General features: G+C 40.8%; 1 protein-coding gene and 3 pseudogenes across 1 annotated transcript; 3 read left to right on the forward strand and 1 right to left on the reverse strand.

Annotated features, from left to right (window-relative positions):
• Positions 1-27822: 27822 nt before the first annotated feature.
• On the forward strand, positions 27823-28391 carry LOC147463320 (uncharacterized; annotated as a pseudogene).
• Positions 28392-28719: 328 nt separating this feature from the next.
• LOC147463321 (uncharacterized) lies at positions 28720-29494 on the reverse strand. The gene is made up of 2 exons (XM_086528498.1): positions 29062-29494; positions 28720-28853 (listed from the first exon to the last, which is right to left on the reverse strand). Exons 1-2 carry the CDS (start codon positions 29492-29494, stop codon positions 28822-28824), a joined length of 465 nt encoding a protein of 154 aa, XP_086384624.1. The 3' UTR covers positions 28720-28821.
• Positions 29495-29836: 342 nt separating this feature from the next.
• LOC147463322 (uncharacterized) lies at positions 29837-31758 on the forward strand (annotated as a pseudogene).
• Positions 31759-59873: 28115 nt separating this feature from the next.
• Positions 59874-60753, forward strand: LOC147463323 (uncharacterized; annotated as a pseudogene).
• Positions 60754-72089: the final 11336 nt, after the last annotated feature.

Genomic DNA, 72089 nt, shown 5'->3' on the forward strand with positions numbered 1-72089 from the left:
AAGGATGCTAGGGAGCCAAGTAATGAATGTTACTATGAAATCCTTGATACTGAAGAATACGTAGAACTTATTACAGATGATGAAAAATCAAAAGACCATCAAAGTGATCCTGAAACAAAATTTGAAAAGTTCTTTGATTTTTCAAATCAAAAACCCGGAAGACAACAGCGTTACAAGAACAAGTACACAAAATGGGGAGTAAGAAACAACCTAATGCCATGCATTGATGGGAAACATTCTTACTTAAGATTAGTAGGAGCCCTTGACTGCATAAAAGACAAAATAACTGGAAAACACTCAACATCTTCTCAACCAAATAAATTGAGACAAAAAGAAGCCAAACAATAAAATCTTCCAAGGATGCATCGAAGAAAGTGGAAGCTCCTAGCAAAGCCTAGATGGACAAAGGTTGAGCGAAAAAAGAAATATAATGAATCAGAACAGACACTAAAAGAGGTGTGGACAACAAAAATAGAGAGTGAAAACAAAAACGAGAAAGAGTAAAAAAAGGATGGGATCGGTGTACCATCTCATTACAAAAAGTACACTATTCACGATCGCAAAATCATTTTGAACAAACAATTATGGAGAAGACTTGAGGATGTTAAAAAAATAGATATAGTAGAGCCGAAAGAAGAGCCCAAACCTGCTTATATTGCTAACGATCTATCTCCAAATAAGGAAAATTATTGATTCAGACACTCAAAGAGTATAAGGATGTGGGTTTCTTTTTTGTAAGGAAAATCTTGTGAGGAAAGGTTTAGATCCTTTATATCCCAATCCCACCATAATCTTGATTATTTTTTGAGGAGAGTCCATGTGGCTATGGTTCCTATGATTGGGAATGGCTTCATATCATGACTTTTTATCATATGTGTGGACAATGTAAATTTGCTAAGGAAGATTAACTAAAACCTTGGTTCCAAATATATATATTTGAAGGTTTTGATTTGTGAGTCGTTTAATGTTTAAAGCGTGTTGAGAAGTGCATATCAATAAAAGCCAAACAAATAATTCATATCCAAGTCATAACCAACAAATTACACCATCACAATCCATTGGAACCAACCATCACTACTATAACCCCTTCCATCCATTAGAAGTTCCTCAAACTTATTTCGATACCGTTTGATTATTATATCATCAAAATTGAAGTAGACTTTAGCAATTATAGGATTACTTACGGTCAGACGAGAAAAATGGTCATTATTTTGAATATCTTGACTTTGCTTTCAAATGTGTGTGTGTGTGTGTTTTTGTGTGTGTTTGTGTGTGTGTGTGTGTGTGTGTGTGTGTGTGTGTGTGTGTGTGTGTGTGTGTGTGTGTGTGTGAGAGAGAGAGAGAGAGAGAGAGAGAGAGAGAGAGAGAGAGAGAGAGAGAGAGAGAGAGAGCTTAGTATTATTAGAAACTTGATGGATAACAACGTTGCAACTAATGAAGCCCGTAATCAGCAACATCAAAGTAACGTTGGAATGCAACTAAGAAAGGAGACACCCATTGAAGTAACGCTCAAATGCGGCTACAATGATAAAAGTGCATGCCATGGTTGATCTTTTTTCCCTCGACACACTATGCTCAATATAAGCTTTCATTATATCATAGGTCCTTTGCCACATTTGTAAGTCAAACGAGTTGGAGGAGCCGCCACAATTTGCATTTCCACAACCAGACATATTGTTTGGCTTTTGGACTCTCCACTAAGTTTCTCCATCACATTTGCTAGCTATTGATTCTTTTTTTTTTTGTATATATGACACTGTGTTTTTATTAAAAGCCAAATGAATAATCTATAACTGAGTCATAACGAACATATTACACCATCACAATACACAGGAACCAACATCACTACTATAACTCCTTCCATCCATTAGAAGTTCCTAGAACTTATTCCAATACCGTCCAGTAATTACAACGTTGAAATTGAAGCAGACTTCAACAATTCTAGGATTACGTATGGTTATTAAAAAAATGGTAATTATTTTGAATATTCTGACTTCGCTTGAGAGAGAGAGAGAGAGAGAGAGAGAGAGAGAGAGAGAGAGAGAGAGAGAGAGAGAGAGAGAGAGAGAGAGAGAGAGAGAGAGAGAGAGAGAGAGAGAGAGAGAGAGAGAGAGAGAGAGAGAGAGAGAGAGAGAGGCTTAGAGAGCTTATTATTATTCGAAACTTGATAGTTGACAACCCTGCAGCTAATGAAGCCTGCAATTAGCAACATCAAAGTAGCGCTCAAATGAAGCTAAGAAAAGAGATGTACATTGAAGTAATGCTTGAATGCAGCTAGAGTGATCAAACTGCAGCTAGAGATGTACATTGAAGTAATGCTTGAATGCAGCTAGAGTGATCAAACTGCATGCGATGGTTGATCTTTTTGTCCTCGGCATGCTGCACTCAATAGAAGCTTCCATTATATCACAGGTCCTCTTACCTCATTTGCAATCAAACGAGCAAGAAGAGCCGCCACAGTTTTCATTTTCACAACGAGACATATTGTTTGGCTTTTGGACTCTCCACTAAGTTTCTCCATCACATTTGCTAGCTCTTGATTCTTTTTTTTTTGGTTGTATATAGGACACTTGTTCTAATTAAAATCCAAATGAATAATCTATAACCGAGTCTTAAACAAAAAATTACACCATAAAAATCCATTGGAACCAATCATCGCTACTATAACCCCTTCCATCCAATACTATCCGCTGATAATTACTGCCATGGATGATAATGGTCAACGGTGGCACTCATTCAACATATCAATGTGGGGGCACATGCATGGGACGAGAGCCCAATCACTTTCCTCCACTGCTTCGATGAGGCATGATGACTTGCAAGAAGATGAATGACCTTCACTCTCTTCTATATTCCGCCAGCTATTGATTATTTCTCTCTCTCTCTCTCTCTCTCTCTCTCTCTCTCTCTCTCTCTCTCTCTCTCTCTCTCCCCTCTTTTTTTGTGTGCAAACAAAACAAAAACTTCACTCAAAGTAGTTTCATGCCTTTCGTTATACACAACTAAAACATAACCATACACTCTCCCTCATCCATATTTTGAACTGGATAAAACGGCTCACATGTGAGACATACAACTCCTCAACCAACATGAGGGTTGGGCATCCATCAGGATAACTAGTCTGAGTTCCCCCCCCCCCCCCCTCATGTGCATGTTGTAAGACAGTCAACATATTCCAAATTTTTCAAAGCCCAATATTCAAAGAGAAGTTAGATTTATGGCCTTGACTCATGCAAGTTTGCCTGTAGCGTACCCTCTTTAATTGGAAAATATATAAGTCTAGTGAAGGAATGATTATATTGCAGCCACAACATCTCCTTTATTCTCTCACAACATGCACATTGCTACCTTTTTGTCAATCAAGTTCAATGGTGGCGATCACATCCACATAGGCAACATTTATCTTGGTAGCAGCCAGTTCCTTCTCTCTCAATCATTGTGCATTTCTAACTACCACTGAATCTTCTTTTATTGAGGCCATGGCCTACCACACACAATTGAGTCAAGTCTGATCCTCAGCATGGTTTGTAAGAGAGTCTAAAGCTTTACTCTATTGATGCAAATATTTGGAGTCCAAAGTACGATTTACAGGATCTATAAGTTCATTTTCCATGACCTGCAAAATCCCTTGGGCCCTGAGTCTAGCTCTACATGAAAAACTTTGCCGGAGAGGTCCAGTGTCGAAGCATCTTGTTGTTAGAAGATTCATGTGATGTAACAAGATCCTCTCTCTCTCTCTCTCTCTCTCTCTCTCCAAAAAAAAAAGAGGGGGCGCAGACGATGGGGAGGGCTCTTGGCCCTCCCCTTTTTTTCACAAAAAGAAATTGTATGAGCCCTTGTCATAGTGGGGCGCCCATCCCCTTTCCTTCTTCAGGTGGCTGACATGGCGTTTCCTATCACATTGGTCCTTGAGATAAAGCGCAGCCCCTCACACCCAACTAGTGTCACATAGACAAGTGGTTGCACCTTCGTAAGCTAAGTTTATTGCCTCTAAACACCCCTCAAGGCTCTCGTGCTGCTCAATTGGGGCTGGGGAAACCACAATCACAAATACAACAACAAACCCAAGCCAAACCCAGACAAGATAGGGACACCACCTAGTTATGGTATGCGAACTAGGACGCAAGAGAGATTTTGTCAACCAAGAAGATGTGCTACAAAACACACCCAAGCAACCTCACACCAAGACACACACAAAATGGACCAGAGAGAGCTAACGTAAAGGGAAGAGAGAGAGAGGAATGGAACTTGCGTAATACCTTGTCTGTGACTTGCAAATGAAGATGGTTTGTTATGATGCGATCATAGAGCTTGTAAAAGTTAACTCAATGCTTAGTGAATGCTAAACATTACCAACACACACACACACACACACTGTCTTAGGGTATGGGAGACCTCTCATCACAATACCCTCTACAATGGACACAAAATTGGCAATGAAAACACACTAAAACACTTTCTCAAGCAAGATCAAATGATAGAAACTTAAAATACACAAGTCACCTTGAACTCACCAAACCGTATTGCACAAGTGGAAGGACAGAGATTTGAACGTCGATTCACGTCTTTGATACACCAAGCCTCAATTTATTGATGATGGAGGAACACATACAATAGTGGTTTTGAGATTATGAACTCACGCGCTCTCACTTGTAATGTGTAGCTTGAAAGCTTCTCTCACACCAAAAGTGAAGCTCACAAAGTGGTTGCTACGTCTAAGTCTCTCCTCATGCATAGAGTGTTGGGGTGTTGTGTGAGAAATTGCAGGTTGTTTTACAAGAAGGAGAGGGGTCTATTTATAGGTTGGAGATCCCTCATTAAGATTATTGGAAATCCTAATTTACAAGCTAACATATCAGGATTATAATTTTTTTGAATATCAAAACATTGCGGGCCTTGTTTGTCTGCTTGAGTCATGGATGTGGGCACAAAAAAGAGCATTATCGATGGTAGATAAGGTGAAAGTAAAGTTTTAAGTAAGGAGAAGGAGAGAGAGAGAGAGAGAGAGAGAGAGAGAGAGAGAGAGTTACTATGCACATGTCTTGAGGTGAGGTGTCTTTTATGGTTGGGTCAATGGCTATTTTGTGTTAGGATGTTAGTGGTTAGTGTTAGTAATCACTAGAAGGTTAATGATGTATTTACAATGGGTAGAATAGGGTGGATGGTTGAATGAAGTGAGAAAATCCTTGTGATGGTGAAGCTTGAAGAAGTTTTTGAGTTACTTGTATAGGTTCTCAAAATGACTATCGATCTTCTTCTTCGTCTTCTTTTCTTTACGCCCCCGCCGCCAAGTTTGATTATCGCGATGAAAGTGGCAATTCGGTTGACGAGATCTCTTAATTTGAAGAGGTTAAGCGAGGTTTACATGCTGAATTGTATGTATATAGAGAAGGGGTAAGATGGAATTGTACTTTGGAAGTAATAGAGAGAGGCATAGAGATGGTGTATGTACATGGAGAGCTCATATGAGAGCTATGGAAGTAAGAGGAGAGGTTAATGGTGAAGAAGGTGAGAGAAACCATGAAAGGTGGATGTTTGAGTGAGGGATTGAGAGGAATGAGTGTGTGTGTGTGTGTGTAGAAGTGTGGAAAGAGGTGAGAGAAGACTGTGGGCTACTTGTGAGAAAAATGGGCAGTCTGGGGTCCACTCAAAAAATCTTAGGTCACTGGTGGTTGCTCCAAAAATCACCAAAATGTTTGAGGTGATTATTCAGCTCTTGTTCCACATTTTCTCTTTTGACCACCGCTCCAAATGTGGAGTGGAGATGGGTGCCAAAAATCTCACCAAAAAGCTTGTTTTTTATGCCTGCAAAAGTCTTTTAGTGGCCCTCTCCTTTGTTGAATTTATACAATGCATCTAGAGTGAGCCCCTCCTTTGTCATATCATAATACAAAGAATCCAATTTGCCCTTTACACATGCATGGAGGAGGATATTGGTGAATAAATCAATATATACATGGTGGGACTAGTGTATGGACTATTCATGGATTTTAGCTCAATGAGCACATGGTGTTAGAATAATGAGTAAAAATAATAATAAAAAATATGGAGGAATTATGGATATGGAAAAAGATATTGGAATCATATGATATGGTTGCTCTTTATATTATTTTGGGTGAAAGAGGAAAAGGTATGCAAGTAAATAAAAATAATATAATAAACGTGACTAAGAGAAATCAATTTTTTGTTTTCATAAAGGTGAGGGTGAAAATGTGGGGGTGATTTGTATAAAAGAAAAATATGAGGTTAGAGTATGTACACATTGGCAAAAAATATACTTATGGTGTAAGAGGATGAAAGAAGGCATACACAGGTTTAATAAAACACACACCTAAGTATAAATATTTAAATAAAATACCATAATAATTATAAAAATCTCTATATTTAGGCCATATATACAATGCAATATTTACACACGAATGGGTCATAATATACTTTTATTTTTTTATTTTTTTAATTTTTTTTTGGCTCAACTAGCATAGTGACTAGCTAATTGAGAATGTTTTAAGAAAATATGGAAAAAGTCCCCTAACTCACACACGCCTATGTACAGTGAAGTGGTAGGGATAGCCACAATGTTTGGGTGATTTTGGTAGGGTGAGGTAGCTCACTATGGCAATTTGGATAGCCAAAAAACGGCTATTATTAGTCCTCCCCAAGGATGATGGTATATTCATGTACCATCATAAACAATCTTTTCCAAAGAGAGTGCTGCAGAGTTCTTGACGAGATCTTCATTGTTTGGCCCCTTGGCATTTTGGTTTGAATTACACTCATGCTTCATGGAACAATACTTACATGAGATAGCTGCCCTTGACAGATCTTTGGTAGATCCTTTGGTAGAAGGAAACTCAAATAGGGCTTCAAGCGATACCCGTTTACCTTCCTGGAATGCTCTTTCCCCATTCAAGTCCGTAAGCTGATAGTAACTTGAATTGAAAGCCTTCTTAACTATGTATGGCCCCTGGCATCTAGTTTCAACTTTGGCATCAAAACGATTATCGAGTCGATTGTCATACCTTAGCACAAGCTCGATCTCCTTCATTGATGTCTTTGTCCTTTAGTTTCTTGTCAAGCTTCTCATTCGCCTGTGTAGCTTTCCTCTTGTAGAACTCGTATGCTGCTTCTCTTTTCCACTCAAGCTCAGCTAAGGTAAGTGTACCTAATCAAATTAACTTGGTTGTAAAGAAAACACTATAGAATGATCCAACTATGGTAAATATTGGTATTTTTGGAACCGTAACCAGAGCTTTACTAGGGTTAGAATTTTTCAGAATCGAATTCCGATAAAATTCGAAAAAGTTACGGGCTCTGAAAGGTTACACTATGAATTTTTAATTAGTTAAGTAAAATTGAATGGGTTCAGTAATTATTACTGCTAAAGACTTTTTTCTTAAGGTTCTAGAAATTGCAGATATATCCAAAATTAATCATTAAAAGTCAACAAACTAGCAAAAAATCGATTCTGTGTATCTGGGGGACTGTGTAGGGTAATGATGTAATTTCCCAAACTAGATTTAGCAGCAGGGGGCGTATTTGGAGCTGTAGGGCTGCTTGGGATGCAAGTTATTGCCATTTTCCAGTCTGTGAGTGCCCAGAAACCTATAAATATGACCCTTGCTTCACAATTTCAAACAGACTCGGAGCCTTGGTACATTCTCTCTAATCTAGAGAGACCTCTACGCAGAAATCACTAGAGAGCAAAGCTCTAGTTGGTTAATCAACGGTAATTAGCACTAATTTTTCTTAATTATCAAAGCTAGGTTAATCTATTTATAAATTTCTTAATTAATTGAAGATTAAACCTATGTATACTAAAAAATCATCTCTTAATTCAAAATTCTCTGCTGATTATTGTGATTAAGCTTAGGGATACTAAGAAAATTAATTATTATATCATATTAGGACTAAAATTACTCATTTTAATCATAAATTAATGATAATTATACTAATTAAGTCTAGATTAAGATGAGATAATTGTCAAAGCTATGTTAGACTATCATTATGCTAGGAAAATTATCTTGTAATTTTTTGAGTAATTTTCATAATTAATTAAGCAGAATTACACTGTTTTTAAGAGATAAGAAATTGGGGAAATAATCAAACTAATCCAAAATTATTTGAGATAATTATTAGAGGTAAATCACATCTTAGGGAACTCATGATAATTATTTTAACCCCAGATAATTAGTTTAACTAGTTATCTCAATAGAATTACACTGTTTTTAGGGATAAATAAAAGGAGGAAAATAGCAAACTAAGCCAAAATGGTTTGAGATAATTATCAGAGGTAAATTGTATCTTATGAAACCTGTGGTAAGTATCTTAACCTCAAATAATTAGTTTAACTAATTATCTTAGTAGAGTTATACTATTTTTAGGGATAAATAAACAAGGGAAAATAGCAAACTGATCTAAAATGATTTGAGATAATTATCAGAGATAAATCACATCTTATGGAATCTGTAAAAATTATCTTAACCTCAAATAATTAGTTTAACTAATTATTGTAGCAGAATTACACTGTTTTTAGGTGAAATTAAAAGGGGGAAGATAGCAAATTGATCCAAAATACTTTGAGATAATTATCAAAGGTAAATCACATCTTATGGAACCTATAATAATTATCTTAACCTCAGATAATTAGTTTAATTTATTATCTCAGCATAATTACACTATTTTTAGGGGAAATTAAAAGAGGGAAAATAGAAAATTGATCCAAAATGCTTTGAGATAATTATCAGAGGAAAAATACATCTTAAAAAACTCTTCATAATTATCTTAATGTCAGATAATTAGTTTAACTAATTATCTCAGTAGGAAAACACTGTTTTTAAAAAAAATTAATGAGAGAAAATAGTAAATTAAACTAAAAACCTTTGAGATAATTATCAAAGGTAAATCAAATCTTGAAAAACCCATGATAATTATCTTAACTACAGATAATTAGTTTAGCTAATTATCTTTTTGGAAAAACACTATTTTTGAGGATAAAGTAAAGGAGAAAATTAGTAAATCATGTGATATGATTACATACTATTTATGAGAGTTATACTATATGATAAAAAGGTTGTGATAACTATTTCAAGGTTAGAAACTAAGTTAAGATATTTATCTAAGTCAAATTATACTAATTCTAGCTGAAAACTAAAGAGGGAAATTAGTAAATCCTGCTATATGAGTACATGCTATTTATTAGAGCTAGATTACATGATGAAAAGGCCATGATAATTATGTCAAGGTTAGGAACATAGTATAGATATTTATCTAAGTCAAAATATACTAATTCTGGCTAAAATTTAAAAGGGGAGATTAGTAAATCATGTTATATGATTACATTCTATTTATCAGAGTTATATTACATAGCAAAAAGGTGGTGATAATTATGTCAAGGTTAGAAAAATAGTATGATATTTATTTAAGTCAAATTATACTAACTTTTATTAGTAAGTTTAGAAATTATAATTGATTAAAAGTCCTATTTTGGCCAAATATTAATTATAATAAATAGACTTTGCGATCAAAAGTTTTTAGAAAAATTTTAGTAAGTGTAAACCTGTGATATAAAGTTGAGGAAATGAAATCTTCGAGAGGAAATAAATAGAATAAATATTAAGCTCAAAATAAGCAGATTCCAAGCTTAAGATTCGATGGGGAAATTATAAAAAGATATAGAAAATTATAAGAAAATTAGGATAGCCTAGGAAACCCTTAGGGAAGCCGTGGAAAAAGTTATCATGCCTATTTTAGGCAAATAAGAAATTATTAGGTCAAGAATCTACCAATTAAGACTATAAATTTAACCTAGATTTGGGTAAAATTGGATACAAAGGTTAAGTCTAGCTTTCGGATTATTTACCTAATGATTAGACGTCCTTTTTATAAGGAATAAGAAGTTATGGCACCTAAAAGGACCCGAGCCAATCTTACATCTGATGATGAGGGCATAACTCTAAAAAGAACTAGAGCGTCACACGACGATGAAGCTGGGCCTAGTAGTAGCCTACGGAGGAGAGTCTTCAAGCGCCAGCGCAGCAGCATATGGCCGATCAGTCCCAAGTGGGTTTCCTATTATTCAATTAAGTCTTTAAATAGTTTAAGTTAGCATTGCATACGTAAGGAGTGAGTAAGAATCAGAAAAGGAATAGTTGGTCAAAAACGGAAGGTAACTTCCAAAAAACCAATGTGCATTTGTTTATAAAGTAGGAAAGAATTGTTTGGGTTAAAATTGGTTGAATTAGGAAAGATATGATTGATCATCCTTAGGACAGCTTGTCTCAAGACACCTCTGACTCCTTGGTATAAATTAATGATAATGATGGCTTTCCAGCCACGGATAAGTCAGTTATCCCCATGAATGATGAGTTTCTACTCCGTGTCATGTCTTGATGTTTCTACATAAGTTAGGATACCGTTTTTATCCTAGGGGAGCCACCCGGTTGTATGGGCAACTGGTTTGGTGTATGGGCACCCAGAACCTTGGGTGGGGGTTTATCCACTCCGGATTGTGAATAAGGAATGGGTGCTGTTTTTTTCACCCTTAGGTGGTCTTGAGACTGGTCATGGTTATTATGGAAAATGTTTTGATTGACAGTACGATGTCTGTTTGCAAAAAGAATGTTTTCAATATTGTTTTCAAGGGCTGTTTTAATGAAATCTAGTTATGAAGGATAAAAGAAATCATTATTTTAATTGTGATAAGAACGTGGTAGTAATTAAATAACAACTGAATCATGTGTGAGTGCGGGGTGGTAAGTGGAGATTGACTAAGGTTGTCAATCATGGACGGGTGGACCTGATTAGTCAGGTAACTATCCATCCTTGCGCACTAAAACGTTTAGAAAACTTCTACACTTGGAAGAGGAGTCCAGCGGCTGTGCCCTCACATCTGTTAGGGAGAAAAAGCGTTGGTTGAGGATACCTTAGCCTAATTGTGGCAGTTATAGGGCCGAAATAGTTTTTTGGACTTTTAATACGTTGTCCCGTTTTCGCTGCGAGACAGGACTAGGTCTTCTTCTAAGGCTACAGACCCAAGCCATTGTCAATGGTAAAGGTCTATTCCTCGGATTTTTCTTGTTTAGAGACTCCGGATTTTATCAGACCTAGAGACTTGTCAAGGATCCCATCTCGATCTTGGTATTGGCGGGTTGGGGATCTCACAGTAAGAAGTCGATCCATCCATGCTTCTTGATCATCTTGTGCTGCTTTGCCATGAAGTTGCATTGTTGGAATGTTGAGCTCAAGTGGTTGTAAAGCCTCTTGACCATAGACCAAGTGAAATGGTGTGAACTCTGTGTTTTCCCTTTATGTAGTTCGATACACCCACAAGGCACCATCCAAGAAGTCATCCCACAACTTTGTCTTGTTTTTCACCATCTTTCTAATGATGCCTGCAATGACACCATTAGCTTTTTCTACCAAACCATTTGACTGGGGATAGTAGGGTGTACTGTGATGATGTAGAATATTGTGAAGTTCTTCACGGACTTTTGTGAGCAAGCCCTTTCTAAACCCTGGACCATTATCCAAAACAATCTCCAAAGGTGTGCCAAATCTACAACAAATGTGAGTGTAGACAAATTTGCTCACTGTCCTCTCATTACCTTTGCCACACTTTGTGCTTCCACCCACCTAGTCATATAGTTTACAACCATTAGAATGTAGAGTTTACCATTTTTTGTCCTAGGCAGAGGACCCATAGCATCAATGCTCCACTTTTCAAAGGGTCCATTTGCAAGCACTATTTGCCTCGGTCCATGCACCAATCTTCTATTTCCATTTATCTGACAATTGTGACAGCTTTTACACCAATGTTGGACATCCACAGGCAAGCTTGGCCAAACATACCCCGCAAGCAAAATCTTCTTCACAGTTAATTCTTGGGCAAAATGACCACCACATGCCTCTTCATGCAAACCTTTTAGAATGGCTAGAATTTCCTCAATAGTTGGTACTCTTCTGCACACTTGATCCTTACCTCTTTGATAAAGGGAGCCTTCTAGGAAGAAATAGAAACTTGCCTTCTTCATGAGTCTCCTCTTTTGATCTTTTGTGAAGTCTTGTGGAAACTCGCCCTCCAAAATGTAGCCAATAATGGGAGCCAATGACTCCAATCCCTAGTATCTCGGTTGCTTGACAGCTGCTGCCACCAAGATGACCTGTACTTCTTTCTCAACACATGTAATTGCTTGTTGTGCAAGTAAATCGGCATCTTCATTTTGTTTCCTAGGAATATGATATAGTTGCACTTCTTCAAACTGATTAAACATCCTACGAATGACATGAATTTTTGTCCTTAAGCTTTCATTCTTGCATGCCCAAATGCCTAAAATGTGTTTAACAATGAGAAGTGCATCCCCCTTTACCATGAGACGTTGTATATCTTGGCCAATGCACATCTTCAAACCATGAAGTAGTGTGTTGTATTATGCCTCATTGTTGCTAGTTGAACGTGGTAGATTGACCTTCTCTTTCATGACCACCTCTCCACTTGGGTTGAGCAATACTAGCCCTCCCCCTGCTTTTCCAGTGACTCGTCGAAAAGCTCCATCAAAGAACAAGGTAAAAGCATTAGGAATACTTTTAGGTGGTGGCAATGGTAGGGTCTTTACTTCAGGCACCTTAATTTCCTTCTCATATACCTTATAAGTGAGAATCCCTGCCAATTGTGCACGCACACTATCTTCTACCTTGGAAGAGTATTGAAACTCTTGCAGCTCCATAATCCACTTTGAGATCCTAGTACTAAGATTCATTTGAGATGACACCCAAGGGAACAAATTTTCTGCGCAGTGAGAATTACAAAAGGTTTTGGTAGCAAGTATGATCTAAACTTTCTCATTGCAAACATGAGAGAAAGGATCATGAGTTCTGCCCTCGTGTAGCCTCTCTCTAAAGCATTCATGACCCTGCTAGCAAAGTAGATGGGTCGCATCCTGGTACTGTGGGGATCTTGTTGTAATAAAAGTGCACCAATCGTTTCCTTCCCAACACTAGAGCTAACAAAGAATGTGACAAGGAGGCATAAGTGTTGGTAGCTCTGATAGAATGAGTTTAATATTACAAAAATACTCTTCAAGCTCATCAGACCATGCAAATTCTACTTGTTGTGTCAACTTTTGCAAAGGGTGAAGTAACTTCGAGGCTAAGTGAATGAAGCGTGATATATACTTCACCTTTTGAATGAATGAGATGACCTCCTTAAGATTCTTGGGTGATGGTAACTCAATAAGAGCCTTTGCCTTTGAAGGATCCACTTTAATACCTTTATAGGAAACCTTATGACCAAGCAAGATCACTTCATCCTCACCTATGTGGCACTTGTCGGGGTTGAGTTGACCTCCCATGTCGTAAAGTTTTTGAAAACCTTCTTCTACCTTTTGTAGATGCAATGATTTTGAGCTATAAATGCAGAAATCATCAATGAACACCCTGATTGACTTTCCAAAGAATGCTTGAAACACCATGTTCATGAAACGTTGGAAAGTTGCAGGAGCATTTGTCAGGCCAAATGGCATAACTCTAAAAGCATAACAACCCCAAGGAGTGATGAAGGTTGTTTTCAATTGGTCCTCCAAAGCAATCCCTATTTGAAAGTAGCCTAAGTAGCCATCACATACAGTGTACTTCTCATGACCAGATACCTCATTTAGTATCTCATCCTGAAATGGGAGGGGAAAGTGATCTCTTTTTGTTGCCTCATTGAGAGGACGATAATCCACACACACCCTCTACTTACCGTTTTTCTTAGGAGTGCCAACAACGGGAGAGACCCACTATGAATTCTCCACTGGATAAATGAAACCTGCTGCTAGAAGCTTTCGTACCTCCTTGAGTAAAGCCTGCTCCTTGATGACTCCTAGCCTTTGTAGCTTTTGAGCCTTAGGTGTGACCTCTGGCTTCAACTCAATCTTGTGTTGAAAAACATCTACTCCATGCACATCGGTGTAGTCTTTAGCAAAAAGCCTAGGAAATTTCCTTAACACACCTTTGAACTCCTCTCTTTCATCCTTTGTAAGTGTTGTAGATTTCCTTTATCTTCCACATTTTGGTTCTCTTGGGAACCTACCTCCTCCAAACCTTGACAAGAGGTCTCTTGGTTTCTTGGCTTAAACATTACCCCCATGACTTCTATGGAAGACTCCTCTTCAGTAACGCTGCCGCTACTTTCTTCTTTCGAAGTGCTATTGGTCCAGTCTTCCTCCGTCTCACTTTGTGTTGATTCTTCGTGGAGCTCCTCTTGGTGTTGCTCCTTCATGTAAAAGACAACCTTCTTATGATTGTCATTCCTGCAAATTAATTTTCCACTCTCCCAATCCTGTAAAGCTCGCATTTTTATTAGCCATGGTCTTCCTAGGATAAATGGGTAACCATTTCCTTTGGTAGACATAACATAGAAATCCACTGCCTTCTTAATGCCAAAGGCCTCCACAAAAATATTTTTACAAATGCCTACGCACCTAGCCTTGCTATTGTTTTGTCATTTTTACTTTGATTTTAGGTGTCTCATGGATGTGCATGCCTAGTCTTTGCATGAGTCCCTCTGTCATGATGCAAATTTGTGCACCCCCATCCACTAGACCTTTCCTAACCAATCTTCCTTTGATGTAACAATCTAGGACAGGTGTAATATCCTCATTCATTTCAGCTTGTGCGATTTTTACAACAGGCACACTCTCTTTTACCTTTCTCCTAGTGCTAACTGATTTCGTTAAATCTCTCCTAACTTGTGGGCATAATGCAAGAAACTGAGGCCATGAGATATCAGGACCCTTATCTCTCATGTCTTCCAACAAGTTGTATGGAGCCATACCATGTCCAAGAGGGAAGTCTTGGATACTGATACGCCGTTGAGTCCTCTTAGCTTCCTTGGTCTCCTTTGCCTTCTTGTCTCATTCATGGTCACTCTGTGATGTGACACCTTCTTTCTCTTTACCTTTTCCTCGGCCATGCTTAATGCCATTTGCTTCAATGTCACCCTCTTTGGATTGTGTGACTTCTACAACATTGACATTTGGGTCAGGAAAAGGTGAAATTCCTTCCACCCCTTGTGGAGGTGGTCTTGGTCCACTTGGCCTTTGTAGAAGCCTCGGTTGTTGACCAGCTCCTTCACCTGCATTCATCACTGGGTAATTCAAGTTAGGTCTCCCTGTTTTCCCACGAGGCCAAGGAAAATTATACATCCCATGTCCAGACTCTCCGCAATTTTAACATTGCAAGACTCTCCTAGGTCGTGGATCTCGCTCTTCAGACTTCTTTGCTTGTCCCTTTGGAGCTACAGCTTGTGCAAGGTGAATTGACAGGCTGCTTAAAAGACCTTCTATTGGAACCTCTCCCCTTAAGCACTTGAGTTTCCTATATTTCTCAGTAGCCCTAGTTTCAGCTGCATCAAAGGTAGCAGGTCCACCCGCCTCAACTTTTACCTTAACACTTGGTTGGTAACCTAACAGGACATAAAAGTGTCCTTTCAGGGTTTTGAAAAAAACCTCCAAAACCATAGTAGATCCACTCATTTTGTAAAATTCTTTCATGAGGTTATAGTTCAAGGCCTACTACACATGGAAAAAATAAGAAACTTGTAAAATTTCTCATCTTTTGGTCACACCAAGCCTCCAAAGTTGATGGACCAGTACATTTTCATCAAAACAGTCATTTCTTACATTTTGTTGCATAAAAATAAGATTAGGGATTTTTGTAGGACTTGAGATAAATTCCCTAGTTAACTTCAATGGGTTGGTGATCAGAACATAAGATTGCTTCTCACTCACTATTTTTTATTTTTCCAAAAGAAATAGGTACAAAAAAGTTGAATTTTTATTATTCTGCAAAGCTATCATCAAAGTTTCTATAGCCATGCTCAATACAAATAATATATGCATGTTTTCTTAGTTTCCTAGTGTCCTTTAGGTTCATAAGGATCCATGGATCATGTCAAAAGAATAATACATCTCTTACCAAGGGGAATCTTGGGGACAAAGATGAAGTGCTAAATTCAACAAACATGAAAAAACTGGGTTCACAATTATGAGTTGTAGAATCCCATAGAAGCTATTCAATATCTAGCCAAATTTGATCCTTGTTACTAGATATGGTTACTACCTACAAAATGCATGTAGTTGTCACAAGATACTAACAATATTGAAAAAGCTATACTTGATATACTAGAATGTTTCGTTTTCTTCTATAATTAAAAAAATCAACCATCGTTGTCTACTATTCAAAATAGGGTATTAGGTGCCCCAAAACTCAAGGAATATTAGCTTTATGTTACAAGAAGCGACATAGAAAATCAAAACTGCATTTGGATATCATGAAAGCCACCAAAAAAATCATAGAAGAGCTAAAATTGGCTAAAAAACAGGATTTGACAATTTTTGTAATTTGGTCATAACTTACAACTTTAACATTTATTTCTCCCTAGAAGCATCAGGACATGTTGAGGAATACTAAAGATAGTTCTCTAGCATTATAGACCTCACAAACATGAATTCTAGAGTGGTATAGTTGCAAAAAGTTGAAAAAAGCCAAAAACAGGACCCGGTCTTTCACACAGTTTAGGTTGTGAAATGTTGTGCAAGGACAAGGTTAAAGATGGAATTGATATTCCAAAAAAACGTCGAGTTTTTTTCAGCTCATGAGACAACTTTCTAGATAGATAGCACCTCAAAATCCTTTTTGAAACTCTTGGCATAATTCAAGGAAAATGGTCACTTAAGAGGACATAAAAGTGTCCCAGGATATAAAAGTGTCCCATTACCAACCTAGTGTTAAGGTCAGGAAAGAGTCCGACTATGAACCTCTCTTTCTTAATTAGGAACTCTACACCGTCACCAGGGTTAGCAACATTTCTCACCCATACAACCCAAAGACGTAGAAACTCTTGCTTGTACAAGTAGTAGTCATCTAAGTCTTTTTTCTTATGAGAAACAATGTCTTGCCATAATTTTCGAGTGTTTTGGGGCTCAAAGAAGTATTTCTTGAAATGACTCACAAATTCCGTGTAATTTCCCTTAACTTCCTCAGGCAAAGAGTCAAACCAAGTGCTAACATCCTTCCTAAGGACCACCTCAAACATTTCTACACGTTCTTGATCAGTTACTATCCTTTTGATACCGCAAGACATCTTGAAATTTGCTAAAAATAATTCTGCATCCTCTCTAGGCTCTCCAAAGAAAAGAGGATATCCAGACATTTGGTGTTGGCTTTCCATTGAATTGATTTCAAAGTGACGCACGTTTTTTTTCCCTTAAAAATATCTACAAAATAATGTTTTCTAAATGGAAATCTGTTCTACAACAAAATAAAAATATGCACATCAAATGATCTATGATAATCAACAAGAGGCAGGATGACAGGGTTTGGTGATGCAATAATTTCTCCTACTCTTTGGGTCCCAAATATGAACACCATACGTTGTTGAAAATGGATCTTTCTACTAATTGCAACGTTTATTCTAATGTGTGGAGTGAAGTGGAGGGGAAAACCTCTATTCCTGGGCCATTATCCATTATCTATGCATGACTTAATGCTTAAAACAAAACAAAAATATAGACGTCCAAGGAAAGGTCGTAGCTGCTCAATTAGGGCTGGGGAAACCACAATCACAAACACAAAAATATAGACATCCAAAGTAAGGTCGTAGCTGCTCAATTGGGGCTGGGGCAACCACAATCACAAACACAACAGCAAACCCACAGCCAAACCCAAACAAGATAGGGGCACCACCTAGTTATGGTACGCGAACTAGGATGCAAGAGAGATTTTGTCAACCAAGAAGATGTGCTACAAAACACACACAAGCAACCTCACACCAAGACACACACAAAATGGACCAGAGAGAGCTAACACAAAGGGAAGAGAGAGAGAGAGAGGAATGGAACTTGCATAATACCTTGTATGTGACTTGCAAATGAAGATGGTTTGTTATGATGCTATCATAGAGCTTGTACAAAGTTAACTCAATGCTTAGTGAATGCTAAACATTACCAACACACACATACTGTCTTAGGGTATGGGAGACCTCTCACCACAATACCCTCTTACAATGGACACAAAATTGGCAATGAAAACACACTAAAACACTTTCTCAAGCAAGATCAAATGACAGAAACTTAAAATACACAAGTCACCTTGAATCCACCAAACTATATTGCACAAGTGGAAGGACAAAGATTTGAATGTCGATTCACGTCTTTGATACACCAAACCTCAATTTATTGATGATGGAGGAACACATACAATAGTGGTTTGGAGATTATGAACTCACGCTCTCTCACTTGTAATTTGAAGCTTGAAAGCTTCTCTCACACCAAAAGTGAAGCTCACAAAGTGGTTGCTACGCCTAAGTCTCTCCTCACGCATAGAGTGTTGGGGTGTTGTGTGAGAAATTGCAGGGGTTGTTTTACAAGAAGGAAAGGGGCCTATTTATAAGTTCGAGACCCCTCATTAAGATTATTGGAAATCCTAATTTACAAGATAACAGATCAGGATTATGATTTTTTTAAATATCAAAACATTGCGGGCCTTGTTTGTCTGCTTGAGTCATGGATGTGGGCTCGAAAAAGAGCATTATTGATGGTAGATAAGGTGAAAGTAAAGTTTTAAGTAAGGAGAGAGAGAGAGAGAGAGAGAGAGAGAGAGAGAGAGAGAGAGAGAGAGAGTTACTATGCACATGTCTTGAGGTGAGGTGTCTTTTATGGTTGGGTCAATGGCTATTTTGTGTTAGTATGTTGGTGGTTAGTGTTAGTAATCACTAGAAGGCTAATGATGTATTTACAATGGGTAGAATAGGGTGGATGGTTGAATCAAGTGAGGAAATCCTTGTGATGGTGAAGCTTGAAGAAGTTTTTGACTTACTTGTGTAGGTTCTCAAAATGATTATCGATCTTCTTAATTCTTCGTCTTCTCTTCTTTACGTCCCCGCCGCCAAGTTTGATTGTTGCGATGAAAGTGGCAATTCGGTTGATGAGATCTCTTAATTTGAAGAGGTTAAGCAAGGTTTACATGCTTAATTTTATGTATATAGAGAAGGGGTAAGATGGAATTGTACTTTGGAAGTAATAGAGAGAGGCATAGAGATGGTGTATATACATGGAGAGCTCATATGAGAGCTATGGAAGTAAGAGGGGAGGTTAATGGTGAAGAAGGTGAGAGAAACAATGAAAGGTGCAGATTTGAGTGAGGGATTGAAAGAAATGAGTGTGTGTGTGTGTGTGTGTAGAAGTGTGGAAAGAGGCAAGAGAAGACTATGGGCTACTTGTGAGAAAAGTGGACAGATTGGGGTCCATTGGGGTCCACTCAAAAAATCTTAGGTCACTGGTGGTTGCTTCAAAAATCACCAACATTTTTGAGGTGATTATTCAGCTCTTGTTCCATATTTTCTCTTTTGACCACCACTCCAAATTCGGAGTGAAGATGGTTTCCAAAAATCTCACCAAAAAGCTTGTTTTTTATGCTTGCAAAAGTCTTTTAGTGCCCCCCTCTTTTGTTGAATTTGTACAATGTATCCAAGAGTGAGCCCCTCCTTTGTCATATCATAATACAAAGCATCCAGGTTGCCCTTTACACATACATGGAGGAGGATTATTGGTGAATAAAGCAATACATACATGGGGGGACTAGTGTATGGACTATTCCTGGATTTTAGCTCAATGAGCACATGGTGTTAGAATAATGAGTAAAAATAATAATAAAAAATATGAAAGAATTATGGATATGAAAAAAGATATTGGAATCATATGATATGGTCCCTCTTTGTATTATTTGGGTGAAAGAGGAAAAGGTATGCAAGTAAATAAAAATATATAATAAATGTGATTCAAGGAGTAGAAATCAATTTTTGTTTTCACGAGGGTGAGGGTGAAAATGTGGGGTGATTTGTATAAAAGAAAAATATGAGTTTAGAGTATGTACACATTGACAAAAAATATACTTACGGTGTAAGAGGATGAAAGAAGGCATACACAGGTTTGATAAAACACACACCTAAGTATAAATATTTAAATAAAATACCAAAATAATGATAAAAATCCCTATATTTAGGCCATATATACAATGCAATATTTACACACAAATGGGACATAATATACTTTTATTTTTTTATTATTTTTTATATTTTTTGGCTCAACTAGCTCAGTGACTAGCTAATTGAGGGTTTTTAAGAAAATATGGGGAAAGTCTCCTAACTCACACACGCCTATGTACAATGAAATGGTAGGGATAGCCACAGTGTTTGGATGATTTTGGTAGGGTGAGGTAGCTCACTATGGCAATTTGGATAGCCAAAAAACGGCTATCATTAGTCCTCCCCCAGGATGATGGTATATTCATGTACCATCATATAGCATCTTTTCCAAAGAGAGTGCTTCAGAGCCAACTAAGATAAAGGATTCACTCGTGCATCTAAAAAAAAGGGGGTGGGGGGGTTGGAGCCCTCTCCTTTTTTTGAGATGCACAATCAAAGCGATGTGGCCAAATTTTTTTGAAGAAAAGGGGGAACACGAGCCCCCGCATCATCCGCATGCGCAGATGATGGGAAGGCTCCAATTCTCGTTTTTCTAAATCGTAAAAATGGACAAAATATATCAAACTTGACAAATTATTTTGAAAATATTTTAGGAATGGAGCCCCTAAATTGTCCACGCACATGCGGATGATGGGAAGCTCGAGTCCCCCCCCCCCCAACCCCCCGTAAATGAAAAAAATGGTCAAATTAGACCTTTAAAAAGGAGGGTTGGAACCCTCCCATCATCCCCATGCATGCGGATTATTGGTGGGCTCAATCCCTCCTTTTTCAGAAATATTTGACCATTTTTTACCATTTTAATTTTTTTTTTTGACAAATTTTTACCTACTACTGAGGTTATTTCAAGGTGCATGTTTGATGGAGGAGGCTCTGGCACCCCTTTTATAAATATAAAAAAAAATCATTTTTGCTCATTTGGACTCATACCACATGGCACAAGAGCTTGACTTGCATGGTACAACATCACCACAACAGTAGGATGACCGAGCATTGAAGTCTACCAAAGAGTGATCTTCATGAAGGGAACCCGAGCTATCGTGAATGAGGCCTTGTGACATGCATGGTGACAAGGGTAGGTAGTTGCCAACAAGCAAAAAACACTCTGATGGAGGAGGCTCTGGCACCCCTTTTATAAATATAAAAAAAAATCATTTTTGCTCATTTGGACTCATACCACATGGCACAAGAGCTTGACTTGCATGATACAACATCACCAACGGTAGGATGACCGAGCATTCAAGTCTACCAAAGAGTGATCTTCATGAAGGGAACCCGAGCTATCGTGAATGAGGCCTTGTGACATGCAAGGTGACAACGGTAGGTAGTTTCCAACAAGCAAAAAACACTCTGAATAGGGGCAATCTTTGGCTCAACGCTATTAGCGCACAGATTATAGAGGTTGTGGTAGCCTTCTAGAGAGTTTTCTAAGTGCAAGCATATCAGATGCTGCAGTAACTTTGATAGCCTACTTGGGGTACAAAGGCAAAAGGGTGTGATATCTAACCAACCTAGCCATAGAGACATGAACATGGATCGCGATCCATGTACCCCAGAGACCTATTTTGCAGAAAAGTGACTAGTTATAGTGTGCATTAATGGGATATTGCTCTGATCAAGTTTTCTTGAAAAAAAAAATCACATCAAAATTGGCTGATAGGGCAAAAACAGTAAAACAAGCACTGTAGACACAAGATTAAGGATTTTTCAACTTTTTGGGATCCAAATTTAAAAAGGGGTGAGATTTGGCTTCTACAGAGGATAGAGAACCAGCATAACAAAATTCATGAAAAAATGATTCCAAACATGGATCACGATCCATGTACCTTTTGAAAATTGTGCCTAATATTTGACAAGTACATCCCTGATTACTAGTGGAACAACTTTGCCAAAAGGGACCATGTCAAAAAATTGAAAAAATTTGGTCAAAATAGCCAAATACAGAAACTTGTCGAAAATTTTAGGGCGGACAAAAAAACTCACTTTTGACTAGGAAAAATTTATCCAAATTCAAAAAGAAGTGGTGGAATAGACTACTAATACTACCAGTAATCAACAAACCAAATTTGGTGTTCAGATCTGATAGAACATGGATCGCAATCCATGTACCTCATGAAAAAATATTGAAGATTTTTTGGCTGAGATTTGAGCAGCAGGTAGCTGGTACCATTTGAACTTTCCCAAAAGAACCATATGCAAAAAAGTTGCAAAAAGTGGTAAAAAGAGCCAAAAACATAACATTGTCAAAACTGTCACAATAGACTGTAGAAGTCAATTTTGGTAGGGCAAAACTAATCCAAATCCAAAAATTCTTTGTGGAGCAAGCTACAAACATCACAAGCTATCAGCACACCAAAATTTAGATCCAAAAGTGGTAGAACATGGATCACGATCCATGTACCCTTGATGAATTTTTTGACTAAAACTTTTCCAGCATGTAGCAAAGACCATTGTGAACAAAAGTCCCCAAAGAAGCATTGTCAAAAAAGTTCAAAAATTGGGTCAAAAGTGCCAAAAACAGTTCAAGGTGAAAACCCTAAAATAGATCTATGAATTGACTTTTTCTTGACCTAAAGTGGTCCAAATCATATAAAAATCATACAACAGGGATCAGTGGGCCAAGAGCAAGCTGTGAGTCAAGTTTCTTTACCATCTGACACATAGGTACATGGATCGTGATCCATGTTCCTATGTCACAGATTGATGTCAAACTTGCACCATAGCTAGAGCCCATCACAGGGAGTCTAGTAGTCTTTTCAAAACTGAATTTGGATATCAAAAACCAAACCAAAAGCTCAGAACTGCCAAGTACTCTGACAAAGTGTCAGAATTGACCTAACTTTCAATCCAAAGGTCCATTTTCAAACAAATTGATACCATAGGACCTACTAATCATGCTGAATCTGATGGTACTAAGAGAAGTAAATTTGGGCTCCAAACATGGATCACGATCCATGTACCCATAGTGATAGCTTAACCTGAAACTTTCTAGATCAGTAGTGTACACATAAGGAAACATATCCCCAAGTCCAATTTTGGGAAGAAACCAACAAATTTGGATCATTTGGATCAAAAGCAAACAAAACAAGTGACATACTAAAAACTGTAGTGCAGGCCTAGTATTGGGCATTTGACCTGTCAAAGCAAGTCCAAATCCAAAAAGATTTGAGATTTAATTTGTGGACTTAGAGTGCAACAAGCTGCAAAGAGATCAAGTTCAGATGTTGTTGAGCATGGATCAGAATCCATGTACCTCAACCTCAAAATTTGATGAAAATTGGCATAGAGCTTGCACATGACCTTGTCTACATACTGTCAAAATTTGGAGAAAAAAATTTGTCAGAGGAACATGGATCGTGATCCATGTACCTGAGCATAGTGGGGGTATTTGACTTGATGATCTTGTAGACATACTTGAGAACATCTCAAATCTCAAGTTTGAGCTAAACATACCTTCTAGAGGCCAAGATACAAGCCAAAGTTCATGTGTGTTGGTCATGAGAATGCTTTGAGTGTTGGTTTAAGTGCAGTTCACTAAAAGTGCTCTAACTTTTGATTGACAACTCCAAATTGGGTCAGGTATAGCCAAGAAGAAAGCTTGCGAGTAATAGGGAAATAGGAAGAAATCTTGGTTTTGAATTTTCCAAGATTCCTAAATCCAAAATTTTAGGGTACCCAAGGCCAGTTTCCATAAACCAAAAGAGGCACAAATTCTAGACTTTTGAGAGCCCTGATCAGGGAAACAAAGAGATAAGTTGCACTGAGCCAAAGTGGGCTTGTCAAGGACTATGTTGAGAGTTTTGAGTGAGCCTAAAACATGACAAATCATCCACCACCAGGGTTCTCTACTCTACTCAATGCCGACAACTGTGGGATTAGGAGAATACATAGAGGAGAGGCATCCTATGATAAACAAACCGAATGTGAGATTCAACAAAGCCAATGAATCCATGAGAGTGCTTACGGATTACACTCATGAGGGTATATATAGATTCACAAACGGAGATCAATATATCTTCTACAATTGTGTAGAACCCTATTCCAGGGAGTTAACCACCCATAATAATCTCTATGCCTTCACATATACAGATGCCCATGGAGTGCAAGTTTTGATGGTAGATAAGTATGGACGCGATTATATACTTGTCAATCCAATTGACCTAGAGAGATACGTATAAGGGTACTCCAATCTCTACGTACATTCAATCAAAAACAATGCTAGAGGACATATCAAAGAGGATTCCATTGGGATTTTCTCCAAGAAGAGAGGAGAGAACGAGAAACGTCTTTCCACAAGACCACAAATTGGTTAGATTAGTGACTGAACCACAAAGGATAAGACCATATCAAGTGGCTCCATGTGTTGAAACAAAGTACAATGGTTCATGGGATCCATATGCTCATGTGTCACTCAAGCAAGTTTTGAGAGCTGAACAAATTGTGGATTTCCATACTCAATATGAGGGGTTTGGGTTGACATTAGAAGGAACAACTTTGACTTGGTTCCAACCATTGAATAGAGATGATTTTCCCAACATAGCACAACTCTTGCAAGAATTCACGGAGGAGTTCTAAAAAAGGGGAATAAAACATAACATGTTGTCACACATCTATGCTTTCGGCAGTGGCATCATATGAAACCAACTTGCCATCGGCTAGAGAGCTCGCCATAGCATGATTGTCTTCAAACAAGATAACCTGTAGCAATCGGCATAGAGGCGCTTGCATAGCAACCTTCAACAACATATCCTTCAACAGCATGGCATCCACCTGCGGTAACTGATCCTCCAAAGCAAACATCGGCATACCTTCACATGTAGTCCCTTCAAACAACACTGAAAAAGGTGGAAAGCCTTGATACCTTGTAAACTCGCCATATCGTTAGCAACCAAAACCTACGACTCGTCATCTACATCGATCTCATTGGATCATTGAACCCCCAGTCTGCTTCATCGAAGCACTCTTCTTTAGTCAACATGGCCTTACCATCACAAGGCAAGAGAGAGGGTTGCCCAACCCCTTGGTCCGCACAAAATGTCTCTTCACCTGCAATCTATTTCACTTTGACCACCTTATCGATATTCATAACATCGTATGTCTCATACCTTGAGAAAGCAAACTCTGTTTCCCATGTGCTTTCCGTATCCAAGGCACTACTATAGCTCGAATACATCTCGGCTTTCTTCACAAAACTCACCGGCTTTGGCACTTCAGCTATCTTCTCCACTGCTTGCTTTTCGAAAGCCACTTGGTCAAGCACATCAGGTGGTACTCGGTAGACTCCTCTCTGCAGCTGCTGAGACCTCATAGGCCCACACGGTATCGTCTCTACTATGTCATCACGGCTATCCACTGCTACCACATGTGCATCAACAAAGGGTCGGATTACCTGAAGCTCTTCCATAGCAATTGACCTTGGCACCAATGGACTCGCCAGAACCTGCTTTGCCTGTTGCTTCTTTAAAACCTTCTTCGTCCTGCTCTGCGCATAGGATATTGCCTCCTCGTACCTGCACGGTCCATCTATCTCGACTTTATTCCGCACTTTTACATGCAAGCATTCCACAAACTTAGTCATCTTGAAAAAATATGCATTCTCTACAGCAGTTACCTTAACCAAATGGCTCCATATGACCTCGAACTCCCACACGAATGCTCGGAAATCACTGTCAAGGCTTTGCTTTAGGTTGTCCATCATCTGCTTCACTTCACTCCACTGCATGTTGGCCACATATCGGCTTCGAAATGCCGCTTCCAATGTGCTCCAATCCTATTTGTCTTCAGCCTGCAAGCCTTGGTACCATACCTTTGCTTTTCCACGAACCAGAAGTGGGAAAGCTTGGGCCACCACCTATTCTCTTGACAAGTCGCTCTCCAGCAAAAATAGACCATATATAGTCTTGCAGCTACACTTCTGTATCTTCAACACCTGTAAAAGTCGGAAAACTAGACCATGCCATTCTTGTTGGATCCTCCTCTTCAAACCGCGACACCATCTTCGACTTCACCAAGGAGCAATCAGTAGATCCTTCGTGGGGAAACCACTGATGGAAAGGGGGATCAAACCCAGCACATGCCAAAATACCTCTCTATAGCCCATGGAATATCCGGCACCCCTAACTACACACAAATTCACACACGCACACTCTTCTGTAAAACTCTACTACCAGGCTCGCCTTGGAGCATCACTGACCACACAGACTCACTTATAAAATCCAAGAATAACTAGCTCGACAACATACAACCATAATTGATAATGCATAGCACACTCATGAAATCTGCAAACACACGGTAAGCTAGCCCAACCTCTAAATCTTCCTCTCTCTGCACACACACACACAAAAAGACCCGGAGCCAACGCTACCATAGATTAAGTGGCACAAGACGAGATGGAAGAATAGATAAAAAACAAACGTTCAAATAAAACCAAAAGTAATAACTCCATCACAACAACTTCGGGCATGATGGCAACATAGGTAATACATTTGTGCATGCTTTAGAGCACCTCTACTTCTAATCAATTTAGATGGACGGCTTTTCGAAAGTCACTTGGTCAAGCACATCAGGTGGTACTCGGTAGACTCCTCTCTGCAGCTGCTGAGACCTCATAGGCCCACACGGTATCGTCTCTACTCTGTCATCACGCCTATCCGCCCGCTGCTACCACATGTGCGTCGGATTACCTGAAGCTCTTCCATAGCAATTGGTCTTGGCATGAATGGACTCGCCAGAACCTGCTTTGCCTGTTGCTTCTTTAAAACCTTCTTCGTCCTGCTCTACGCATAGGCTACTGCCTCCTGGTACGTGCACGGTCCATCTATTTCGACTTTATTCCGCACTTTTACATGCAAGCAGTCCACAAACTTGGTCATCTTCAAACAATGTGCATTCTCTACAACAGTTACCTTAACCAACTTGCTCCATATGGCCTTGAACTCCCACACGAATGCTCGGAAATCACCATCAAGGCTTTGCTTTAGGTTGTCCATCATCTGCTAATTCACCTCACTTCACTGCATGTTGGCCACATATCGGCTTCGGAATGCCGCTTCCAATTTGCTCCAATCCTGTTTCTCTTGAGCCTACAAGCCCTCGTACCATACCTTTGCTTTTCCATGAACTAGGAGTGGGAAAGCTTGGGCCACTACCTCTTCTCTTGACAAGTCGCTCTCTAGCAGAAATAGACCATAGTCTTGCAGCCATACTTCTGCATCTTCAACACCTGCCATGCCATTCTTGTTAGATCCTGCTCTTCAACCCGCGACACCATCTTCGACTTCACCAAGCAGCAATCAGTAGATCCTCCGTGGGGGCACCACTGATGGAAAGGGGGATCAAACCCAGCACACGCCAAACTACCTCTGTATAGCCCACGGAATATCCGGCACCCCTAACCACACAAAAATTCACATTCACACACACTCTTCTGTAAAACTCTACTACCAAGCTCGCCTTGGAGCATCACCGACCACACACACTCACTTATAAAATCCAAGAATAACTGGCTTGACAACATACAACGATAAGTGCTAATGCATAGCACACTCATCCAATCTGCAAACACACAGTAATCTCGCCCAACGTCTCGATCTTCCTCTCTCTCTGCACACACACACAAAAAGACCCGGAGCCAACGCTACCATAGATTAAGTGGCACAAGACGAGATGGAAGAATAGATCAAAAACAAACACTCAAATAAAACCAAAAGTAATAACTCCATCACAACAACTTCGGGCATGATGGCAGCATAGGTAATACATTTGTGCATGCTTTAGAGCACCTCTACTTCTAATCAATTTAGATGGACGGCTTCCTATAAACCCGTGGCCACAAATCAGCCACCGTCTTGCAATCACTCGGCCACCAATACAATGGAGCCCCGCAAAAACCCCTTCTCCTTCAATCACCTGGCGGCTACCCGCTGGCCAAAGAAACCCGTCCTTCTAATGGCATCTCCTCTATAGAAGCCCTTGGCTCCTTTGTCCATGGTCCTCCTTACTTCAACCTTGGTCCCCTTTGCTGTTTTACGAGCCCATGGTGGCCTCCTCTGCTCTATAGCGCTCTTCAAGGCCACTCCAAGGCAGCCCGACACCTTCTCTTCCAAGCCATGGCCCTTGGCGGCTTTGTCCTGCCTTGCTCACCCAAGCAATAGCGCCCCTTTTCTTGTATAGAGCCCGCCACCCTGTGGCCCTTCTACCTGTTGTGTAGCGCCACGCTTTTTTGGTAATCGACCCCTTTGATGGCTCTCCAGGCCTCTGCCCTCGGCCCCAAAACCCCCTTGAGCTCGCGGACCTCCTTATCATGCAGTTGGCGTTTTCTTCCTGCATGCCCACCACCTTTCAACATTTCTTTTTTTATCAAGCCCTTTGACTTGGGCCACCTTTCGACATCGCACTCCTTCGCCTAAACTTCATGGAAATGACCAAGACACCATCCCTAGCAAACATCGATCCCCTGCAATGGTCCTCGGCCACTCGTATTGCCACTGGGAAAAAGACGACCATTGCTTTGGCCTTTGTATTTAACTCCATGTGCTAGCCTTTTGAAAAGCCCCACCACCATAGTTTCAATGAGCTTCAATGCCCACGAAGTGGAAGGTATTCCTGTCAAGTAGAGTGTCCTGCACACACCTCGATCACAAGCCCATATCATGAACCTGATAGCACCTGCATATAGTATCCCTTGCCTTGTTCCCAACCGTATGATATAAGCATCTGCTCCTGTCACCTGTGATAGGAAGAAACACCTGCCGTTTCGACTAGAGAGTGGTCCATCTCTGTGTACCTGTCACCTGGCTGCATCAAATAACTGCCCAATGTCCTTGCCATTTGCCTGCAAACAGCGATGCATGAGCTTCCTGCACTTCCATAGGTCGACACAGTTTGGCTCTACTATCATTGCACAACCCCTCGTTGAGCATTCATGCTCAACCATAGCATTATTTAGATAATATATCATTGCATAAGAAGAAACTGATAGATACTATGTACAAGAGCTAGATAAATAACAGTAGATAGATAGAGAGAGGTTCAATGTCTACCGTAGCACCCGCCTGGGTCAAATGAAAAGCCATAGGCTCTCCCAAGCATAGTATAAACTCCACTTGGATAAAAAATATGGCATTGAGCATCACGATCCGTCTGTAAAACACATACAAACCATCCCTGCTTTGTACCAGAAAACCTACAAGCCGACCACTCTTGCTTGGCATAGCCTTGTCTTGCTTCAACTTGTATCCATAACCTTGATTTGTACACTGGATAAGAATGTACTATACCAATGTCTGTAGCAGCGGCATCATATAAAACCAACTTGCCATCGGCTAGAGAGCTCGCCATAGCATGATTCTCTTCAAACAAGATAACCTGTAGCAATCGGCATAGAGGTGCTTGCATAGCAACCTTCAACAACATATCCGTCAACAGCATGGCATCCACCTGCGGTAACTGGTCCTCCAAAGCAAACATCGGCATACCTTCACCTGTAGTCCCTTCAAACAACACTGGAAAGGCGGAAGGCCTTGCATACCTTGTATTCTCGGCATAGCTTTAGCAACCAAAACCTACGACTCGTCATCTACATCAATCACTGGATCATCGAACCCCGAGTCTGCTTCATCGAAGCACTCTTATTTAGTCAACATGGCCTTACCATCACAAGGAAAGAGGGAGGGTTGCCCAACCCCCTGGTCCGCACAAAATGTCTCTTCACCTGCAATCTATTCCGCTTTGACCACCTTATCGACATGCATAACATCATATGTCTCATACCTTGAGAAAGCAGACTCTGTTTCCCATGTGCTGTCCGTATCCAAGGCACTACTATAGCTCGAATACATCTAGGCTTTCTCCACAAAACTCACCGGCTTTGGCACTTTAGGTATCTTCTCCACTGCTTGCTTTTCGAAAGTCACTTGGTCAAGCACATCAGGTGGTACTCGGTAGACTACTCTCTGCAGCTGTTGAGACCTCAAAGGCCCACACGGTATCGTCTCTACTCTGTCATCACGCCTATCCGCTGCTACCACATGTGCATCAAACAAAGGCCGAATTACCTGAAGCTCTTCCATACCAATTGGCCTTGGCACCAATGGACTCACCAGAACGAGCTTTGCCTGTTGCTTCTTTAAAACCTTCTTCGTCCTGCTCTGCGCATAGGCTACTGCCTCCTCGTACGTGCACGGTCCATCTATCTCGACTTTATTCCGCACTTTTACATGCAAGCAGTCCACAAAATTGGTCATCTTCAAAAAATATGCATTCTCTAAGGCAATTACCTTAACCAACTGGCTCCATATGGCCTCGAACTCCCACACAAATGCTCGGAAATCACCGTCAAGGCTTTGCTTTAGGTTGTCCATCATCTGCTTCACTTCACTCCACTGCATGTTGGCCACATATCGGCTTCAGAATGCCGCTTTCAATGTGCTCCAATCCTGTTTTTCTTCAGCCTACAAGCCCTTGTACCATACCTTTGCTTTTCCACGAACCAGGAGCGGGAAAGCTTGGGCCACTACCTCTTCTCTTGACAAGTTTCTCTCCACCAGAAATAGACCATAGTCTTGCAGCCACACTTCTGCATCTTCAACACCTGTAAAAGTCGGAAAACCCGACCATGCCATTGTTGTTAGATCCTGCTCTTCAAACTGCGACACCATCTTCGACTTCACCAAGGAGCAATCAATAGATCCTCCGTGGGGACACCAGTGATGGAAAGGGGGAAGGCGGATCAAACCCAGCACATGCCAAACTACCTCTCTATAGCCGAGGGAATATCCACACACGCACACTCTTATGTAAAACTCTACTACGAGGCTCCCCTTGGAGCATCACCGACCACACACACTCACTTATAAACTCCAAGAATAACTAGCTCGACAACATACAACCATAATTGCTGATGCATAGCACACTCATCCAATCTGCAAACACACAGTAAGCTTGCCCAAGCTCTCGATCTTCCTCTCTCTCTGCACACACACACAAAAAGACCCGGAGGACCGCTACCACAAATTAACTGGCACAAGACGAGATGGAAGAATAGATCAAAGACAAACACTCAAATAAAACCAAAAGTAATAACTCCATCACAACAACTTCGGGCATGATGGCAGCATAGGTAATACATTTGTGCATGCTTTAGAGCACCTCTACTTCTAATCAATTTAGATGGATGGCTTCCTGTCAACCCGTGGCCAGAAATCAGCCACCGTCTTGCAATCACTCGGCCACCAATACAATGGAGCCCCGCAAAACTCCCTTCTCCTTCAATCACTTGGCGTCTACCCGCTGGCCAAAAAAAGCCGTCCTTCTAATGGCATCTCCTCTATGGAAGCCCTTGGCTCCTCTGTCCATGTTCCTCCTTACTTCAACCTTGGTCCCCTTTGCTGTTTTACGAGCCCATGGTGGCCTGCTCTGCCCTATAGCGCTCTTCAAGGCCACTCCAAGGCAGCTCGACACCTTCTCTTCCAAGCCATGGCCCTTGGCGGCTTTCTCCTGCCCTGCTCACCCAAGCAATAGTGCCCCTTTTCTTGTATGGAGCCCGCCATCCTGTGGCCCTTCTACCTATTGTGTAGCACCACCCTTTTTTGGCAATCCACCCCTATGATGGCTCTCCGTCCCTCTACCCTCGACCCCAAAACCCCCTTGAGCTCGCGGCCCTCCTTATCACGCAGTTGGCGTTTTTTTCCTGCATGCCCACCACCTTTCAACATTTCTTTTTTTATCAAGCCCTTTGACGTTGGGCTGCCTTACCACAAGAAGGAACAGGTCGAACATCGCACTCCTTCGCCTAAACTTCATGGCAATGACCAAGACACCATCCCTAGCAAACATCGATCCCCTGAAATGGTCCTCAGCCACTTGTATTTCCGCCAGCAAAAAGACGACCATTGCTTTGGCATTTGTATTTAACTCCATGTGCTAGAAAAGCCCCACAACCATAGTTTCAATGAGCTTCAATGCCCACGAAGTGGAAGGTATTCCTGTCAAGTAGAGTGTCCTGCAGACACCTTGATCGAAAGCCCATATCATAAACGTGACAGCACATGCAATAGTATCCCTTGCCTCGTTCCCAACCTTATGATATAAGCATCTACTCCTATCACCTCTGAGATAGGAAGAAACACCTACCGTTTCGACTATCTCTATGTACCTGTCACTTGGGTGCATCAAATAACTGCCCAATGTCCTTGCCATTTGCCTGCAAGCAGCCATGCATGGTCTTCCTGCACTTCCATAGGTCGACACATTTTGGCTCTACCATCATTGCCCAATCCCTCGTTCAGCATTCATGCTCAACCGTAGCATTATTTAGATAATATATCATTGCATAAGAAGAAACTGATAGATACTATGTACAAGAGCTAGATAAATAACAATAGATAGATAGAGAGAGGTTCACTGTCTGTCGTAGCACCCGCCTGGGTCAAATGGAAAGCCATAGGCTCTCCCAAGCATAGTGTAAACTCCACCTGGATAAAAAATATAGCATTGAGCATCACCGTCCGTTTGTAAAACACATACAAACCATCCCTACTTTGTACCAGAAAACCTATAAGCCAAGCACTATTGCTTGGCATAGCCTGGTCTTGCTTCAACTTGTATCCATAACCTTGCTTTGTACACTGGATAAGAATGTACTATACCAATGTCTGTATAGCAGCGGCATCATATGAAACCAACTTGCCATCGGCTAGAGAGCTCGCCATAGCATGATTGTCTTCAAACAAGATAACCTGTAGCAATCGGCATAGATGCGCTTGCATAGCAACCTTCAACAACATATCCGTCAACGACATGGCATCCACTTGCGGTAACTGATCCTCCAAAGCAAACATCAGTATACCTTCACCTGTAGTCCCTTCAAACAACACTGGAAAAGGCAGAAAGCCTTCAATACCTTGTATTCTTGCCATAGCTTTAGCAACCAAAACCTACGACTCGTCATCTACATCGATCACTCGATCATCCAACCCCCAGTCTGCTTCATCGAAGCACTCTTCTTTAGTCAACATGGCCTTACCATCACAAGGCAAGAGAGAGGGTTGCCCAACCCCCTGGTCCGCACAAAATGTCTCTTCACCTGCAATCTATTCCGCTTTGACCACCTTATCGACATGCATAACATCATATGTCTCATACCTTGAGAAAGCAGACTCTGATTCCCATGTGATGTCCGTATCCAAGGAACTACTATAGCTCCAATACATCTTGGCTTTCTCCACAAAACTCAATGGCTTTGGCACTTCAGCTATCTTCTCGACTACTTGCTTTTTGAAAGTCACTTGGGCAAGCGCATCAGGTGGTACTCAGTAGACTCCTCTCTGCAGCTACTGAGACCTCATAGGCCCACACGGTATCGTCTCTACTCTGTCATCACGCCTATCCGCTGCTACCACATGTGCATCAACAAAGGGTCGGATTACTCGAAGCTCTTTCATAGAAATTGGCCTTGGAACCAATGGACTCGCCAGAACGTGCTTTGCCTATTGCTTCTTTAAAACCTTCTTCGTCCTGCTCTGCGCATAGGCTATTGCCTCCTCGTACATGCACGGTCCATCTATCTTGACTTTATTCTTCACTTCTACATGCAAGCAGTCCACAAACTTGGTCATCTTCAAAAAGTTTGCATTCTCTACAGCAGTTACCTTAACCAACTTGCTCCACTGCACTTCACTCCACTGCATGTTGGCCACATATCGGCTTCGGAATGCTGCTTCTAATGTGCTCCAATCCTATTTTTCTTCTGCTTGCAAGCCCTCGTACCACACCTTTGCTTTTCCACAAACTAGGAGCGGGAAAGCTTGGGCCACTCCCTCTTCTCTTGACAAGCCGTTGTCCAACAAAAATAGACCATAGTCTTGCAGCCACACTTCTGCATCTTCAACACCTGTAAAAGCCATTCTTGTTAATCCTGCTCTTCAAACTGTGACACCATCTTTGACTTCACCAAGGAGCAATCAGTAGATCCTCCGTGGGGGCACCACTGATGGAAAGGGGGAAGTGGATCAAACCGAGCACACGCCAAACTGCCTCTCTATAGCCCATGAAACCAAGGCCTTCTTGCCCTTTTCCATTTTTTTTTTCACTTTTCTTTCAATTTATTCTATTCATCATTTTTGCCCAATTCTTTCTCCTCCCTGCTTGTCGTTCCAATATATCATCCCTTCTTGTCTCTGGGAGATCCCTTCTGCCACGTCAGATATTTAGTAGGTAAGCCCCCCTTTTCTTCCAGGACTTCGCTAACCATTTTAACACAACAACGAACCTGATCCAACGGAAAGTCGAGTTGTTTCCGAGAATCCGGGGTAGGTAAATACAAAATTTTGTAGTATAGTATAAGGAGTTTACACATGTTATGCATAGGAATACGCGGCACCCCTAACCACACAAAAATTCACACACACGCACACTCTTCTGTAAAACTCTACTACTAGGCTCGCCTTGGAGCATCAACGACCACACACTCACTTATAAACTCCAAGAATAACTGGATCGACAACATACAACCATAACTGCTAATGCGTAGCACACTCATCCAATCTGCAAACACACAGTAAGCTCGCCGAACCTCTGTCTCCCTCTCTCTCTACACACTGCACACGGGTGAAAGCATAGAATGGTGTCTAAATACTTGGTGTCCATGGACACCAAGTATGATGCTATGGATGGCACCATAGCTGGGCTTTTAAGTCAATAATTTTTAAAAGAATATAGGTAAGATAACTGACTTCACGACTCCACTACTCGGATTGAAAGACATGGAGTGGTTAGCACGCGTGGACCTCTCCCTCTCTCTCCCTTTCTCTCTCTCAGATGGCCTCCAATGCCCATCTCCATCTCTCTCTCTCTCTCCTACTCTCCTATTCAGAATATGGATGATGGAGACTCCCTTCCTCTTGCTTTGGTTCCAGCTCATACCTCCTCACAAGCAGCAATGGAGCTTCTTGAACTAAACAATGCAGCACAACCGGATTTCAGTTCACTATTACAATCAAGAAGTTTTGTACGACTTCATTCATTTCAAACTACTGCAGACTGTTCCAGGATGGTGGACGACGGATTTTATGATGAGGCACATGGAATAGACACCATTCATACGCAGGTGCACTCCAAGAGAAAGGCTTGTCTAAATGAGGATGAAATTATTGCAGTGAGGAAGTATGAAGCACAGGCTAAATGTGAGTACAGAAAGCGATGTCGTGCAAGAAAGCAAGTACATCCAAGCGTCAACATTGGAGCGGAAGATTGTCATAGGGAGGACGTCGATGTACACACAAAGGAAGACAAGAAGCAACATACTATTCAGAATATTGTTCAGCACATTGTGAGACAGTTGCATAGTTACGGGAAAGAAGATAAGAATGCAATTCTTCAAGGTGTTTTCAATGATGATAGAATCTTGCCATTCTGTGAAGATTTGTATCTTCATGCAAATGGCCTTATTTCTGCACTCAAGGTCTCCTTACAGGAATTAAAGATTCCAAAATCAACTGACGAGATGTTTTTAAAACGAAGCACATTCAGCATGCTGGTGAATGGATTACTGCATGATAATGGGATCCAAGGTAGAGGTGTTACTCTACATAAAGTGGCAAAGCTATTAAATGTTCATCCAAGGAATTTATATTCAGCTTTAAGTAGACTTGACAGTGATCCTATGTCAAGTACGCTGAGGTTCGACTTATGCAAAAGGAAGTCTAGAAATGCTGGGTCCTTATCGGAGGAATTGAAGCAGACAATTATTACATTTTGGATAGAGCACAGTAGGGTGTCTCCAAATAAGAAAGATATTTGTCGGAAACGATTGGGCAGAAAACATTATCAAGAGCATCCCATACACTTACTTGATGAATCTCAGGTAAACATGTCTCATTCTTACAATGAATAACTCTCAAGTGAAACATCTCACTCTTATGAATAGCTACCCATTGCGTGTTATGGAGTTGTGTACATCCTACTATATGTGATATGTAGCCAAGTAATGTGTCAAGATAGTCCATTGTCTCTACCTACGCTATTATGTGTGCTATATTGCACAAGTGTAGCCCAATGTCCCTGTCTATGCTATAAGTGTGCCATGTAAAAGGACTCTATTGTAGTAAGATAGCAACATGTGTGCTATACAGTAAAAGTGTGTGTAAGAATAGCACAATGTTCTTGTCTATGATATGATGTGTGGTATGTGAAAGAGCTATATTACATATTGAGAGCACTATGTGTGCCATATAGCGTTAGTGTGTGTAATAAGAGGCCAATGTCCCTCTCTATGCTATTATGTCATAGTATTTCTTACAGTATGAGTGCTATATAGCATAGCTATGTGTAATAATAGCCCGATGGTCCTGTTTATGCTATTATGTGTGCCATGTAGCAGGACTCTATCATAGTATGACAACATCATGTCTGCTATATAGCAATAGCACAATATACCTATCTATGGTATTATGTGTGCTATCAGATTTTATAATATTATGAGAGCACTATGTTTGCTACATAGCAGATGTTAGTGTAATAGTAGCACGGTATCCATGTCTATGCTATTATGTGTGCTATGCAGAGTGTGATATGTGTAATAATAGCACAATATCCCTGTCTATGCTCTTTTGTGTGTTATGTAGAAGAACTATGTTATAATATGAGAGCACTATGTGTGCTATATAGCACACGTGTGTGTAATAACAACTAAAAATCCCTATCTATGCTATTATGTGTTATATAACAAAATTGAGCATGTAATGAAAGCTGAGTTATCTATCTATGCTATGTAGCATAGCTATGTGTATTTATACCAATGCATCTGTAGCTATGCTATTATGTGTGATATATAGAAAAATGTAATTCTAATGCATTTTTTTTGCAAGCAGACAGAGTATTTCTTGAAGTTTAAAGATAGCCACCCACATGTGACAATTGGGCAAAGGTCCTTTGAGAAGCTGAAGCCTTGGTTCGTGCGAAAGTTGAAAGATCGAAATACTTGCTGTTGTGTTTATCATATCAAACTGATGTATCTCAAAGATGCATTTAATGTTATGCGCTCATCTGCTTTTGGTTTTCATGGGAGGTCATGTACATGTAAATGCAATGTTTGCAAATCAGATGGGGTGAATGCAGAATGTCTTGCCGTTGAGCACTCGTTTTCAGGGATCACGAAGTTGTGGGAATCATGCGTATGTACAAAGGCTGAGGGGGATATGTTCCATAAACACACCTGCTTGATGGGCCAATGCAAAAACTGTGGTGTGGAAAAGCTCAGCCTTTGTCCACGAGAACTTGCAGAGATGACAAAGACAGTTCCACTGCAAGTCTTCGAGGACATTAAAGTTCAAACTAAGCATGGTCTAAGTAAGAGAAAGATGTTGTCACTCAAACAGGTGGCTTTAAGTGAGCTGACAGGGAGGATAAAAGACGACATCAGAATCTTCATCGAGCAGAATTTCACTTACAGATGGCAGACACATCAATACAGAGAATGTTTGAAGGTGTTTTCTTCATATACCATTATATCTGTAGTAGACTTTGCTGAAAATTACTCGTTCAAAGAGCAAAATGAAGTAAAATCCATGCATTGGCATACAGATCAATGCACCATCCTTGTTCACATAACGTACATGTGTGACAACGAAGATGACAGTATTATCAAGCATATGCATTTCTACATCTCCGATGATAGGCAACATGATACGCTATTTGTCCAGCATTGTTTTCTTCTTTGTGATCAGTGGCTTAAAGACCAGGGGCTGAATTTCAAGAAGCACTGGGTGTGGTCAGATGGTGCAGCCTCGCAATTCAAGGCTGCAAGGCCATTTTACTTTGTTGCTAGATATTACCAACTAACAGGTACAAAGATGACATGGAATTTTTTTGGCTCTGGCCATGGCAAGGGGGAGCATGATGGTGCTGGCGCTGTGATAAAGAGAGCCCTTACACATGAACAACTCAAGAGTAATGGAGTTGTTCTTAGGCAAGCTGTAGACGTGGTTGCATTTTTGACGAGAACAATGTCCAATGCTGCATGTAGCTCTTATGCACAATCCACTAAAGCAGGTCCTACTATAAACAGGAAATTCTGGCTAGTAAAAGAGACAGAAGTGGACAGGTCCAATCTATGGGTTTGTGAGAGAGTACCAGGATCTCGATCACTCCATTGCATTTCAGGCTTTTGTCATCATGATCCTACTCAATTAAGGACCATGCGGCTTTCTTGTTTTTGTGATGCTTGCATGAAGGGCCATTGGAGGACTTGTTCCAGCAAATCATATGCAGGCAAGTGGACACATAAGGCATTGAAACCACTCTCTGAGGTAGCAGAAGAGACAGAGGTACCAGAAGATGAAGCTGCAATGTTTGAGGGATCCCAGGATATGCTGAGTGAGTATCTCATTGAAGGTGATAACTTTGCAGTCAATGCAGACGCTGGCAATGCAGAAGGTGTAGAGTTCTTTCTTTTGAGATGTACAAAGAGAAAGTGGATGACAGATTGCATCTTAAGAGATAAGTGGAAAAAAAAATGTGATAAAAACACTTATGTTGTCATAGGGTGTTATTATCAACAGCAAGAGGGGGACCCAAATCACTACACTCTACTTGATGATAGGGGAGTTACTAACCTATACTCTCACCTTGTTCGGGAAATCAAGTTTGACATGCCTTTGGTAGATGCTACCTCAAAGACATATTATTTATCTCCGGAACTACATGAAACCATTTACAATGCCATGCCCTATGAAGCAACATGATACCTATTTAAGAGGCTTATATTATGTTCTATATAGCCTTCACCATTCAGTACCTCCTTACACATGTCCATTGTGCTATGTATCACATAACACACAACCACACAGAGCACATAGCATAGAATCACACACATTTCAGATAATGAGGTTACTATTGTGAACATGTTGCACCTTGAAAAAATTTAGCCAAGATATTTGTCGGAAACTATTGGGAAGAAAACATTATCAAGAGCATCCCATTCACTTTCTTGATGAATTTCAGGTAAACATGTCTCATTCTTACAATCATCTCACTCTTATGAATAGCTACCCATTGGGTGTTATGGATTTGTGTACATGCTACTATATGTGATATGTAGCCAAGTAATGTGTCAAGATAGTCCATTGTCTCTACCTACGCTATTATGTGTGCTATATTGTACAAGTGTGTGTAATAATAGCCCAATGTCCCTGTCTATGCTATAAAAGGAATCTATTGTAGTAAGATAGCAACATGTGTGCTATACAGTAAAAGTGTGTGTATCACATAGCACAATGTTCCTATCTATGATATGATGTGTGGTATGTGAAAGAGCTATATTACATATTGAGAGCACTATGTGTGCCATATAGCGTAAGTGTGTGTAATAAGAGGCCAATCTCCCTATCTATGCTATTATGTCATAGTATTTCTTGCAGTATGAGTGCTATATAGCATAACTATGTGTAATAATAGCCCGATGGTCCTGTCTATGCTATTATGTGTGCCATGTAGCAGGACTCTATCAGAGTATGACAACATCATATCAGCAAAATAAAATTACATCATATCACCAAAATAAAATTACATCATTCAATCATTAAGTTTAGAGAACTTTGAACAGGTCAATTTTTTGTATAGTAATCGCAAGTACATTCAGTGCACAAAATGCTATATACATGATTCCATAACCACAATCAACCTTCCTTACATACTTCTCGTTGACTTCTATAGTGGCTGATGACACGAGCAGACACACTATCCGAAGGATTTTCAAACTGGTTCAGCTTTGCATAAGCATTAGGGATGGGTGAGACTGTCCACTTGACTAACCAAGGGAACAATGTGCTAACCAGGTAAATTGGGGACTGACAAATATCTGCTGGTTCAAATGAAGTAGGACAGACACAAGTCCCGGGAGGGTTGAGCAGACACTTGTAGAGTGTGTCATCCACCACCAGTGTATTATCAGAGTTGAACTTAGGATGATGCTTCCAAGAGTCTTTCAAACACTTGAAAAATATGGGCTTTGCGTTATCTCTACATGGAGGGATCCCAGGAACTTCATTTAGATTGAAGCTTGCCTCTCTACACCCCTCTTGACCGATAATATCGAGGAAATGCTGTTTGTTAAGCCTAGGAAAGCATGCACTCAAAGCAAGTGCTAGATTGTCCTGGGTCATGTAGCTCCATAATGCAACTTGTGCTCTTTGCAGCAGTGCATGCAAAAAGATTGATGCATTGGGCGTGACCACATATTCAAATTGCATCTTTCCTGTAGCATTTGGCGCAGTGACTACCTGATACCTTGATCTTGCCCAATCAGGAATACTGCTTCTCGCTATTCCTTTGTAGAAGGAGACCTTATACCTCCTTATGAGAAGCCCATTCACATCCAGTATGATGCATAAATTGTCCCTTCTCTTCTTGTCCTCAAAAGACGCAGGAGGCAGTGCAACAATCTGTACTGGCATTACCACAAGACACGGCCTCTCTTGCCTCTCATATTCATGTCCATTTTTGGCCTCTTTATCAGCATTCTTTTTACTTGCCTCATCTGTATCTGTAGCAGCCGCTCGACCCATAGGGACCTCTGGAATTTTACCTTTGGTATTCCCAACAGTGGGATCTATACAAGACTCAGTTGTATCATGTGCAACTGCCTCTTTCGTGTCCACAACAGCCATGAAATGTTCTCCCATTGCCTCTCCCGATTGAGCTGCTCTATCAGTGGGCACCTCTGCGCCTTTCCCTGCCTTATTGTTTTTCTCTATACATGCCTCAGTTGTATTATGTGTATTTTCCTCTTTCATGTCCGTAGCAGCCACGAGAACTTCTCCCATTGCCTCTCCCGATTGAACTGCTCTGTCGTATGCCTCAACTGTGTCGGCAGAAGCCACGACATTACCGTTACCCACTACTGAGCCTGTTCCAGGTACTCTCTTAGTGAGGTCCTCCTCACCCAAGCCTCCCATATCTTCAACAGCGGCACCTGTACCCTTTGTCTCCTCTGCATCAACAATGTCATCAGCTGCATCACCTGGACAGACCACCTGGGCTTGAGCTGTGACATCACTTGCACCCACTGCCTCACGTGTTCCAGCTTCTCTCTCAATGAGGACCTCCTCACCCATGCCTCTGGTATCCTCAACAGTGGCATCTGTACCCGTAGGCACAACTGCATCAAGAAGGGCATCCATGACAGCATGAAAAATACTTTCTGTTCCACCATCATTAACATTGCCATCAGCAACAGCATTTGTGCTAGCATCAACTTCCATAGCATCCACAATGTCATTTGTGCAGGCATCAACTACCGTAGAATCAGTAATGGCATCTGTGCAGGCATCAACTGTGGTAGCATCATCAATGGCATCTGTGCCAGATTCAACAGTGGCATCTGTACCCATAGCCACAACTGCATCAAGAAGGCAATCTATGACAGCATGAACAATACTTTCTGTTCCACCATCATTAACATTTCCATCAACAGCAACATCTGTGCGAGCATCAACTTACATAGCATCCACAATGTCATTTGTGCAGGCATCAACTACCGTAGCATCAACAATGGCATCTGTGTAGGCATCAACTATGGTAGCATCATCAATGGCATCTGTGCCAGATTCAACAGTGGCATGTGTACCCATAGCCACAACTGCATCAAGAAGGGCATCTATGACAGCATGAACAATACATTCTGTTCCACCATCATTAACATTGCCATCAGCAGTAGAATCTGTGCGAGCATCAACTTCCATAGCATCCACAATGTCATTTGTGCAGGCATCAACTACCGTAGAATCAACAATGGCATCTGTGTAGGCATCAACTGTGGTAGCATCATCAATGGCATCTGTGCCAGATTCAACAGTGGCATCTGTACCCATAGCCACAACTGCATCAAGAAGGGCATCTATGACAGCATGAACAATACTTTCTGTTCCACCATCATTAACATTGCCATCAGCAGTAGAATCTGTGCGAGCATCAACTTCCATAGCATCCACAATGTCATTTGTGCAGGCCTCAACTAGCGTAGCATCAGCAATGGCATCTTTGCAGGCATCAACTACCATAGCATCATCAATGGCATCTTTGCTAGATTCAACTGTGGTGGGGGTGGGTAATGTACCCTTTTCAAGTTTACCATGGTCAACATCTGTATGCACATCATCATGCACAACCTACACATCAACTCCATTAGGCACATTTGGAACAAATTCAGCAGAACTAGTAGGTGTGCAGGGATCAACTGTATCAAAAGACTCTTTTTTTTTGCCTGTAACCCCCCTGGAAGCTGTAGCACCCCCTCTTGGATTCTTCACAGGATAAGACTGAGCCAGTGAACCTACAGACCCCTCAACTGTATCAAAAGACACTTTTTTTTTGCCTGTAACCCCCCTGGAAGCTGTAGCACCCCTTCTTGGATTCTTCACAGGATAAGATTGAGTCAGTGAACCTACAGACCCCTCATCTAGAAACCCTGAAGAGCGAGTGCGTCTCATGCAAGTTCCTCTTTTTTCAGCTTCTTGATTATCTACGACAAGAGAAAGTAGAAACATATTACTAAACATGTACAGAAAATAAATCAAATAGTTTGCAACTACTCGATGCAAAGAATTAAGAGACATGTCACTAACAAATTCCAACACTTGATTCATCAATGAGCATGGATACAATAGGGGTGCAATGGATTGCACATGCCTTCTAAAGACATCTTCTAATTGCATGAAGTTACAAAAAAAACACACTCATTGCTTTGCATTTGGTTTCTTTCTCTTCCTAAATGAATCAAGAGGTATATCCATTGTGGGACTTCCACCTAAGTTCTTGGGAGTCGATTTCTTGCACTTTGGTGTTGGCTTCTTCCCCGCTGGAGGGGGTGTTGCTTTCACCGCATCTGCAACTGCCTCATCTGATGCATGATCTCTAGTGTACACACTTGGTGATGCTTTGGCACTCAACGGAGAACACAACAACCTTCTTGGAGTTAGTTGTTGCCTAGGTGATTTGACTGCAGAAGACTTTGCCATCAAGATGTCTTCAACTACTCCACATACTGCATCCCCTACGGCAGACTCCGCTTCAAGGATTGGCTGCATCCCGCGGGTAGACTCTGCTTCAAGGCCTGGCTGCATCCCTGGGGTAATCAGGCCATTCTTCCTTGTGGAATGCATCGTCTTGTTGGAGCAAGCATGCGATGATTGTTCTACAAAGCAAGCTATTTACAAAGTCTCACTTGGAGTATCCCAAAATACACACATAAATACTGATTTTGGTACCTACCAGTGGCCTGCGTAGAGACTCTCTCTGTTTTTGTCCTCAATGATTCTTGTATACAGGTCTTGGCTACAATGTCTATACCTGCAAATGATTTCATTAAATGCAAGAGTTTAAATTACCAATGGAAAGTGGGCGTGCAATAGTAGTGACACAGTGACTACCTGCACTTGATTCTTTCATCTCACTCTTCACCTTCAGACCAATCATATGCTTAGCTCTAGGGGGAACAGACATGTTGCAATCTAGTGCAACACAATAGCCATAGTCCCTACATACATGCGCGAAGCATAGCATATGGTACACATGGGTGCAAGGCAGGGAGAATACATCCAAGCTTCTAGCATCAAACGGGAATCCACATCCTACACAATGGTAGAACCCATTAAGTGCCACCTCGCTAATGCTCTACTTAAAATCCACAGGAGGAAAAGGCTTCATCAAAATGGCTCCCACGTTATGTGAAGTCCTCTCCATGGTAACACAAAATTTAAAGTGCTCTGATTCCTATGCTATGTTGGTCTCTACTTCTGCAAGTAGTGCCTGTGAAACAAAGAAGACAACACATCTAATTTAAGTCTCAATAACCCAACAAAAGCACATTGCTGAAAAGAATATGCAGCGTGAATCTTATCCCTTATTTGCAATACCACATATAAGACAAGCACTTACTCTATATGCTATAAACACAAGCTTGATGTGGTATATGATATGCATTGTGCTATATAGCACATAGCACAGTCCAAGTATAATGTGCTATAAGTGCTACATAGAGTATGCACTGTAGATCATAGCAGAGAGACTTTTTAAAATACCAGATATAGCCCAAACATTTTCTCTATATATGCTATATAGCACAAGCTTGTTGGGTATATGATATGCAGTGGGCTATATGAGACATAGCACATAGCATATAGCACAAATATTGTGCTATGTAGCACATATCACAATTAGTGATGTGCTATGTAGCACATAACAAAATTAGAGATTGTGCTATATAGTACAATTCACTATTCCACACACTCCAGGGCTATATTGTGAACATATAACACACAAAATGTGCTATTTAGCACATAGCACATAAAAAGATTGTGCTATGTAGCACATATCAATATTTAACACACACTTCAAGGCTATACTGTAAGCATATAGCATACAGGTATACTATATAGCACATATTACACATGTCCATTGTGCTATGTATCACATAGTACATGACCACACAAAGCACATAGCATAGAATCACACACATTCCAAATAGATGAGGGTACTATTGTGAACATGATGCACCTAGATTGAACTATAAAGCACATAGCACATAACCACACATAGCATATAACCACCCACTCCATGAAGATGATGGCTATGTTGTGGCCCTATAGCACATATTTTGTGCTATTGAGAGCGGATTTTTTGAGATGGGGCTCAACTCAAGGCTCCCACCAGACAACCACTCCGTGAGACCCTACACACGCATATTTCTTAGGGGCACCACCCTCTTTTATGGAGAAAGAAGGAAACCAAAAACAAACCATATACAACACACACACACACACACACACTCACACCTTCCTTATGTGCTTCAACACAAAATGCCCTTCAACCATTCAACACACACTCCTTAAGCAATCCCTTTGAACACTGCACAAACTCACATGCAAAGATTGACCTTCACCATATTAGTGCTCATATACTTCTAAGAAAAGCAAGCACAAAACCTCAAAAACTCAAAACACCATAATGCACAAATACTTGACAACTCCTTTCCTTTCCCAAAAGAAGAGACTACTTACACACATAAGGCGGCATGCATAGAGAGCTCTTCTCCATCTATGCAACCCCAAGACTTACTTACACACAACATAAGGAGAGAAGCCAAGCAAATAGACACCATGGTGCACAAAATCTTTCTCAACAAACAAGCAACCCAATGAGCACAAAATATGAGAAGCTGCCAAGATATGCTTACCAATTTTACATGCGTTTAGAGCAAAAGTGTGACGACGACACCCCAATTGCAACAATTTGTTGATCAAACCATGAGATAGATCATTGAACTTGATATCCTTGCTCTCATATAGAATCTATAATCCTTATTTAGGGATGAGTATGGTAAGAGAAATGTTTGCAAGAGAATGGTAGCAATAGCATATTGATGCTCTCTCTATGGTGCCGCTTATGATAGCGAGCTTAGGAAATGGATAGGGAGACAAGAGGAGAGAGAGAGATTAGGGCTTCCCTAACCTTAGAGGAGCTTATTTGCAGCAATGGAGTAGGTGTGTGTATTTTTGTGCTTGCCAAAGGGCCTTTTTATAGCTGTACAAGACCTTGGGTTAGGTTAAACTTGACTAGGGTAGGTAATTAACCATAGTTAGGTTTCCTTTTGACCACTCCTTCAATTATGCAAATAAGGGACTTATTTTTTCATTAGAAATAGCCTTTTAAGTCGTGGAGGCTCCATAAGGGTTGATAATGTATGTGGGCCCCACCATGATGTCCCTCCAATGGCTCCTGCAGAGTGTCCCCATCCTGTTTGTTGTGTCTCTGGAAGCATCTTGAGCCGACCCCTCCACATGCAAGTGGCTTTTAACTCCCCATTGGTATTTTAGAATGTTGGAGAAGTCAAGAAAACTTTTCACCTTTGTGGTTTACTTGATTGTAACTTTGACCTGCAGTAACAGTGTCCGCAACACCTTGTTTTCATCATAACTTTCAGCCTGTAACTCAAAATTGGGTGCTGTAAAAGGCAAAGTTGACCTTCTCAAAGTGTTTAAGCTGATTTTGGAGTGTTCCTCAAGTATACCCACGAGCTAAGGCGTTCAAGATGCATCCAAAACACCTTTTGAACCAAGTCTCCTTGTAGGGGGCCCTTTAGCATGCATCCAAGGTGTAGCATGCTTTTTCAAAAGAGAATCCACCTTAAACAAATGAGGTAGGCTCCAATAAAGTTTGATTTATTGGGGATATACATTATATTTAAGATTTGTTGACCAACACAAGTAAATGATCCAAGAGTTGGGTCACATAGTGGTGGGGAAGGGAAGGCCTACAAGGTTAACCCTACCCTTGAGAGAAGATGGGTAAAATAAGTGCCCATAAATTATTTATTTACAAATTATGGGATGTAGATAGTTATTTAAATTAGTTAAAATAATATTCAGTAAAAAACTAGAAGAGTAGAATTAAGTTTATTATTTACATTTAGCATGAAGAGAGAAATATGATGTAAATGCATAAAGATCTAAGAAGGGTAAGGTGTTTGTATGGAAAAAGGCTATTACGGAAAGAGAGAATGAACACTAGGTTAAAAATTTGATAAAAAATATGTACATTTGAGTAGAAATGTAGTTCAAATGCAAGGTTACCATTTAACGCTACTCACTATATAGCACATAGTAGAAATAGAATATGCTCATACAGTACATAACCATACAATCCATAACACTCTAACCACATAACCACATGGAAGTGAACCACATACTCCAAAACAAAGTGAAGCACATGTAGGAGGGTATGCACCTTTGCTGTGAAGGCTGAATTTTTTAGTAAAATATTTTTTAGAATATAAATTTGGACGTCTGAAATATGGCACCAGTGACCACACCCCCAATGTCATGCTATGCTATTTAATTATATCACATATATAGCTTTCCACCTATTCATGCTTTCACCCACACAGAAAAAGACCCGGAGCCAACGCTACCACAGATTAACCGGCACAAGACGAGATGGAAGAATAGATCAAAGAGAAACACTCAAATAAAACCAGAAGTAATAACTCCATCACAACAACTTCGGGCATGATGGCGGCACAGGTAATACATTTGTGCATGCTTTAGAGCACCTCTACTTCTAATCAATTTAGATCAACGCCTTCCTTTCAACCTGTGGCCACAAATCAGCCATTGTCTTGCAATCACTTGGCCACCAATACAATGGAGCCCCGCAAAAACCCCTTCTCCTTCAATCACTTGGTGGCTACCCGCTGGCCAAAAAAACCCGTCCTTCTAATGACATCTCCTCTATGGAAGCCCTTGGCTCCTCTGTCCATGGTCCTCCTTACTTCAACCTTGGTCCCTTTTGCTGTTTTATGAGCCCATGGTGGCCTCCTCTGCTCTATAGAGCTTTTCAAGGCCACTCCAAGGCAGCCCGGCACTTTCTCTTCCAAGCCGTGGCCCTTGGCGGCTTTGTCCTACCCTGCTCACCCAAGCAATAGCGCCCCTTTTCTTGTATGGAGCCGGACACCCTGTGGCCCTTCTACCTGTTGTGTAGCACCATGCTTTTTTGGCAATCCACCCCTATGATGGCTCTCCGGCCCTCTACCCTCAGCCCCAAAACCCCCTTGAGCTCGCGGCCCTCCTTATCATGCAATTGGCATTTTTTTCCTGCATGCCCACCACCTTTCAACATTTCGTTTTTTTATCAAGCCCGTTGACTTGGGCCACCTTCCCACGAGAAGGACCACGACCATGTTGAACATCGCACTCCTTCGCCTAAACTTCATGGCAATGACCAAGACACCATCCCTAGCAAACATTCATCCCATGCAATGGTCCTTAGCCACTCGTATTGCCACCGGGAAAAAGATGACCATTGCTTTGTCATTTGTATTTAACTCCATGTGCTAGCCAATTGAAAAGCCCCACCGCCATAGTTTCAATGAGATTCAATGCCCACGAAGTGGAAGGTATTCCTGTCAAGTAAAGTGTCCTGCAGACACCTCGATCAAAAGCCCATATCATAAACCTAATAGCACCTGCATATAGTATCCATTGCCTTGTTCCCAACCTTATGATATAAGCATCTGCTCCTGTCATCTATGATAGGAAGAAACACCTAAAGTTTTGACTAGAGAGTGCTCCATCTCTATGTACCTGTCACCTGGCTGCATCAAATAACTGCCCAATGTCCTTGCCATTTGCGTGCAAACAACCATGGATGGGCTTCCTGCAGTTCCATAGGTTGACACAGTTTGGCTGTACCACTGTTTATGTGTCATCTCAAAATGATACAAGACTGGGGCTATGACTATATCTACTTGAGACACAAAGAGGTCACTAGAGAAATTAGTGTCAAAGACCATAGTTATAGAGATGTAACACGAACCTCGGGGGAAGAATTACACTCCATAACTGAAGAAGAAAACGAGCTACCTACGTGGTTACAAAGCAAAGCGTATATTTGAAAGTATGAAGCTTTGGAGTGTGGAAGTCTTAGAAAGGAAGATTGCATCCTAGAGTGCTCAATAGGAGATGAAGCTTGTATTAAGAAACCATTCCCAGAGAATTTTTTTGAATCCTTTGGATGGGATCAAACACTGGCGACTCTTGATGTCTGCGTAAATGAGGTGATCAACACCAAATTTTGCGATGAAGATGGCTATGCTATAACTCCCTTATTTACAATAAAGGTGTTGAAGGAAGCTAACGAGGTTTGTGAGTGCGAAAGTAGAAAAAGTGAGACAGATGGCTATGTCATGGGGCATGATACCAAAATTCACATGAAAGAAGCAGAGAAACAACAAGAATATGTCATCATTGACATACCTAAAGAATCAACAAAATCTATTTCAAAGAAGTCGACTCCAGAAAAAGCACAATTGAAAGCTAATGAGAGAAAAGTTTCCAAGTTCAATGTCAAATGTTCAACAAACAAAAGATCAAGAGAAGAACAAGGATAAGGAAGAAGATTGAATGTCTCCTACAACGATCAAATTCAACATATGCGGAGAAACAGGACTCAAAATCATATGTTTACCTGTGATAGATCCAAAAGCAAAAAAGAATCTAATGTCTTATGATACATGGATAATGATGGGAAAGTCGCCAATCAACAAGCTAGAGGATATCATGTACACAAGTTCAAAAATGTCAATTTCTATGTTCGGAGTGGCAGAAGCTGTACTCAAGTTGAGTACTAGGGAGTATAAGGATACTTTCCACATAATCGACTCCCATCATATCAAAGAGAGTCTAATCGGCCTAACAAAAAGCTAGAGGAACATCTTCTTTCAACAACAATCAAAAGCTTCAACAACAACAACGGTAAGACTCCATGAAGCTTCTCAAATCCATGTAAAGCAAAGGTAAACTCTAGAGTATATCAACCTTCTAAGACAACTTTATCCTCAACAAGCTCTCATCAAACTTCCCATGACGCCTCTACATCAAGAGCCAAACCATTAACAATGCAATGGAAACCAAAACAAAAAGTCTATCAACCAAAGTTTCCATCACATCAAAGCATTAGGAGGAAGCCAAAGAGAATCAATCAAGTGTTAATATCCAAAGAGCACATTCAAGTCAAAGATCCAGTTTGGATAATGAAGCACAAGTTCAACATCAACAACAAAAGGTGACAGGGTGGGTAGCATCAAACGAGTCAATCACTGCTCATGGCTACTTCCAAGAAAATGCTAATGTTTGGGTCGAAAAACCTAAAGTAACAGCCTGGATCTACTCGCCTCAACCAACGAGTTCTACAAAGAACAAGATGTGCTATCAATGGAACAAAAACAACTCAAGAAGGAGAAAGAACAACCACAATAGGCAAAATAAAAATTCTTCCAAACAAGCAACACGACAAGTTTGGGTACCAAAGTCGATAGCTACTCGAATTACCCATGGAAGACACGTGAAGCAACGGATGATTCCAGTTAAGCTACTCAAAGCACAAGGATTTTATGAAGGTAACACTCAAGTATGGTTACCAAAAGTTGTAGCTCAATCTAGAACAACCAAAAGAAATCATGCAACACAAGCTTCTACACAAAGGCAAGCAATGATAACCAACATCAAACAGAAGCCAAATGCAACCAAGGCTGCTACAATCTCTAGATGGATACCTCGTCATCTACTCCAAAATCAGGACTTTTACAAAAAAAATCATCAGGTTTGGATACCAAAGCCTAGTGTCCATCAAATTATAGAAGAAGGTAAAATGCCAAATACGGTTACACAAGGACCAAAAACAAGATGGGTTCCGAAATTGCTCGTGAAAACTCAATCACACAAAACCCACACATCTCAACAATCACTTGTCATGCGAGATAAAGCAAAGGCTCCATCAGTCTCTACAACAGCTGAAGAACTTGTTTCACAAAGTAGTGACAACATACGACAAACAAGTCAAGAGGAGCCAAAATTTTCCAACCTACTCGACAAAATGGTGGCATCCAAAGACCAACACAATGGAAGAGGTCTAAATTTCCAAAACTTATGGAATTGGGTTTCTGGCCTTGAAAATGTAAGTCCAAATTGCCATTAAAAATACATGGCATAAAAGTCAGAGTCGGGCAGCTAAACCACTAAATCAGCGAGGATTAAGTCCCAAACCTTCATGTAATATTCTCTGTGGTCTAAGCGTCTTAGCAACTCTAGGTACTTCTCAAGCTGGAAGAGTTGATCATATTTATGTTGTGTCTCTCGTGTTGGTATAGGTGGGCATAAGAGTCAAAGTTGTTGCAGTATAGTGGTGAAGTGAAGGAGGAAGTCCAAAAGACACTCAACACTCATCATAGTGAGGTATGAGTGGAGAAGCTTCTACATAAAAAACCCTTCTTGGAAACATGGAAGCTATTGCGACATCCTTTGATGTCACATGTGCTACATTTGTTCCTTGAAGCACCAATCAACTCCATCTTTAACATTGCATGATTTTGTTTGAAAAATTCTCATAAACATATAGAGTGTCCCATAATTGGCACTTGCATTAGGCACTCTTCCTTTGTTTCTCTCAAGCACTCACCCTGCATGACAGGTACTTCAAGTCCAAATGCTCAACTCCAATAAGAGAGTATACCAAAGGCACTTTTTTCCCATCGGGTTTTTTCCCTTTGGTTATCCAGGTTTTAGACCCTAATCTAGAAACCATCATCATTATCTTCTTGTATATATTACTTTTGCATCCACAATAAAGAAATGGCTACCCAAATGAATCGCCAACAACTTGGAGTGAAAGCTGCATATCAAAACACACTTATCAAGAGCATATCTTCCATTCAAGGAAAACAACAAAGCTTCAACAAGCAATGGAAAAATGAAGAATGGCCTACAATGACAAGCAATGAAAAATTCAGCAAGCAAGCTATCCACAACAACCGTACGTTGCTCAAATAGTGCTTTAACATTGGCTACCTATTGTGGAAATCTCAAATTGTAGTGGACCTTGAAAGCAAATCCATCATAAGGTCCATCAGTTCTACAAGCTCATACACATCCACATCCATCTTTACAGTGGCTAACATTGGCAACAAAGAGGTGAATGCACAACAAGAAGAAAAGTTTCCTCGAAAATCAAAGATCAAATCATGTATCAACAACATGGCAGATATGAATCACTCAAGGAAGGGGGGAGCATCATCAATGCCAAAGCACTTCCCATGCTAAAGACCAACCTTGAAGACAAAGCTGAAGACAACCCTAAGACGAGACTGCAAAAGGTCATGTCAAGGGACGACACAATTTATGAAGGGGGGAATGTTAAGAGACAGATTGAATGGATGCCCACTTGGCCGGACACGTAGTCGGACACCACATTTGTAGTTTATGATTTTGTCCAGCTAGTGTAGTGATACTCTGTGTAAATCCCGATTCTATAGTAGCAGGTCAATTCCCTGAGTTGTAATTCTATCATGACAATTGTAAAGGTCCATGTGAAGAGGCCACTGGCCATTTAGAATGCGCTAAGTATAAAGGTCAATAACCTTAATGTGAAAGGAGGCTTATCTTTAGAGAAGAAAGAGGTCTGCTGTATGTACACTCAAGAGACTACAAAGCGCCAACTTGTAATCATTGTAGCTAATGATTGGGTAATCAGTTTTCAATTTTGAAACTTGCATTGTGTTCCTCTCTCTTTTCTCTATCATTTAAGTGAGCAATGTCAGTTTTTTTGTGGTACACGTTGTGAGCGGGGTGGAAACACACACAACACCTCTATTGAATCACCTGACACACACTCTTGGGATAAACACACACACACACACACACACACACACACACACACACACACACACACACACACACACACACACACACACACACACACACACACACACACACACACACACACACACGTTTATGGACTTAGTATACATGTGATCTGAGGGTTATCCTGACAATACATCATAATGAAACCATTGGATCTACATATCCACTGATTCATTGTTAGTCTTTTGGCTAAGGTTTTGAATCCACATCATCAATAATATTTCAGGAAGGCATCCCTGGTTGATCTTTGTATGAAGGCATCCTTGGTTGACCTCCCTCACCTTGGTATGAATCATCAATCTGGCTTTACCTACCTAGCTTTCTGATGGATGGATAAGAGTATGTAGATATAATTTGATCACTCCTTGCCATGGTTGGAATACATGCTTTAGATGGATTTTTAGTGGCCCTCTTCACACCTAATCTCATGTGGGTAGTGTAGGAGCTTTTAAAGCCGGTGGAACACATGCATGAACACTCCATCCCCTTGTCTATTGTCGTTTTCATCTGACGGGTACTTCTCCCTTTCTTTGGTGCTTGCTCTGAAAAGCCTCCCCTCTACTCATATGCATTGGTAGATTGCTACCTCACACACGTTCTCTTATGCAGATAAATATCAAGCCATCACTAGGAAATTTGCAAGTGTTTTCAAGCATATTTTTCACCCACATCACTTTACTTCTACTACACAAGGATAAGCGTGTGTTGCCCTGTCTTAGCTCTCTAGAAAGAACATAAAGAACTCCAAAAGATTCTGGCAACACTGCAAGAGGCAATGGTTGACATGGAAGAGGAAGCTACTCAATGAGATACACTTGGCGCAACGATAGATCACAGACTTACAAAAGGAGATAGCGGACTCAAGGACACAAGAATCAGAACCAGGGACCAGTGAAACGAAGACAAATTCGGGAGATGAGCCCATGGAAATTCTTGAGGGTGCCGAAGATATGCAGCACCAGAACGAACCAGAGGAGACAGTGGTAGAAGTAACACAACCATTGACCGCAGAGGAGGAGACACGCCTCCAGCTTTTGATAGAAAAGACCACAGCAGAAGACCACAAGGCAACCTTGGAATAGGAATCAAGAATGCTACATTCTGTAGGAGTCCAAGGGTTGGCTGCAAATGTGCTTAGGCAGGAATGGATGCAACTGTTGAAGGGTAAATACAAAGTCGAATATGTAGTCGGATATCGGATGTATTGTCTGATCGTTAGTAGCTAGTCGGATATTGTAAGCCTGATCGGATATTGTTACTGTACTGAGTCTTGTTTTGAAGAACTTGTATTGGGAATTGTCTTGATACAATTTCTGATGTTTGTCTGAGTTCTCGCTCTCTCATCATCTCTTTGATTTTTCCTACTTTTGTTACACACACAGTACTACTTAGCTCTGAATTCATATGAATCCAATCTCTTGGTGATTATTTATTGTATTTGTAATTAACCAACGGATTCACGGTCTGAAGTTTCATCAGATAGTGACAGCAAAAGTAAAGTAAGGAAGAAAAAGGGGTCTAGAAAAAGGATAAGAAGGATGCTAAAGATGAATTGGTGCAAAAATTGAAGGGTATAGGTTATTCTATTCTTGCTCCAAGTGATAAGAGGTTTTGTGAAATTTGTGAAAAGGATGGGCATACCACTGCTCAATGTTGGTATAATCCAAAGTAGAGAAATAAACTACCTCCCAATGTGGGTAGGGGTAGGGCTATGGCTGATGTAAATCAGGTGGCTCCTTTCAGGGGAAGACCACCATTTCAGGGACCTCCCAGACAGCAAGGAAGAAATCAGGATAATAATCAGAGGAGACCACAAGGAGTCAGGCCTTGTGTGTATTGTGGAGATCCTAATCATTTTGTAGGAATCCGATGTGACTCATGGGTCAAACACAGAGAAGAAAGGGGGATACCTGTTGTACATTATAATCAGGACAATAAGCAGGCAAGACCACAACCATCTCCTCAGAATCCGCCAGGCTCAGGCTAATGTTATCATTATTGACATTCCAATTTTTACAGCACCTGTACATGTACCGGCTTCTTCTATTATTATTGAGAAAATACCTGATGCGGATGCAGGTAACAGTTATTCGGATTTGAGCTTTGAGGGAATTGAGGTTTTGGCAGTACCTAGGTCCAAGGCCAAGGGTCCTATTGACTGGAAACAACAAAAAGAGATCAGAGATAGGGTGCACCAACAGGTGGAAAAGGAACGAAGACATCAGTTTTTGGATAATGGAGTTTCAGAGTTAGCAGAATCTTCATCTCTTAATAGGGAGGAGGTGCAGGTTTTAGGTGAAGCAAAGGATTGGTTTGAATCACTGATCAACTCTCCTTTGCAATTGTCCTTAGATCAGATGTTGTGTTTGGTTCCAGCTTTCAGGGAAATATTGTTGAATAAATTGTTGGGAAGAGGAGCTGAATTGTCCTCACAATCCATTGTTGAACCAGGTGTTCACTCTATTCACCCTTCTAATGTTGATTTTGTAGTATCAGTAATTCAAGTGACTTTTCAAGGAAGACTGTTTGAAGAAGTACTGCTTGATGGAGGCTCTGGAGTGAACATATTACCTGAATTTGTGTATCTTGCTATGAATTTGGGAAAATAGGAACCAGCACCTTTCCATGTTAAAATAACTGATCAAACAAGGGTGCAACCAGTTGGAATTTTAAGACAAACTTCTGTGTTAATATCATGTATGCAATTTCTAGTGAACTTTGTGGTACTCAGGATGAAAGAAGGGCATAGTTCTTATGAGATGTTGCTTGGCAGACCTTGATTTATATTAGCCAAGGTGAAACATGATTGGGGGGAGAATCAGGTTTTTCTTACCAAAGGTAAAAAGGTTCTGACTATTCCTATGCTTGGGAGGAAGCAAATTTCAGGCAAGGAGAGACCCATGTTTGCCCAATCGATTAACTTAGCAGATGAGGTTGAGGATGATGAGGAAGAAGCATTCTTGCAGGCTAACCCTACAATTGTACCAATGTTTCAGGTGGATGTTGAGGGTATTTTGCAAAAGGATGAAGAATCAGAGTCTGGGGAAGAAGCACCTGTTTCAGGTCAAGAAATACAGGGAGCTGAGGTATCAAGGATGATGGATCAGAGTGTGGCTTCTACATCTAAGGAGGTAAGTCTATAGGAATAGGAGGCTAAAGATATGGTGGAGAAGTTGTACAAGAAAAGGTTTGGGAAATCCAAGAGAGTTGAATAGGATGAGTTGAAGGAGCTTAATTTGGGCACTGAAGAAGATCCTAAAATGGTGAAGGTCAGTGTACATGTGGATGGTCAATTTTTGCAGGACTTGTTGCAATTATTACAGGAGTTTAAGGATGTATTTGATTGGGATTATTCTGATCTTAAAGGGATTGACCCTGATCTACATCAACATCATATTAACCTCGATCAAGGAGGATGCAGTACCTATTGTTCAACAAGGGTACAGAATGAACCCTAATTTTGCAACTCAAGTAAAATAGGAAATTGACAAGATATTAGCTGTTGGGTTTATACAACCTATCCATGAAGTCACATGGTTGTCTCCTATTATTGTGGTTCCCAAAAAGAATGGGAAAATCAGGGTTTGTGTGGACTACAGGAAATTAAATGCAGCAACTATTACTGATCCTTTCCCTATGCCTTTTTGTGATGCTATTTTGGATGTAGTAGCTGGACAGGAAATGTATAGGTTTTTGGATGGGTTTTCTGGGTATAACCAGATTCAGGTGGCTGAGAAAGATAGGCACAAAACAGCTTTTATAACCAAATGGGGGGCTTATGCTTCTACTGTCATGAATTTTGGGCTAAAGAATGGTCCACCATCTTTCAATTACACAGCTTATAAGACTTTTGAGCCCATTTTGCAGGATTTCATGAGGGTGTTTGTGGATGATTTTTCAGTGTTTGGAAAAAAGGACTTACATTTGCACCATTTAAGGTTATGCTTTGAAAGGTGTAGGATGTTCAGAACGTGTCTGAATCCTTACAAAAGTGTGATTGCAGTAAAGAGTGGTATTCTATTGGGTCAGGTGGTATCTCATCAGGGGATTTCCATTGATGATAAGAAGGTTGAAGTAATTCAGGCAGCAAAGGCTCCTACAAATGTTAAGGAGTTGGGTAGATTTGTTGGACATGTTAAGTGGCATAGCAGGTATATCAGGTATTTAACCAATGTGTGCGTGCCTCTTACTCATTTGACAAAGAAACATGTACCTTTTGTATGGTCTGATGTTCAAGAGAGATCCTTCCAACTATTGAAGAAGATGATATCAGTTACTCCTATTTTACAAGCTCCTGATTGGAATTTACCTTTCCATGTTTTTGTGGATGCTTCACATGTGGCTGTTGGAGCTGTACTGATGCAAGAAGGTGTTAGGGGATGGTTTAGACATGTATATTATGCTTCTCATGTGTTAACCTCTGCTGAAAGAAACTATGCAGTGACTGAGAGGGAAGCTTTGGGCATGGTGTATGCTTTGACCAAATTCAGGCATTACTTGTTGTGCAACAGGGTGATCTTTCATGTAGATCATCAGGCTTTGCTTTACTTAATCAAAAAACCATTGCTTACAGGAAGGTTGGCTAGATGGATGTTATTATTGCAAGAATTTGATTTTGTTATTATTCATACACCAGGCAAGAAGCATGCTATTGCAGATTATTTAAGTCGGATTGAAACAAGTGAAAAGCCTACAGGTGTTATTGATGATCTGCCTGATGTTCAAACTGTCAATTTTGCTTATTGGTATGATCAGATGTTAGTGTTTTTTATGGATGGCACAATGTCATCAGACTTTTCTACAGATAAGAGAAGAAAATTTGCACTAAAAAGTAGACCTTTCTTGGTCATTGCTGGAGCTTTATATAAGAAAGGAATTGATCAGGTCATTAGAAGATGTGTCCTTGATTTTGAACAATCAGCTGTTTTACAGGAAGCACATTTTGGGGCTGCTAGAGGACATTTTTCTGGAGATATTACAGGAAAGAAAATTTTACAAGTAGGATTATGGTGGCCTACTGTGCTGAGAGATGCTCACAACTATGCTAAGAGTTGTGTGGTGTGTCAGAAGATGGGTCAGCTTGATTCTACAGAGAGAATGAATGATCATCCTATTTTGCCTCTAGAACCTTTTCAAAAATGGGGTCTAGATTTTGTGGGACCAATGAAGCCAACCACTAGCAGAGGACGCAAGTACATATTGGTGGCTACTGATTATTGTACTAAATGGGTGGAGGTTGTAGCATTGAAAGACAATACAGTTGTTAGTGTGGCAAAGTTTCTTTATCATAATATCATGACTAGGTTTGGTTATCTTGTGGAGTTAGTAAGTGACAGAGGATCTCATTTTCTGAATGCTGTTATTGCTGAACTTACTAAAACTCATATGATCATGAACAAAAAATCTACAGCTTATCATCCTCAAGCCAATGTTCAAGCAGAGAGTACTAACAAGATATTGATTAGGGTTTTGAAGAAGATTGTGTAGGACAATAAGAAGGATTGGGATGAGAAGTTAGATTCAGCTTTGTGGTCCTTTAGGACAGCTTTCAAAGTGACTACAGGTATGACTCCATTCAGGTTATTTTATGGGCTTGAAGCAGTTGTCCTATGGAGTTTGTGGTACCTAGTCTCAGAGTGAGTGCTGAGAAAATGACTCCCAAAATGTCTGTTCAACATAGAAGCAGGTATTTGTTGCAGTTGGAAGAAGATAGACATGTTAGTTTTTATATAACTAAAATAATTCAGAGGAGGAGAAAAGCTTGGGTAAATCAGAATATCAAGTTCAAATTTTTTCAGGTGGGAGATTGGGTTATTCTTTATAACTCTAGATTGGGACCACATCCTAGCAAATTAACTTCAAGATACAAGGGACCATATCAGATTGTTTAGGATAAAGGTCAGGGTACTTTTATTCTTGCTGCTGTGTATGGGACAAGAGTAGATTCTCCAGTTAATGGTTTCAGATAAAAAAAGTTTGCTGGTAAACCACCTCATTTAGATTGGCCTACAGCAGCAGTTGTTCAAGTAGATGAGTTCATGAATGAAGCAGTGTGCAGAGATACTGATACTCAGAAGGAGGATATTCAGGAAACTATTCAGGGGGACAATCAGGAGGATATTCAGGTCTTGGAAAATCATGTGCAGTATGGTGGAGATGTCGGAATTCGTAGTATATCTGGTTTTCGGTTCGGATTCATGGAGATCGGATATTCTTTTATTATAGTTTTTCAAACTTTTATCGAAAAGTGTGATGATTGTCCACTAAGCTCTATTTTTAATGATTACCTTGAAAAGAGCAAGGTGCAGTTAACTGACGTTTCTAGCGTGCAAGTTGAGATTCTGATTCACCTATTTTCTTCCTCGTCGCATTTTCTCTTCACATACTGTGTACGAGCTAGTTTTCTTCCCTTGCGCCATTCTACTCTTCAACCCTCTACTCTCTTTCATCATTCTTTTGCATGCATGATGGGCAAACCAAAAGGGGGACATGTTGCCTGATCAACGTTTGATGAAGAAGAGCCAAGCAGTAAGCGGCCGAAGAGAAAGCAAGTATCCATGAGGATAGATGTGAGCAGTTCTGAGTCTGAAGACCAACCTTCTGGAGAAGAAGGGCCCAACAGTCCACCGGCAATGACACCTATCAAGCTGTATCAAACTTTGATGGAACCCTATGTGGATTTCAGAGTAGACCTCGACTGTTCTGCAGATGTACATTCACTGTGGTTAAAGAAGATAGGATTATTTGATTTTGTTGTTTTGCCATGGCAAGAGTGGAAAGGAAATATGTATGCTAAGTCTCAAGTGGAGATTGTCAGAAAGACAAAGGTTATGATGTCTACCAATGTAGCTTTATTGATTTCTGTATTTAAACTTCCAATCAATGGAACTTCTCAGATTCCTAAGTGCTCTGATTTCTTGTTGAAGAAGGAGTTTGGAGCCAAAGAGGGTGGCATAAATTATTACATGTTGAAGAATGTCAAAATTGTTAGGAGAGAGCAGCTGAAGTGGTATCTAGAGAAAATTTGTTTTCTGGTCAAATTTGATTATATGTCCAAGGAAAATTTTGTTCCTCTCTGTTTTGCTGAGCAAGGAGGAAGTGTTGATTGGGCTTACCTAGTTTATAAGAGGATCAATGGGGAGATTAATATGTCTTGACAGGAGGAAAGCTTCTACAAACAGTAGGTTGTGTGCCTACTTGGCAGCCTTGTTTTCTTATGTGAAAAAGTTGGACAGTGGTGATGTTTCTTTGACTAATTTAGGCAGGGCAGAAGGGTATACACAGCCACGCCCTAATATTCGTGGGGTGCAAGTACAGAGTTAATCAATGATCAGGTGAAGGCAGAAACTTATGTGTAATTCATGATTAAAGCAGGTTACAATCACAGTGAAGCTCTCAAAAGTGTGCATACTCCTGAAGTGGTCCACTCTTTGAAGGACATGGATATTTCAGAAAAGAATCCTGATACAGTGCCATCAAATCAAGTCAAGCTTGGCAAGGCTTTCACTTTGTCCAAGAAAAGAAAAGCAGAGGTGGAACCTATAGTTAAACAATTGAATTTTGATGAGTTGCCATCTCCAAAGATTTTCAAGCCAATAGATGTTGGAATGGCAGAAAAGATGCTTTTAGGTGTTACAGAGTTTATTCATCAGCATCAGCAGAATATGGAAATGCAGTTACAATTTGTGGTTGATTCTAGTGTGTCCAAAATACTGTTGCATGATCAAACACTCAATGCTAATGCCTTGCAGAAAGAGTTGGAAACTGTCAAAGTTACACATCAAAAGGAAATTCATGACCTGATGATGGAACATCAGGATGAGTTAGCCAAACAAAAGCTTTCTCTACAGATGTTTAAGGACTGGACAGGGGAGTTGAAAACAAAAGTTCAATCAGAATTGCAGCAGTTGGCCATTGTCAATAAAGAGTTGCAGGTGGAGAATCAGATTTTGAATTAGAGAATTAAACCTTTGGGGCAGTTGGAGAAACAAGTGTTGGGAGAAGAGGAAGTAGATGTCAATGGTGTTTTTATGTCTGAAGGGGACATGTCAATCCTCAGGCAAAATTTGGAAACATGTATGCAGGAAGTGTGGGCAACATTCAGAGAGGAGATGAGTTCCATTATCAAGCATCCTTATGAGAAGATTATATCAGGGTTTGTCAGTAACCATGAAGCTGATTTACTAAAGGAGATGGAACAGTTAAAGAAAGACAGAGATTTGTACAAAAAACAGGTTCAGGATTACAAAGGAAAGAATATTGCAAAATCTGCATTTGCTGAGAAGAAGGTATCAGCTGATCCAATTTCAATGGATATGGGTACTGGTAAAGGTTTGTCTGAAATTCAGAGATCAGAAGAGCAGGAGATTACTAATGTGCCAGATGATGCAGTAGTTGTTGGTGTTACTGTTGGATCATGACGCTATTATGCTTGTTCCAGATTATTTGTCAGATTCTGATGTAGTTCCCAATGAACCCAATGTTTGAAATGTTGTAATCATGGAATTTTTTTGTTTGACTCGGTCTTTAGTGATCAAGGGATGTGTGGATCCGAGTCGGATTTTGTAAAATCCACCATCGGGGTGTGCCATGTGTTGAAGGGTAAATACAAAGTCGGATATGTAGTCGGATATCGGATGTATTATCTGATTGTTAGTAGCTAGTCGGATATTGTAAGCCTGATCGGATATTGTTAATGCATGCCAAGAATCAGATAGTTATAACTGAATTCAGGCCGTAGCTTTATATTGGGGATTGGGGAACTTTGGAAGGAAGGGATTGTACTGAGTCTTGTTTTGAAGAACTTGTATTGGGCATTTTCTTGATATACAATTTCTTATGTTTGTATGAGTTCTCGCTCTCTCATCATCTCTCTGATTTTTCCTACTTTTGTTATACACACAATACTACTTATCTTTGAATTCATATGAATCCAATCTCTTGGTGATTATTTATTGTATGTGTGATTAACCAACAAACAGCAACCCACACTCCCATATCCTCTCCTAAAGTATGAGATGATGATAATAAATAAGAGAGTCGAATCAGAAGCCACAGAGCCAATCTATGAAGGATATGTCAAGAATACAAAGGCTGCAATTAGAGTGGTGGACTCTCAACCAAGATGGAGAAAAGCCTGGCTCTTAAAGTACCCAAGATTTTTGAAATACTTGGTGGAGGCCCCAAAGATCATCAGAGATGACCTCTTATTTTGCCCAGTCCCTCGTGTCTGCACTTGGGAAAATCATTTCAAAATCATAAAGGCACATCCAAACTGGATTAACTACGCATCTATGCCTGCACCCAAGGAAGGAGAGAGTCTCTTATATGGTGAAAACCCTGAAGGGCACCATTAAGATTTTCACAGGCTCTCCATACTTGACGTGTGTCATGATCAAAAAAATCTGCAAAACTTTGTTGGCTTGCATTGAAGTGTTCGCACCTTCCAAAGCCACGGATTCTACACTCCTATCAATGGCTGACACTGTCACTGCAATGACAAAACAACCATCTCCAGAGGTTTTACATTTACTGTATCAGAGAATTATGTTTCTGCCCAGTTATCACATGCAAGCTTTTGAAGAAGCTTTCTACACGGGGTTCTTTACATACGATAGCAAAATATTCATCCCAATAGTCACTTTGGGGAATATAAGGTATGAAACGTACCTAAAGTTGCTAAAACCGCCAGGCTTCCGCTGAAAGCAAAACAGCTTTCACTGAAGCAAAAGAGCAAGACCATTCATGTGAGGGACGACATGGACGCGAAAGAGGGGAGTGTTGATGGCAGAACATAGAAGAAGTTTCCCCAATATGTTGTATCATTATTTTTTGAAGCGGAATGATACTTTTTGTAATATTTGAGCAGCCATTAGACTTTGTGGAAACAAGCCTCTAAGGAGGAATGTATATAAGTCAATTTGTGTAACCCTAAACCCAACTTTCGTATTAATCAAATTTGATTTTCACTATGTGTGGTGTTTGAAAGAGAGAGTGAGAGAGAGAGTATGATTTCTTATCTTCCCTATGCGCACTATGGGAGGTCCATTGCTAAAGCAACACCACCATCATGTTAGCAAAGGCAAGGGCTTCCATTCAACACCAAGAGTGTGTGATTCTGACTACAACGCACAGTGAGCTCCTACGAGCTTCTGAGTGAGTTTTCTTGCAAAAAAGGTGTCTGTTTGGTGAGTTCTTTGCATCTATGGATTCACGAGGAGTAGGACTACACATTAGGACCATATGCCATAGAAAACGGTAACCTGTATTTCGCTATCTGTCTTTATACTACGTGATTGTCATAAGAGGTAGTTGGAGGTCGGTTATCAAGTCATAGTCCATAGGGTATTGATCTCATGATAAGGAGAGTATATCTTGTGAGTTTCATGACAGTTCGAATGCATTTGACCTAGGTTCGGATAGCATGAGTGTCGTAGGTTGGATTGCTTTCACTAGTGCATAAGAATGCTTAGATTTGATTTCCTCGATTAGAGATTGTCCTAGAAGGTCGAGAAGGAGATTGACACCCATCTTCTTATTTCCATGCACCTACGGGTTAAGCTTCACCCTTGGCTGACATAGAGTTGTTGGTTCTGTTCTTGCTATGCTAGCGTTCGCTCGCAGTGTATCCGCCAACAAGATTGAAAAGCTTGTGAAACGCGGATTTATATACCCTATTGAGCACTTAGAATGGGTGTCTCCAATAGTTACTGTGCCGAAAAAGAATGGGAAACTCAGAGTGTGCGTGGATCTCAAGAAGGTCAATGCCGCCACTAGGAGGGACCATTACCCCTTGCCATATTCAGAACATGTGCTTGAAAGAGTTGCAGGGAAGGAAGCTTATTTCTTTTTAGATGGGTACTTTGGCTACAATCAAATCACAATTATGCTAGAGAACCAAGCTAAAACGGCTTTATTTTAAACTTTGCCAAGATAGCTCGTCCTTTGTACAAGCTTCTTATTGAGTTCCACTGGACCGCAGAGTGTGACCATGCTTATGAGTCATTAAAAAATGTTACCATATACATGTGGTAGTGATGTGTGTGAACACACTAGGACCGCCGGGGCATTTTTTCCATCTTTAGGAGTTTTTTTCCCCCATGCATTGTATATACGCCCATCACTCTAGGGCTATCTATCTTTCCATTGCACACTAAGTAAAACACCCTCTATTGTGTGCCTAGAGCTTCCTTCGTCTTCTCCAAGCTGTGTGTGTTTCTCTACAACCCTAATTCCAACAATTGGTATCAGAGTAGGTCACGTCCTCTAGGGCTTAGTCGCCAGCTGCTCCAGCACACGCCTACTCACTTTCTCCGATTTCAGTCTGCTCAGAATTTTGATTTGGGCTCATTTCGGCATCCATTTCCACTACAGGCAGTACTACACAGGCTATTTCGTCATTTTGTGCAGAATTTTGTCAGTGCCATTTTTTGCATTACAGGTGCCTTATAGTCTTCTACGGTTTGTGCTATATAGCACAGGTTGTTCCCGCTCCGTTTCTCCTATTTTCGAGCAGTTTTCACATCAGGTGCAGCATTTACCATGGCTGACAACAACAACACATATGTGTTCAAGATGTTTGCTGCTGAGGAAAGGTTGGATGGGGACAACTACCCTATGTGGGCTTATATGATGCAACATGTTCTTGTGTCAAAGGGTGTCTGGATCATTGTGCAGGGCATTGATGTACGTCCTGGTTCTGAGGATGTAGGCAATGTTGAGGATGTTGCAGTTCTTGCTGCAAGGATTTCAGCTGTTAGAGTTGTTTTGCCTACGACAGGACAAGCTCGTTGGGATGTTAAGGATGCGCAGGCTCATGCATTGATTGCGTTGTCTGTGAAGCGCACCATTGTTCCTCACATCCGTTTAGCAAAATCTGCAAAATAGGCTTGAGATATTTTAGCAGGTCTTTATGCAAGCCGCAATGAGGCTAAAATTTCTTTGCTGCGTAAAGAGCTGGAGTCGAAGATTATGCATGAGGAAGATGATATGGACACTTTCCTTGCTAGTGTCAAGGATATCAATGAGCAGCTTATTTCTGCAGGTGAAGTCATTTCAGATAGTTCCCTTGTGCAGACTGTTTTGATGCCTTACCAGATTCCTACCAGACTTTTGCTAGTACTTGGAGACTTATGACCCAAGGAAATCCTAAAGTTGTCAAGCTTGATGCATTATGCACATTGCTGTTGCAAGAGTCACTTTCTAGAAAAAATAGGACTAGGCAGCGTGCAGTTGAACAGGCTTTTATTGCTTCTCAAAGAACGGGTGGTAACAGTAATGCAGCCACTTCTTATGGTTCTGCTGCGAGTGGCAAAAATTCTGTTCCTAATGCTTCTGCTGGCAGTACTTCGTCTGGCAATTCTGGTGATAAGGGCAAAAAGAAGATGCGTTGCCATTATTGTAAAGCCAATGATCCCTTGATCAAGTCATGTCCTAAGTTGAAGGCCAAAGAGGCTAAGAAGAAAGAGGGTGGTTCCACTGCAAATGCTGGTTCCACTACAAATGCAGCCATTGTTGAGTCTTCTGTGAAAGGAGACCGTGTTGCTGATGTTGATGCAGAATGGGCTTTTAGCGCAGAGTGCACTTACAATCCTGTTGTCCATGATGCATGCTTGTCAGTTGCTATAGATTCACATGTGTGGTATTTCGACAGTGGTGCTACAAAGCACATTACCTCACATCGTGAATTGTTTACCTCTCTCGAGTCTGTCCCTCATGGGAATTCAGTCACTTGTGCCAACAACGCCTCTTATCCAGTTCAGGGAGTTGGAAAGATTGTGCTCGCTACTGCTCATGGCAGTTCCTTCACACTTGTTGATGCACTTTATGTACCTGGGATCAAGAAGAATCTCTTGTCTGTATCCGCAGTTGCTAGACTTGGACTTGTAGTCAAATTTGTGGATGACAGATGTACAGTTCATGATCTCAGTTTTGGTGATGAAATTGTTGTATCTGGGCTTTTGTGCCGTGGGCTGTATAAGCTCACTTTGTATGACAAGTGTGGAAATTTTTTTGCAAATGATGTTGCAGATTCAAGGGCTATTTCAGATGCAAAACTTTGGCATGCACGTTTTGGTCATCTGAATTTTGCTAGTTTGTTGCATTTGCAGAAATCTGATATGGTTGCTTCTTTGCCACCTCTTGAAGCACCTGTCAAACATGTTTGTGAAGGCTGTATTTTGGGTAAGATGCAGCGTTCTAAATTTCCCAAGGATGGTTCAGTTCGGGCCACATGCAGGTTGCAGCTTGTGCATAGTGATGTTTGTGGGCCCATGCAAACTCTGTCCTTGGGCAATTACTTGTACTTCGTGACTTTCATTGATGATTACTCCAGGCATGCATAGGTATTTCCGCTTAAAGCGAAGTCCGAAGTTTTTATGTGCTTCAAACAATTTCTGGCTATAGCTGAAAATGTCTCGAAATGTACTATGGACACCCTCCGTTCCGATCGAGGGGGGGAGTATATGTCTCATGAATTTAATGCATTTCTTGCTAGTCGTGGGATAAAACACCAATGTAAAGTGCCTTATACACCTCAGCAAAATGGTGTTGCTGAGAGGAAAAACAGGTCATTGACGGAAATGGCACGATGTATGGTCAAAATTCAAGCTTTGCCGCATTCTTTTTGGCTTGAGTCCATCGTGTGTGCCACTTATGTGCTTAACAGGTGTCCTATGAAAGCTTTGCAGTCTATTACTCCATATGAAGCATGGCATGATAGAAAGCCTTCTATTGAGCACATGCGTGTTTTTGGCTGTTTGGCATATGCTTTGGTGCCACAAGTGCAGCGCAGAAAATTGGATGATAAGGTTGTCAAATGTATTTTTGTTGGTTATAGTGCTGAAAGCAAAGGTTACAGGTTGTATCATCCGCAAACAAAATGTATTCTGGTTTCACGGGATGTAGTGTTTGTGGAAGATTCTGTTCAGCCCTTGCTGTCATGTACTAGAGACAGTAATGTAAGCTCACAGGACATTTATGACACTTTGTTGCCTCTTTTCAGTGGTGGAAATACGAATGTAAGTTCCAATGAGACAAATGTACAGCCTAGGAGGTTTCTGAAAATGTTCTAGATCAGCCTATTACTGATGCAGATGTACATGATGTACTTGATGAGGAAAGGGCTGAAAATGAGCAGGCTAGAGGTATGCCAAAATGGCTGGTGCACACTTTGCGTGACAGTAAATTGGATGCACCTTTGTCTAGTCGTACTTGTTCAGGCTCTCGCCATGCATCTTATGCATCAGATTGTTATGCTTTGGCTATGTCTAGCTTACATGATGTTGAGGAGCCTCTAACTTTTGATGAAGCACAAAATTCAGAAAATTGGATGGCTGCCATGTAATCAGAATATGATGCACTTATAGAAAATGACACATGGACTTTATGTGATTTGCCTCTTGGCAAAAAGGCCATTGGTACAAAGTGGGTTTACAAGTTGAAACGCAAGCCGGATGGTGAGATCGATCGCCATAAGGCTCGACTTGTTGCAAAGGGTTATGCACAGCAAAAAGGCATAGATTATGAAGAGACTTTTGCTCCCACTTGTGGATAGTTCCCTTGTGCAGACTGTTCTTGATGCCTTACCAGATTCCTACCAGAATTTTACTAGTACTTGGAGACTTATGACTACTGTGCGTTTTCTATGTGCATTGGCAGCTCATTTTGGTTGGGATGTACATCAATCAGACATTGTTACTGCTTTCTTGAATGGTGACATATTTGAGGAAGTTTATGTAACGCAGCCTCACGGTTTTGTCATAAAAGGACAAGAGGACAAAGTGTGCAAATGTAACAAGGCTTTGTATGGGTTGAAGCAATCTCCTCGTGCTTGGTATGAGAAAGCTGACACTCATTTGGTCAAACAAGGCTTTCGTAATAGTCCAACAGAAAGCACATTGTATGTAAAGCGTGAGGGTGATGTACTTCTCATTGTGGTTCTTTATGTTGATGATTTGCTGATCACTGGACCAAATGAGAGACATATTGCTGAATTTAAGGCTGATTTGAATGCTACTTTCAAGATGAAAGATTTGGGGCTGTTGCATCATTATTTGGGTATACAGTTTAAGCAGTGTGATGGTGGTATTGCCTTGTGTCAGAAAAGTTACATAGAGACATTGCTATGTAAGTTTGGACTTGAGGATTGCAAACCTATTGCCACTCCCATGGAAACAGGTTTGAAGTTGAGTCTACATGATGCTGGCGATCCTACTGATGTCACTCTTTATCAAATTGTTGTTGGCTGCCTCATTTATGTATGCAACACGAGGCCGGATATTCAGTTTGCAGTCTCACAGGTTTGTAGATTTATGCATAGCCCAGGGTCTAAGCATTGGCAGGCTGTCAAGAGGATTTTCTGCTACCTTAGTGGCACTTTACATCTTGGCTTGTTTTATCCCAAGGGGGGATCATTGCCGCCAGACTTACATGCTTTTTCGGACTCAGATTGGGCTGGTTGCTTTGACACGCGAGTGTCCACAAGTGGTTTTTGTTTCATGCTTGGAAGTTCATGTATATCATGGTTGAGCAAGAAGCAACCTACTGTGTCCACTTCGAATGGTGAGGCTGAGTACAGGGCAGTCTTCACAGGGCACTTCATGTATATCATGGTTGAGCAAGAAGCAACCTACTGTGGCCACTTCGAGTTGTGAGGCTGAGTACAGGGCAGTGCTCACAGCTACGGTTGAGTGTGTATGGCTCAGACGCCTTATGGCTTATTTCGGTGTTGGACAAGTGTTTTAGGGCTTAACTACTCCCCTGTTCATACTCACGAGCACGACACAGACAACATACTTATCATCCGATGACACGACTAACCCGTAGGTGCACGTAGGCAATCTCGTTAGCTTGTCAGGCTGAGAGCAATGTACACATACGCACTTTTATGATGCATCAATCACTAACCTTGGTAGAATGCAACCCACCCTATCCCTTAACTCTCACAACACAGTTTACACGTCCAATGAACTCAGAATCGCATCAAACTTACTAGGCACCATCCTCTCACTAGGACATACTTACCTATAAGTCTAATGTCACCAGATTTGAACCCTAGCTATCTCGAATGCTGTCGCGATAGACCAACAGGTCATAATTCAAAAGTGGGCGAAACTTATGTTTATCAGTATCTATGTGTAGCTAATCTCTTTCTCATTCCATGAAGCACTTGATTATTGAAAACAGACACCGTTTGTGCTACTTACAAGCAAAACAAGCTCGAGGAAGAATCGATCGCGATCAACTTGAAACGGCGAATGCATGGCGTGGGCGCGTAGCTCTCGGAGAGACTATCATGGTGGTGTGGTCGCATCGTGAATCCGGTGAGGGAGAAGCGCGCAACGAAGAGGATAAGACACACTCACGCACTCTCTCTCTCTCTCTCTCTCTCTCTCTCTCTCTCTCTCTCTCTCAGACTCGTACGACACAGGATTAATTCAAATGTTATTCAAAAAATGGTTCTAAGGTGACTTTTATACTTTAGTCACCTTAGCTCAAAAAATGTACATGGGGTTCTCCTTCTCATGATTACAAAAGTGGGAATAATTTTGAGTCCTGACTAACTGACTAATATTTACATAATTCAGATGAATGGATCAAACTGATAAGACGTATTTGACATAAAAAAATGGAATTTGATATGCTTTACAAATGGTCTCATTACAACAGTTGGACCAATGGGGCTCCAACACTCCCCCCCTCCTAGTTCATGTCTACCATGACATGATCGTCTTTGTCTTCATTGTCATTGTCGCCTTTCTTGAGTGATTTGCTGTAGAAACGCATCATAGCGCATAGAGTCACTTGCCATTAATGGGCCAAAAAATTTTGACTTATACATGAAGAAGCCTGTGTAAAATGCTTCTTCAAATGTCTGGGGATGGTAGCTTGGCAGAAACATCAGCTGTTTGAAATAAGCATACAATACTAGCTCTCTCGGTGGCCCTCTTAGATCGTATGACAATTCTAAGATGCTTCTTTCAGTATTCATATACTCTGATGTCCAGCTTTCTGAGAAGGTTGTGAGACAGGCCAAAAATGTGCGAGCTATTTTACATAGCATCTTGCAGGATAGGTCAGGAGAGCCTCCGAATTCTGCTATGGCACCCTGCAGGGTTTTCACCATGTAAGAACCGGATATTCTCTCTCCCTCTGCTGGCCCTGGAATTACTGGATAATTCAGCCATGTCGGATTTCTGCTCTGTAGTGCTTTATGTTGGCTGTAGGTGTATGTACGGGGAGTTGGGCAAAACGTTCTATCATTCCTCAGCTCAGGCGGTGCGTTGACTAAGTGGATCAAGTTATGAGGATGGTCCAATAGCCATTGACGCCTCCACTTTGGCTGGCTGTCCACTATTCTGTTTTGATGTTCCCTATCTTGTACTTCTCCTTCAAATACTGGCACTTGTTCTTCTTTTTCGAGCTGCCGTTGATGTGTTAGAGTCCCATACTTCAGCAGAGCATAAGGTAACATAGGTGCATTCCATTCTTGCTGTAGCTCTGCTGCTGTTCTGCCCGATTTGGAAAGCCCTTGTAGCAACTCTGTTTCGAGTTGCATAGCCTTGTACCATATCATTTGTGTTTGCTTTTCCATCTGCTCGGCTAGCCTCTTCTCTTCCATCTTCGTGATTGAATCTTCTTCTGTCTCTTGGTATTTGGAGCCGGTTTGATCAGTCTGTGTATGTGCCTCCTGTTCATCTGAATCTTCGTCGTACTCATCTTGACCCCCATAAACTTTGGCGAGTCCAGCCAAATTCGTTGTTACTGGCTCCATGTGCACTCGTCCCTGTCCTTGGTGCTGCCCTGCACTTTGTAGACTTGCAATTTGTACTGTCATTGTTCTACTATTGATTTGTAGAGCTTGAAATTCCATGTCTTTTTTAGCGGCCGACTCCTCTAACTGTTTTATCATGATATGCAGGTTTTCATTTTCTTCCCTGAGTGATTTGGAAACAATGCTTTCCATTTCACTGTCAGGAGCTGGTCCTTGTTGTTGTTCACTTTGCAAATCTGAAATTTGTCTTTGTAGTTCACCTTCTGCTCTAAGCGCACTTTCAGCAATCATTAAACGTTGTTTTCTTTCTAACTCTAGCTCCCTCTTTAGTGCAGCCACTTCTTCTTCTGGATGGACTACTGGTATTGTTGGTAGCGACGTTTTTTGCTTTTTAGCGCATTCGATTTCTCTTGCTTGGATATCTGTTACTGCTCTTAAATCTTTGACTTCAATTTGTAAGTCATCGATGATGACTTGCAAACTTGTGATGGCCTCTAGCGCATCTTGCTTTTCCTTTTCCAACTGTTGGATGTGTTCGTCTCTTTCACTGACATCTTCAAGGAACACGTTTATTGTATCTTCACATATGGCATTGAAGTCTTCCGATTCCTGTAAATTGTCCTTGAGAAGATTTACTGTGCCTTTGAGCCCCAATATTTCAGTATCTCTGATGCTGATCAGCTTTAGAGTGTCTTCCCTTTGCTCTTGTAGTCTCTGAACTTCCTCATCAGTTTTTTGTAGCTTCATTTTGTTGGACCGGTTCTGATCAGCTAACCATTGACTGTGCAGTCTTGTTCGGTTTAGTATTGCCGCCATTGATTGCAAATCTTCATCTATAGTAGCTTCCAGCTCAATTTCTTGAGAGGAGGAAGCTTTATCTTTAGACTGATCCACCACCTTTTGCTTGCCTTTATCACTTTGTGATATGGTTCCAGTGTTTTGGCGTCTATCTGTTCCTTCTTCTTCTTCCCGTTCACTGGGCGGTGTGTGAACTCTGTCATCTCGATGTGAGATTTCTGAATGCGAAGTAGATTCAGCAGGTGGGCTAGATTGCCTCTCACTTGTATCTGGCCTTGGAGATGGCGGCGGTGTCTCCTGATCACGTGAAGTCGGCCTCAGCTGATCCCTCAAAGTTTGGAGATCCTCCTCTTCTAGTAGAAGTTCTGGCTCATCCCTCGCATTTCTTTCTTGGATGTATTTCTTGAACCAGTCCAGCTCAAAAGCTGGGTTGTTTCTATTCTTCGTTCTCAGTGTGAAAGTGCTACTAGACGGTTTCCAAGTGGCGCCTACATCGCCTCGTAGAGATCTTTCTAGAGCAAACCCTTCTAGCATCCTTTCCATCTTTGCTATCTTCTGCAACCTGGTGTTGTTTTCCATTTTCGCTTTTCGCTTCTTTAGTCGGGCATCTTTCTCTTCAGTTCTTTTTTCTTCAACCATATTTTCTTGTGTACTTCTTGTCACTCTTTCCAGCTTTCATCCTCCAATGGTATTAATAGATGCCGGTACTTTCCTTTGTGATCCGTCTTCGCTATTTTCCCTTAATACCAGCCAGTCGTTTTGATGAGGGGCAGGTGGAAATTGATCTACCGCGCCTATGGCATGGTATATTACTCTGGTTAGGACTTCTCCTCCTGCAATGTAATTGGGTCTGTCCTGCCTTAGCTTTGTCATTTCTTCAAACAGATATGACGCGTGATCTATGTAGAACTCACGGGTCATTCCCATAGCCCATGTCAATGTGGTTGAGATGCTCCCGTGCGGTGTAGTGTATCTTGGCGGCCTTTTGCTGTAGCTCAACAAACATTGACTGTAGATCTATGTCAACTCTCTTACTTCTGGGTTTGCTATGAGTTCGAAAGAAGGTAGTTTGGACTTTTGCAAGTAAACTGTGAGATTTTTCCTTCTTTCTCTCATGTTTGCTCCTTGATCTGACAGTTTCAATGCCTCTTTGATGATCTCTTTGGTGATCTGTATCTCCATCACTTCATTATCCATGCCTGCCACTCTACAAGTTCCATCTTCTTGGATAGTCTCTATTAGATGTTGTACC

This window comes from Adiantum capillus-veneris, chromosome 2 (assembly GCF_014529385.1).
Source record: "Adiantum capillus-veneris isolate H3 chromosome 2, ASM1452938v2, whole genome shotgun sequence".
Classification (NCBI taxonomy): domain Eukaryota; kingdom Viridiplantae; phylum Streptophyta; class Polypodiopsida; order Polypodiales; family Pteridaceae; genus Adiantum; species Adiantum capillus-veneris.

What these genes read in the sequence shown, in the direction of transcription:
- LOC147463321 (XM_086528498.1), bottom strand. Translation starts at nt 29,494, where the DNA reads ATGCCGATGTTTGCTTTGGAGGACCAGTTACCGCAGGTGGATGCCATG. An exon ending in TGACCCAGGCGGGTGCTACG is followed by an intron (nt 28,854 to 29,061) that starts GTAGACATTGAA and finishes CGCTGTTTGCAG; the next exon opens with GCAAATGGCAAGGACATTGG.